General features: G+C 39.9%; 2 protein-coding genes and 2 long non-coding RNA genes across 4 annotated transcripts; 2 read left to right on the forward strand and 2 right to left on the reverse strand.

The window, feature by feature from the left end:
• The first annotated feature begins 32874 nt into the window (after nucleotides 1–32874).
• LOC142104283 (uncharacterized) lies at nucleotides 32875–35941 on the forward strand. Its single transcript, XR_012679550.1, has 3 exons — nucleotides 32875–34719; nucleotides 35388–35484; nucleotides 35820–35941. It is a non-coding gene; the product is annotated as an uncharacterized LOC142104283 (long non-coding RNA).
• A 4279-nt stretch (nucleotides 35942–40220) lies between these two features.
• Nucleotides 40221–41863, reverse strand: LOC142104046 (myb-related transcription factor, partner of profilin-like). The gene is made up of 4 exons (XM_075188495.1): nucleotides 41393–41863; nucleotides 40801–41009; nucleotides 40349–40434; nucleotides 40221–40262 (listed from the first exon to the last, which is right to left on the reverse strand). Exons 1-4 carry the CDS (start codon nucleotides 41620–41622, stop codon nucleotides 40221–40223), a joined length of 567 nt encoding a protein of 188 aa, XP_075044596.1. The 5' UTR covers nucleotides 41623–41863.
• Nucleotides 41864–49904: 8041 nt separating this feature from the next.
• On the forward strand, nucleotides 49905–51505 carry LOC142104284 (uncharacterized). Its single transcript, XR_012679551.1, has 3 exons — nucleotides 49905–50282; nucleotides 50952–51048; nucleotides 51384–51505. It is a non-coding gene; the product is annotated as an uncharacterized LOC142104284 (long non-coding RNA).
• A 4258-nt stretch (nucleotides 51506–55763) lies between these two features.
• On the reverse strand, nucleotides 55764–57203 carry LOC142104047 (myb-related transcription factor, partner of profilin-like). The gene is made up of 4 exons (XM_075188496.1): nucleotides 56936–57203; nucleotides 56344–56552; nucleotides 55892–55977; nucleotides 55764–55805 (listed from the first exon to the last, which is right to left on the reverse strand). The coding sequence occupies exons 1-4, from the start codon at nucleotides 57163–57165 to the stop codon at nucleotides 55764–55766; spliced, it is 567 nt and encodes a 188-aa protein (XP_075044597.1). The 5' UTR covers nucleotides 57166–57203.
• Between the last annotated feature and the right edge of the window lie 14886 nt (nucleotides 57204–72089).

Consider the following 72089-nt stretch of genomic DNA (forward strand, 5'->3'; position numbering starts at 1 on the left):
TGAGTCAAGGACATTCTCTTTATTTAAGCCACTTCATTGTTTTCTTGGCGGTGTGTTTAGGGTTGTTGTCAGGCAAGAAGGTGAATCACCTGCCCATCTTCAGATAGCTAGCAGATGGCCGCAGGTTTTCTTCAAGAATTTGGGTGTACTTGGTAGTAACCATCTTCTCTTTAATCCTGACCAATCGCCCTGTGCTTTTTTGCAAAACACAAATGAAACTGAGTGTGGCACTTTCAAAACAGGCTTCTTTCATGCCACCCTGCCATACAGGTAGCTTTGTGTAAAGCTTGTGAGATATGCACAGACTGACCACTCTCAGCCATAAAGACTTTGGCCTCTTAGTAGCTTCCCTGGTCAATATCCTCCTGGCTCTTTCATCAGGTTGGAGGGACGGCCATCTAGGCAAGGTTTTGGTGGTGTCATATGCTTTCCAATTATTGATAATGCTTTGAACAGACCTCAGAGGGAGAGTAAATACCTTTGACATCCTTTTGTATTCTTCTCCGAACTTGTGCCTTTCCACAACTTTATCCCAGAGCCCGTTTGAAAGCACCTTTCTAATCATGGTGAATTCTTTGCCTTACCATACACTACTAGTAGTGGAATACTCAAGGAACAGCTGGTTTTATTCTGAATAAATCAAAACCACTACAACTGATTTCCAGTGGTGGCTAATTAGCATGTTGTGTGAACTGGAAGATCATTTTTATGTACTAGAGCAAGTTTACAATGGTTACTCTAAGCGTATGATCACTTTATCCAAACCAGGTATTTTAGTAATTAAACTAATTGTTAAAAAAATTTGTAAATGTTATTTTCACTTCAATGTTGTGGGGTAGACTGTCAAAATACAGCTGAACAAAGTTTGATTTAGTTGATTTCAATTTCAATGGTGTAATGTGACAATAAAAAAATGTATAGAATTTGATAGTTTTACAATGGAATCAGAAGTGACAATGAAATCAATAGTGATGATATGGCATACTACTGTATACAACCCCACTTCGACCACTGTGTGTGTGTGTGTGTATATGTATGTATGTATATATGTATATATATATATATATATATATATATATATATATATATATATATATATATACATATAGATCACAGCTCTATAACAGCATCACAGATCCACTCACAGACATGAAGCCCTGCGGACAGAGGAGGCATGGTTAGAGACAACTAAACAGCCTTCGGAAAGACCAAGGAGCCATTGTACAGGTAAGCTGATATATTATTTCATAGTTGGTACGCATGCTATCTTGGAGCAATTTGGCTCCAGTTCACTATACTGAACGGTGTCTATATTGACACACGCTGATTGATATTGTCACTATTGGACGTCACTATTCTCTTCCTGTAAATTGGATATATGAACTATATGTGGTGTCCCATAGAGACACTGGTTAGAAATATACCCTCTGGACTGTTTTGTTCTCACTGATTGCATCTATATTGCATTGTTATTTTCACTGATTGCATTTATAATGCATTGTTATTTATATCCTGTTATACACCTGAAGGCGCCGTCCTTCTTTATTTGTTTCCTTTAATATATATATATATATATATATATATATACACAAGTTAACCCGTGCATGATACTCATGCATTCTAGTCAAATCAAGCCTCTTAAGGTGTTAAAAAGGTTCTTGTCATGCATTTGAGCCTAGCCCAGGCCTCCTCAGGGGAAGAGCGTTACTTCCCGACGCAAGCGCCCTTTTTTAACGTGGTTTTGTCCACATGTCACCACCTCATCATTTTTCTCCATCACCTCATCCTTCATTTTCATCGCCACATCCTTCCTCAAGCTACTTAAGGTGTTAAAAACTCCCCACTGTCACCCCCGGCAACCACCAACCACTCCCAACTGTCACTTCTCCTTCAAGAAATATATAGGTCAGTGTATAACTCTGCCCAGCAGGTGGCGCTGCAGCTTGTTTTTTTTTTTTCACACATGCCACTAGGCATTTATATAGTAGATAGATATATATATATATGTATATACAGTGATTTTTTTTGTCATAGAACTCACAGGAACTGAGTTGCGGCACCTTTTTTCAATGGATTTTCCAGATTTTCCAAGTTTTATAACTAACTTTTGAACATTTGATGTTTGAATCACCCTGTCGAGCTAGCTGGTCGTCAGCAAAATCATTAAACCGGTGCATGCGGGCAGCTTGTGTGTCGAGTCTAATGCATGCGTACTTTGTCCGCACTGGTTGCGATGGCACTGCTCGGCTTGTGGCGCTGCTCAGCTTGTAATTGGTCATGCAGTCGCACGCTGAGAGCTTACTGTGGGCGGCGACCGTTATATTTAGTTACACAGCTGACGTGTGTGGGTGTGTGTACAGTGATTGACTACGTGATGTGAGTTACGGCACTTTTTTTCTTACAAAAAAAGTGTTTGTCCATTTCAGCCTCACCAGTTGCCAACATGTCTATAAGATAAAGCATTCCACAACTGGACAAAGAGGCGCTAAATCTAACCGGGGACCCCGCAATGAAGTATAGGCTTCAGTGCGTGGGATGTGCAGGTCGGGGGAGTTTAATACCAAACTGAGATCCAGAGAGAAGTCAGAGGATGCCAAAGGTCTAAGCAGGACTTGATTGACTCGCTCCTTTGGTGTGGGGGTGGTTCCCAAAATAGAATTTCAATACAATGGTCACATTTTACAAAAGGCCCTCCAGAACTTGGAGACAAATTGGACACCTCAGTCAGAAACAATCTCCTATGGATATCTATGTAGGTGGAAGATCTCTTTAATGAAGATGATGGCAAGGTGAGAGACGCATGACAAGTCCTTCAACAGAACTAAATGAGACATCTTGGAAAACCAGTCCACAACGACCCAATTGGTATTGAAACTATAACGCATGGGCAATTCAGTAATAAATTCCATTGAGATACTGTACCAAGGATTTTTGGGAAAAGGGAGTGGGAGAAGTAGACCTGAACGTGGTTGTCGTGGAATATTTTCCCAAGTCCAGATATCACAGGCTTGGACATATTTAAGTACTTCAGAGCAAAGAATAGGCCACTAGTAATACTGGGATAGGAGTGCCAGGGTTTTTTGGATCCTGGATGGCAAACAAACATAGGGTTATGAGCCTACCTTACTAACTTACTGCGGGGGTTTAGGAAGGAATGGCCAATAGGAGGCATCTTAGCAGAAGTTTCAGTCAAAGCTGCAATATTGATGTAATAAATAATCAGTCTCAGTTCAGGAGTGGCCAGGAGATTGAAATTATCAAACAACCGGGAGAGAACATCAGCCCTAAAGATCTTGGTATCAGGCCAGAAGGTCAAAATCAACTTAAAGCGAGAAAAGAACAAAGACCACTGGGCCTGACATTGGTTGTGGTTTTGCCCCGTTTGGAGGTAGGTAAGGTGTTTGTGGTCTGTGAATACTATGACTTGGTGTTTGGCTCCCTCCAGAAGGTCTTGCACTCATCTAAGCCGAGTTTGACAGCAAGTAGATCCTTGTCCCCTTGACATAGTTCTTTTCGCTGAGAGTATACTTTTGGAAAAGATACCGCACAGATGGTATGGTATTTCCCAGAGGAAGTCTTTTGAGACAGAACTACCCCAACACATAAAGAGGAGGCATTTACCTCTAAGATCAACGGCTTGAGTTGATCAGGCTGTTCCAGTAATGTGGCCAAGGAGAAGGTTTTTTTCAGGATCATAACAGCTGTGATTGTCTTTTAAGGCCAAGACTTAGGGTGACCTCCCTTATGCATGAGTGTGGTGATGGGTGTTATGAGAATAGAGAAGTCTTTTATGAACTAGCGATAATAATTGGCAAACCCAATAAAACACCTGATAGCCTGCTAACCCAGAGGTTGCGGCTATTTGAGGATAGCCTCTACTTTCGCTGAGTCCATCTGTAATCTGGTGCCTGATATCAGGTATCCCAGAAATGGTACTCGAGGATGTTCAAAGAGTCACTTCTCCAGCTTACAATAGAGGTGATTCTGGTATAAACGGGTGAGAACCTCTTTTACATGTGTCCAATGTGAAGATAAATCTTGGGAAAAAAACAGAATATAATCAAGATACACTACAACCAAGTGGTAAAGTAAATCCCAAAAGATTTAATAGTCAAAATCTTGAAAGACTGCCATGGTATTGCACAGACCGAAGGGCATCACCAGTTACTCATAATGCTTATGCCGTGTGTTGTATGCAGTCTTCAAATCGTCTCCATGACGAATGTGGATTAGGTTGTAGGCTCCTCTAAGGTTGAGTCTGGAGAAGATCTTGGCCCCACAAATGGGATCTTGGGAAATGGTTCTTGACCATGACAGCATTAACTGCTGATAATCAATTCAAGGTCTCAAAGACCCATCTTTCTTCTTCACAAAAAAGAATCCCATGCCAGCAGGAGAGAAAGAATTACAAATAAACCCCTGTTGCAAATTCTCAGGGATATATTTTAAAATATTCTGGGACACAGGCAGGGATAAAGGATAAATTCTTCCTCTGGGAATGCTCTTACTCGGGGTGAGGTCAATCATCATCATCATCATCATCATCATCACCATTTATTTATATAGCACCACTGATTCCGCAGCGCTGTCCAAACTCATTCACATCAGTCCCTGCCCCATTGGAGCTTACAGTCTAAATTATTATTATTATTATTATTATTATTATCGTTTATTTGTAAGGCGCCACAAGGTTTCCGCAGCGCCGTACATGCTACAAACAGTAGACTATACAGGGTAAAACAGTACAGAACAATAAACACAAAGTACCAGTACTTCAGAAATTCCAGGCAGGCAAATACAGTAGAGACAGAGCGGAAGAACAGGTATGGAGACAGGAGGGAAGATGGGCCCTGCTCATACGAGCTTACACCTAAGGGAGGGTAAACAGAATCAGGTACATAAGGGAGCCAGTGAAGCAACGGGGAGAGAGAAAGGGGGCAGGGGAGAACCAGAAGAGGTGAGAGGTTAAGTGGATGGTTGGTAGGCCTTAAGGAACAGGTAAGTTTTAAGTGCCCGCTTGAAGGAGCACAGATTGGGTGAGAGACGAATGGAGCGAGGGAGGTCGTTACAGTAAAGGGGGGCAGCATGGGAGAAGTCTTGGATTCTAGAGTGGGAAGAGGTGATCAGAGTGGAGGAGAGGCAGCGATCATTGGCGGAGCGCAGGGAGCGGGCGGGAGTGTGAATGGAGAGGAGGTTAGAGATGTAAGGGGCAGTAGACTGAGAGAGAGCCTTGTAAGTGGTGGTGAGGAGTTTGAAAAGGATTCTGTAGGGGAAGGGGAGCCAGTGTAAGGAAAGACAGAGAGGGGAGGCAGAGGAGGAGCGGCGTGAGAGGAAGATGAGTCTCGCAGCCGCATTGAGTATAGAGCGGAGAGGGGCAGGGTGGGAGCAGGGGAGGCCAGTAAGGAGGAGGTTGCAGTAGTGGAGACGGGAGATAATGAGAGCATGGATGATAGTTTTGGTGGCATCTTGAGAGAGGAAGGGACAGATGCGGGCAATGTTACGGAGTTGGAAGTGACAGGCTTGGGCTAGCAATTGAATGTGGGGGGCAAAAGAGAGAGAGGAGTCAAGAGTGACACCTAGGCAGCAGAGTTGGGTGACAGAGGAGATAGTGGAGTTGTTAACAACGATAGAGAGGTCATGGTGGGAAGGGAGTCTGGGTGGGGGAAAGACAATGAGTTCGGTTTTGGAGATGTTAATTTTAAGAAAGCGAGAGGACATCCAGGAGGAGATGGCTGAGAGGCAGTCAGTTACACGAGAGAGGACGGAGGAGGAAAGATCAGGAGAAGAGATGTAGAGTTGAATATCATCAGCATATAGGTGATACTCAAGACCGAAAGAGGAGATGAGAGCCCCAAGGGAGGAAGTATATAGCGAAAAGAGTAAAGGGCCAAGAACAGAGCCCTGAGGGACTCCAACAGGGAGAGGGGAGGGGGAGGAGGAAGAACCAGACGTGGATACGGAGAAGAAGCGATTAGCAAGGTATGAGGTGAACCAGGCATGGACAGAGCCAGAGAGGCCGAGTGAGAGAAGAGTTTGCAGTAGGAGGGGGTGGTCCACGGTGTCGAAGGCCGCGGAGAGGTCAAGGAGGATGAGTATGGAGTAGTGACCCTTGGATTTGGCTGATAGGAGATCATCGGTAACTTTAGCCAGGGCTGTTTCAGTGGAGTGGAGGGGGCGGTAGCCGGATTGGAGTGGGTCAAGGACGGAGTTGTCAGAGAGGTGTCTGGTGAGGCGGCTGCAGACAATCCGCTCAAGTAATTTGGAGGCATATGGGAGAAGAGAGATAGGGCGGTAGTTAGCAAGAGAGGCAGGGTCGAGATTGGGTTTCTTAAGGATAGGGGAGATAAGAGCATGTTTGAATGAGGATGGGACAACGCCAGAGGAGAGTGATAGGTTGAAGAGGTGTGCGAGGTAGGAGCAGGCAGTAGGAGAGAGAGAGCGAAGGAGGTGGGAGGGGATGGGGTCAAGAGGACAGGTAGAGGGTGGAGAGGAAAGAATAAGGGAGCAAACTTCTTCACCTGATGTGGGGATGAAGGAGGACCACAGCTGGTTGATGGCGGAAGGTGAAGCGGTGGGGGTGGGGGTAGAAAGGTGGGAGGAGGAGATGTTGCGTCTGATGGCTATTCCCTAACATACACACAAAGACAGACAGAGAGAGAGAGAGAGAGACTAGGGTCAATTTTGATAGCAGCCAATTAACCTACTAGTATGTTTTTGGAGTGTGGGAGGAAACCGGAGCACCTGGAGGAAACCCACGCAAACACGAGGAGAACATACAAACTCCACACAGATAAGGCCATGGTCGGGAATTGAACTCATGACCCCAGCACTGTGAGGAAGAATTGCTAACCACTTAGCCAGCGTGCTGCCCACAATAGGACAATCCCCTTTATGTAACAACAGCAAACTAGGAGCCACAGAAGATACACGCCTGGGTTTATAAAAAATCTTCCAAAAGGTTTCAATGAAGGAGGAGGAAGGATAAGGTTGTTACGTTCCCAGAGAGGTAAAGCCCAGGCGAGCAAAATAATATATGCCACCTTGGATCTCTCAGGCAAGAAGTTTTCAGGAGCCAGCTCGAACAGGATGGCTCACTGAGTCAAGAAGCCTCGACATTTCCTGCGATCACAATTCTATTAAAAGTTTTTGTTGAGGACTTTATTTCATTTTGTGATTTCTTTGAGATAAGATCTGATCATCTACATAGAGGAGCTAGTACATCCATTTTAAATCTTTAAACTTGTAATATAAGTAAGGATTAGCTTGACTCTATGCAAATCCTTCCTCTTACAAAACCTTGTTCATCTTGGATTTCCGTGCACTGCCTGTGGGCTGGAGCACATTGAGTTATATTTGCAACTTTCATACAGGGTGCTTTTCATCTTTTGTGGAATATCCTTCAGGATGTGATATGTACAATTCCTTTTCAATGTCACCATTGAGGAAGGGTGTTTTCATGTCATGCTGCCTTACTTTCATCTTCACAGCAATCAGGCATCCTTATTACTGACTTAACCAAAATACATACAGTGCTGTAGATGATGTAATTAGCATTTGAATATTTAATATTCTATCACTTTTACTCAGGATTATGCAGTCACTTTATAAGGTTGCCTTAAATTGGACAATTAACATATAGACAGACAGATATTTACTATTATGCCAGTAAATGATAAAAAAATGTTTATCTGTAACAGCATAAAAATAAACTGCCACACCAATCACAAAATAATTGAGGGGTAAAATTCCTTAATAATAGAATGAAAAGAGAAGAGGGGATTGAACAACACACTATGATTGCTTAGGAGAAAGAGGAGAATCAACCGCACTAGGTGTAAATTTGAAGGTACTACCCCTTGATATGTCTTGGATAAGGATTATTTAGGAGAAATATGATCCTAAAGGGTGCATCCAAGACACATAACGTTCAAATACCAAAAAGAGAAATAAAAAGATGTATATTTTAGAGCACTCCGGGATTGCCAATACATTTAAATGTATTAACTTTATTAGGTATGCATTAAAATTACATTGGACAAGTAGAATTGGTTGGATGGAGAGTGAAATAACTAAAAACAAAAGCTAAAAAACATGTGTCCTGTGAGATTAAAAATGCAACACCGATTGCATAACCTTGCTGCCACCATAAGTATTTCAATATTATGTACGTAGATATATAATCCGCTAATCTTTTGTACTAATGTGGTTTCCAGAGTATCAATGATATATGTATATAGAGGGCTGATTATATTTTTCCTTTAAATTATCTCATTTGGATTATGATATATCAGTCCCCATATGATATACTTTCCATGAACGATCTAATCTATTGCATATAGTTTTATTATCTGATCGTAGTGCAGACCTGTCATCCAAGTCATAAAAGAAAGTATATATATGAGAGAGAATTCCAATAAATTTTCTACTTAAACAGTAATCATAGATTAATCCTTCAAAGGTATAAATCCCTATACTCAAAGTTATGATAGAGTCTCAACCTGATTTGCTGAGTCAATTATATATAGCCATGGAGCTATTTATATAAATAACATTATGCCAACAAAGAAACATAAGATGCCCCTTCAGAGATTACCGGTGGATCTGAATTAGGATTGGCCTCAAAGAATATCAATCATTTTGATCTAACGACATGAGTATTATTGGTCCAATAATATGACCTCACTGTGGGACACCCCTCCCCCTTCACACTATATAAGAGCTGTCATTCCATTACCCGGGTTGCCTTGAAAAAGCCTCGGAGTGTTGCGTCTCGCCTTGCTGCACCATTTTTTGCTGAAATACGATATTACTCCTCTCCTTGGATCGCCACCCAGATTGCTATCAGGCAGAGTCTTTCACATAATCCAGCGATCAAAGGAAGTAGGATCTCTGGGCCTTCCATCTTTATTGCAACATCATTCATTTATCAAGATACTCCTTTCCCCTGCAATTTGTGTACATTTAGAGTTAGGACCACCCTATTAGCAAAATCACCATGAAGTGGCGGGTGGCTTTAACATACATTTGCAAATGTGTGCAACTGAGACTTTTGCATTTTTATTTACAGTAGAAATGGCAGGTCCCTTGCTGGCTATAGCAGTGTGCTGGGGGATTTTTTTGTGTGTTTGTTCCTTTTAGGATAACCCTACCCTTTCAAGCACCTGCTATGACCCTATAAATTGAGCAACTTCCACTTCTGAATTTGTGTACATTATTAAGAGCAAACACCAGTCAACACCATCTGCAATACAGTATATCACCAAAATAAGTAGAATAAAAATAAGCCATATGCATAAATATAAGCCAATCAAGATATGTCAAGTTACATATCATGGTATCAGAAGGCAAAAATGAAACAAAGCAAGAAATTCAGCACTGCAAACCAAAGAAATAAATGAAATGACTAACATTGAACTAGATTTTATATAGTCCCATAAGAGATTGAACTGTCCCAATCATAAATACAAGTTTGGAGTGCCAGAATGGAAAGCTTGGAAACAAAGGTAGTCGTATATATCCAGAAAAATAAATGAGATTACCTTCATAGAGTTATGTTCTACTGGGCCTTGGACCTTAGTGCATGCACCTTACTCTCTAGACAAATGGAGCAGATACTATGGTTTTCCTCTCTTGTTGTGTGTTTTGGATCTCCATTCGGTGTCTATATTCTCTGCCTTAAAAACCTGTTTTGTAATGAATTCCCAAAAAATGCAGTAGTATACAAGATCCTTGAGGTTTCTGGAGCATGTTGGGGTCTGTCAAGCCCTATTTTATTGTTTTGTATTCTTGGATCTGAACTCACTGCCTGCTTAAAGTCAGATGCATATCGACAACCTCAGTCTTAGTTTCAGTCCTCCTCTTTCCTTAGACCATGGCCTTATATACCTTTCATCTATAGTCTGTGTCTTCTATATCATGTTATCCCTATCCCATTTTTTACCTGGTTTCCCTGTTGTCCTAATTTTGTTATTACCTTCTCTTGTTTCTCTTTTCTTATCCTGTCACCCTTAGTTTGTAGTACTGTCATCTCAATGTTCCTTATGATGTTCCAATTCTTTTGGGAGTCTGAGTACTTAAGGTTATTTCCTAAAGAAAAAGCAACTGCTTTTTCCTTAGTAAATTTCCTCTATAGGCCCAAGAGCGCAATGTGGCCAGGAACTTGATTCTCTAATAGTGGTTTTGGTTACAGGTCTTTCCCTATCCATGTGTTTTCTGCCTTTATTGTTTACTTTAGAGCCTGAACCTTTCTCCATCTTGGTTTATCACAAATGGGAAACTGGTGCACCTTTTATTGTTTATTCCTAGAATGCTTTCAACAGGGAACTTTGCACTTGATGCTTTGTTACTTATTCTGCCTCCTGATTCTTCTAGTTTGATATGTAAATGATTACATTCTGGTTGGTTTATGTTCATGCACATGGCATGTTACCCTGCCTGATTTTGGTGATATATTTCAGATGTTGTTTGTTATTTATTCTCAATAATAAATATAAGGGCCTGAGTCATTAAGGAAAGTAAGGCAAAAACAGGAGTAAATGTTCTCCTGGACAAAGCATGTTACAATGCAAGGGGTGCAAATTAGTTTAATATTTTGCACATAAGTTAAATACTGGCTGTTTTTTCATGTAGTACACAAATACTTGATAGTTTTATTTTTACACTGAAATTTAAAGTTGATTTAGGACATGCCATACCCCAACTATAAATCTGTCCCCACATTTTAAATTTGCCTCCCCATCCATTGCAACATGGTTTTGCTCAGATGCAAAGCTACTCCTTCTTTATGCTTTGCTCTCCATAATGACTAAGGCCCAATATGTCCAATTTGCAATATTTATATTGTCTTATATTTGTGCTAATTACTATAATAATAGTAGTTTTTACAAAGGCTTAGTTTATTTTATAAATCTACAACCTGTAGCTGATCAGATTATCGCATTGTTCAAAGCAGCACAGGGAAATTTAGGAGCCGATTGTTATGATCCTGGGGAGGCAGAGACCTATCTACTTGTGTGATTATATTTGGAAGGGCAGGACTGCATGTAACATAGCCAGTGTGAGGATGTGAGTAGGCAAATATAAGGGAGCAGGGCTGAGAAATGTAGGGACAATGTGGTATATATATATATATATATATATATATATATATACATATATATACATATGTATAGGTATATATACATATATATATATATATATATATAAGCTGAAGTAGCCCGGCTTTAACTCACGTTATTAACTTGTCAATTATTTGGATGCAACCATCAACCTTTTAAAAAAATTAGCAGCTTATCAGATTTTCCAACACACCCATGAGGTGGCTGATCAGTGTCGTATTTATTTCTATATTAAGTGTCTTCCAAATCCATCCAATGGAAGGCACAGAACAGATTCCCCGGGTCAAAGTTCTGCCCAGAGTACACCAACGGCAAGATCAACTGGTAACTTAATCCCCCTATAACCTGGCCAGGATCCAACTGGACCACCTCACATTGGTTTCATCCCAATCAGTGTTGGAATGTTGGAATGTTGGAATTCAGGCTCAGAACAGGCTCCCTTAGTCTGGGTCAAAGTTCTTCCCAGTGTACACCAAAGGGAGGTCCGACCGGGACCCTAACTCCACCTAAACCCTGGCCAGTATTCAACTGAACCACCGCACATTTGTTTCATCCGAATCGGCCAAGGGTGGGTGTGAATGCATAACTGGACAGACAAACAAAGAGACCAATGATTTTAATATATATAGAAGCTATATATATATATATATATATATATATATATATATATATATATATAATGTGCTATTCCACCAACAACCTACGAATGCATCTGTATTAAGATTCATATGTATAGTAAAGTAGCCACACCCAGGGGTCGGCTGGCAAATTTTAGCCCGGGGGGCAAGACTTGACTCAACAGCTGATTTAAATGGAAAAAAATGCAAGTAGCCCAGTGACCTAGCCCTTGGTAATTCACTATGAGACCAGGTGCCCCCTGCTCCCCAGCCCAGCCTGCCCCTGGCCAAGAATAAGCTTCATTACTTACATTAGTTAAATGTTGTTCCTACTTAGTGCTTAAAATATGAAAACAGGAGAAAAAAATGTTGGGGATGCATAATATTTTATATAGTCAATTATCCACTGTATAGTTAGCCTTTTTCCAGAATTTCACACTTTTTTTTAACAATCCAAAATATACAGATTTTTATTAAGAGCAGTAAGAAACACGCTGAACACATAACCTTAATGATCATACATTGTTTTCAGATGACTGGCATTTATATAACTTCTATTTCGGCAAATGGTTAAAAATTTCCATCCAGCTGTGAACAGGAAGCAAAAATCCAATTTTCAGTGATGTATTTTTCATTCCAGCTTACGACTAGTTAGAAAGTCATACGCTCCCAACTGCCGCAGTTAATAACAAGTAACTATGAAGACTGAAATTACATTTCATTATATCTGACACTTCTTAGATTAGTTTTACAACTTGTGATTTTAATTTTGGAAGAAATGTATTGAAAATGATTCGTTCTCAGATTCCCACATAAAATATAATGAACCTTAATGGTATCCTAACAATGTTAAAACTGCTTTGATAGTAACTACTGCTAGCTTGAAAAGACTATTCAGCCTAAGAAAATAATGGATTATCTTTGAAAGGAAATGTTCAAAGGAATGAGAAACTGTTATAACTCTTAACATTATTAGAATGTTCATACATTTTAATACAAATGTCTTTGTTGGACATTTTTTTTTTATGTTTGCACTTCACAGACTGTTTCACATGGAATTATTAAATTTCACATTGCCAAAAGAAATGTTTCAAAAATGTTATGTATACAAGGTATATGTAGTGGGAAAAAAATTATAACACCTGGGTACAGGAGGGACAATTAACATATTGGAAAATGGGCTTCCACACAGGAGATATGTATGCATTAATTAAGCAAATAACATCCAAGAATAGTCAAGACCATGTTTAAAAATGCTGGACTGCCCTGGTTGCCTATAATTAAGGCTAGCATTGCTGTGTGAGGAGACCTCCGTGATTTTGAAAGAAGGGTGGTTGTTGTGGCATTTCGAAGACCAAGACAGCTTAACTTGCTAATATGTTATGTTTCTAAGGTGATGTCAGCAAGGAACTCTGATGGAGAACCATAATTACTAAAGGGGAACAGTGAATGGAAGTGCATACTACAGGCTTATGATATCCGTGCATTAAATTGAAATGCAACAGTGGATTATCTGCAGTTCAGTTGTTTGCATGCTTCAACCAACGGCATGAGTTGCCAGTTAAATTAGAAACAGTTTGTTAGAGACTCCCGCAAAGCATGTTATCGTAGGGTATAAACCACTGTTCACACCTGAAAGTGAAATTTGAGAATTTAATGGTGCAAGGAGCACAGGCAATGGAATACCTCTTCAGAGGAGGAAGGTGATATGGTCAGATGTGTAACCCTGAGTGCTTGTTTCTGAAAGTGGATTTTTCTGGTGGTTTCAGATCTTTGTAGACTACATTTCCTGACACGGTTTATGTGCTACTATTCCTTTAGAAAGGAAAGGCCAATTACTATTTTATGGTACTGAGTTATCATCTTCACCCTATGTACCATAATGTCTACCTCTCTCTCTTGTTTTCTACTTTTCTATCTTTGATCACTTGTACTTCTTTCTTTTTTATCCCACTTTTCTGTTTCTTTTGTTTTATTTTTCTCTTTTATTCTGCTTTTTTTCTTATTTCATTCTTTTCTTTCTATCTTCATTTTTAGGAGAGGACACATGGAAAAAAATGTTTCCATGGGGTTCCTGAACCAGTTCTATAGTTCGAAAATGTGCTAGATAGATTAAAACATTTTATCTAAATGTGAGCAAGGTGATCAATTAAGATCACCAATGGAGGGGATGACTAACCTAATTTGCTCTATAAGAGAGAAGCCTTCTAGATATTTTTGAATGAGAACCTTGGCTCAACAAGGTTTAAATAATATAAATGAACTCAAAAATATTTAATAACATTTCTAAGTGTTCTGTAGCCTATGCAGGGGTTTGTAAATCTGGTCAACATTAAATATTATTGTTTTTGAATCTCATATATAAAAATCATTGGTCTGTTTGTCTGTCCGGTTATCCATTCGGAAACCTCTTTACATTGGGATGAAACCAATGCTAAGTTGTCCAGTTGGATGCTGGCCAGAATGTAGGGGGGTTATGGTCCTGGTCGGACCTCCAGTTGGTGCACGGTGGGCAGAACTTTGATGCATGGACCCTGTTCTAAACCTGCATTCAGACACCCCTGCACCAGCTGGGATGAAACCAGCCCAAGGTGGTCCTAATGGATCCTGACAGGTTTTAGGGGGCTACGGTCACAGTTGGACCTCCAGTAGGTGTATGCTGAGCAGAACTTTGACCTGGGAGCCTGTTCTGCATTCGGACATCCCTGCACCGATTGGAATGAAACAAATGTGTAGTGGTCCAGTTGGATCCTGGCCAGGATTTAGTGGGATAGGCTCCTGATCGGACCTCCCTTTGGTGTATGTTGGGCAGCAATTTGACCCGGAGAGCCTGTTCTGAGCCTGCATTTAGACACCCCTGCATTGATTGGGATGAAACCAACACAAGGTGCTCCAGTTGGATAATGAAACAGGTTTTAAGGGGGTTAGGGGCCCTGTTGAACCTCCCTTGGTGTACGCTGACCAAAAGTTTGACCCAGGAGCCTGTTCTGAGCCTTCATTCAGACATGCATGCACCAATTAGGATAAAATCAACTTCAGGTGGTCCATTTGGATCCTGGCCAGGTTTTAATGGGGATTGGGTCCCGGTCAGACCGCCTGTTGGTTTAAACTAGGCAGAATTTTTACCACGGGAACCTGTTCTAAACCTGCATTCGGACAGCCCTGTACCGATTAGAATGAAACCAACCTGAGGTGATCCAGTTGGATCCTGGCCTGGTTTTAGGGGAGAGCGGGACCTCCTGTTGGTACACGCTGGGAAGAACTTTGACCCAGGGAGTCAGTTCTATGCCTGCATTCAGACACCCCTACACCAATTAGGATGTAACCAATGCAAAGTGGTTGAGTTGGATCTTTGCCAGGTTTTATGGGGATTAGGGTCATGGTCAGACATGCCATTGGTGTATACTGGGCAGAACTTCGACCCAAGGACCCTGTTCTGAGCCTGCATTTAGACACCCCTGCACCAATTGGGATGAATCCAACACAGGGTCGTCCATATGGATCCTGGACAGATTTTAAGTGGGTTAGGATCCTAGTTGAACCTCCCGTTGGTGTACACAGGGCAGAACTTTGACCCTCAGAGTTTGTTCTGAGCCTTCATTTAGACACCCCTACACCGATTAGGATAAAACCAACTTGAGATGGTCCAGGTTGATCCTGACCAGGTTTTAGGGGGTTAGGGTCCCGGTCGGACCTCCAGTTGTGTATGGTGGGCAGAACTTTGACCCATGGAGCCTGTTCTGAGCCTGCATTCAGATAACCCTGCACCAATTGGAATGAAACCAATTCAAGGTGGTCCAGTTTGATCCTGGCCAGGTTTTAGGTGGGTTAGGGTCCCAGTCGAACTTCCCGTTGGTGTATTGTGGGCAGAACATTGACCCAGGGAGCCTGTTCTGAGCCTGCATTTGGACACCCATCCGCTGATTGGGATGAAAGCAATGTGAGCTGATGTATTTGGTTCCCGGACAGATTTTAGGGGTGTTAGGGTTCCGGTCGCACCTCCCGTTGGTGTACACTGGGCAGAACTTTGACCTGAGAAGCCTGTGCTGAGCATGAATTCAGACACCCCTGCCCCGATTGAGCTGAAATCAACTTGAGGTGGTCCAGTTGGATCCTGACCAGGTTTTAGGGGGGTAGGGTTTCGGTCAGATCTCCCATTGGTTGGTGTATGCAAGGCAAAACTTTGACACGAGCAGCCTGTTCTGTGCCTGCATTCAGACACCTCTACACCAATTTAGATGAAACCAATGCGATGTTGTCTAGTTGGATCCTGGACAGGTTTAAGGGAGGTTATCGTCCCGGTCGGACCTTCTGTTGGTGTATGGTGGGCAGAACTTTGACCCAGAGAGCCTGTTCTGAGCCTGCATTCAGGCACCCCTGCACCAATTGAGCTGAAACCAAGGTGGTCCAGTTGTATTCTGGCCAGGTTTTAAGGGAGTTAGGGTCCCAGTCGGACTCCCGTTTTTATACACAGGGCACAAATTTGCCTTGGGAAGCCTGTTCTGAAGCTTCTAGTGGATGGATTTGGGCAAAAACTTCACAGACTGTTAACATTTGATTACAGAAGAGACACTAAGGGGTAAAGATCCTGTTTGGATAAAAAACAAAAACAACACTGGTCAGCCACCTCATGGGTGTGTTGGAAAAGCTGCTAAGCTGCTAATTATTTTAAAAAGTTGACAGTTACATCCAATTTATTGATAACTTAATAATTTGAAGATTTAAACCCAGGCAACACCAGGTATTTCAGCTAGTTTAGAAATATATTTTAATATCAATCTATAATTTTAATATCTTGAATTCTGCTTCCTTTTTATTAAGATATACTGGAAATAATTTCTATTTAATTATTATATTACCAATTATTTTTGGCTCTCTTTTGCCAGCATGAATATATTTTAATGAATACATTAGAATAAAAATTAATTTATATCGAACAATAGCGATATTGGTTCTGAACCTGTACTGCATTTGGGACAACAATGGCTCTTTAAGTTTATCAGATGTTGAAGGATAAATGTAATTTTTAATGTGTTAATTCAAATGTGATTGAATGGATGTTTTAAGCTCTTGATTGATTCACATATTCTTTGTATTCTGTTATATCTTTTTGATCAAAGATGATACTATTGTATTAAAAGAAGGCGTAGACTAATCACTCTGATGCTGGAAAATACATGATAATGCGGACATTGATTACACCTGCTGCCGTTAAAACAGCCATCTGATTGGCCAGAGTAACTGTAAAATGTGCCTTAGCTGAATGTGAGCGACTTTCTCTGATTGAACTGCTGAGAATTGTGGGTGGAGAAAAGTGTCAGAACTGACGGACTACCTGTGAGAATTTTGCTAACTATCCTGAGACAGGTTTTAAAACAATACATTTACATACATGAAGCGCTTCCCTTCTTTGCAGCAGATAACATTCCACAATACTTTCGAGATGTTCTAATGTGGGGTAGTTTCTATATAAAATGATCTCATAATTGGAGAATTATGAGATCATTTTGAGGCGCATGTTGTAGATACATCTTGTGAGTAGACACCCTTAAGGGGGATATGCCGGTGACGACGCGGTGTTGGATGGTGGAACCCTAGATGAAAAATTCACATCTTCCCATAGAATCTCTATTTATTTGGTCCTGTACTGTATTACACTATATGTGGTTATATGTTTTTTATATAGAAACTACCCCACATTAGAACATCTTGAAAGTATTGTGGAATGTTATCTGCTGCAAAGAAGGGAAGCGCTTCATGTATGTATATCTATTGTTTTAAAGCTTGAATATCTGTGGAATATTGTGGTAGTATTCCTTAGCATATAGGAGGCTGCAAGCCCAAGTGGAGCGCCAGACACTCAGAACTTGTTGTTTATATCCTGAGACAGGTGTTCATCGTAAATGAATCTATGCTGACATCTCAGAAACAAACTTATATGTCTGCTTAAAGCGGGTTGAAATTTCAGGAGCTGCACATGCTGATGGACTTGTCTGGCTGCGGATTAAAATTATAAATACGTCTGTTCTGAACTGTTATTACACATTATACATACTGACTTTCTATCAGCTGATTTACCAATTTGACTGGAGAATTATTCAAATAGCATGCATGCTATAGACAAACGTGTTTGATGTACACCTATATTCAGGATCCTTTGGAAACAATTGTTTCTACTCCCAAAGATCCTAAGAATGTTTGATTACTAAAGCAATTGCTTCGATTTAGGACAAAAGTATTTTGACACCAAAGCTAGAGAAAAAAGAAATTTAGTGAATACTATATTTATTTTTTGTTTCTAACTAATTTATTACTTCTTTAACATCAAGTGATCCCACTAGGACAGTCTTAAATGTGTTTATACTTTCTTTTAATAAAAATGGTAATTGATTTTGTCATGCTCTATTTTTTATTTAATGTTGTCATTTACATATTGGTTTGGGGATTCAGTGTCCCAATTTGAGAGCTGCTGTTAATCATTTTAAATCATCTGTTTGCAGCTACAGAGATATTAGGTGTGATTAGATTGAGTGCCTGATTTTGTTTTTTGGCTTTTTATTTCTGTTAGCAATTTAATGGATATTAAACACACATCATTGTGTTAGAACCAAAAAAATATTTCAATTTATTTCAAAAATTTTCGAGATTGATTTGACTAAAAGTTTGAGTTAATTTAACCGGTAATTTTTGACTAATTTTCAAACTGCCTTAAAAACTGTCTAGTTTTAGCAGCACTACAGGGGAGCACGAGGCTGGTACAGTACAATGTGTGCATTCAGGGCTGATAATATGAATGTTGGCACAGAGAGAAAAGGCTGCATTATGCCAACTTCACCTTTGGTGCTAAAGTATCTGAAATTGCCATAGATGTCAATGTTCAGCATCTGGCCAACTGCATATATCACAGGCTTTTTAAGAAGAACATCACAGTATTTTTTCCTGAGCAACTATTGATCATCACTGAGCACTGTCAGTCACTATTGTCATCACTGTACCCCGCTTGGTTTAAACTCCCTCACTGATCACTAGTGATCACTTACCATGGGCAATGCCATTTGCTAGAAACTCCCAAAAAGAATCAGCAAATCATTTCAATACCGCTTTCCTCTCTCAGAAATAGCAACTTATTTAAAACTGTTTTCCTTTTTATCATTACAGATCAGGATAAGTTGTGTTGACGCCATAGATAAAGCTGATACATTTCAGGGCCTCATGATTGGCCCTTTAACCTTCCAAAGCGTTGCAAAATAACCTTCATCTCAATAATAAGTACAAAAAATACATTTAATCAAAGAAAGAGACAGCTATCATAATAACATATCAGCAAGCATGGTAATAAGTGTTACAAGCTATAACAAACAAATCTAATGACAAAGAATAAAGGAGCTGGGGGCCAAAGGTGAAGGCTCGGAGGGCAAAATTCTGCTAGGACCACCTGTTGCACATTACTGCTTTAGAATTTATTTATTTTTAAATGTTTTTATTTAGGTTTTTAATACAACAGCAAGGATGGAAGAGGAAAGACATGGAGTAAAGAATGGAAGGAGAGGGTTTGAGGAGGGATAAGGTAAGGGCAATCAAAGGACATATTGATACACAAAGCTCCAACTTTTATTGATAACAATTACATCTTCGTACAATAATATTCCTGTATATTTTGTTTTAAGTTTTTTCCCCCCTAGATTTAGAGGTTTTATTTTTTTCACTGACATGTTTGTTGGAAACCGCTCTGTTCACACTCATGAACATAAATGAAAACCAGTACTTGAAAAGGTGAGAGATTTGCCAAAGAGCTTGTAATTATGTCTTTAAGTGGAGGATTAGCTCCAAATTGCTGTACTAAACCACATGTAGATATTGTAAGATAGATCTCACTTGGTAGTGTTTTAAAATAATTTGTTATACAAGATAAAGAATACCAAGGAGAAAGATATATGATTTATTCTCTGACTCCACAAGTGGTAATTTTAGATGAATATCAGACAAAGGATAGAATTTGATTGTACATTCACAGAAATGTTTTATCCATGATTGAATCTGTTTGACATTATAGAGCAGCCAGTGGGATACAAGGAAAAGCTTTAGAAACTGGAATATAAACTCTATTACAAATTTATATCCTGCAAAGATTTATTATGGTTGAGAAAAATGCTTACCCATTTGAAGAAAAACAATCCTTATTTTTTTTCTTAACTTCATTCTCAATTGATAATATAAGCTGGCATTTTAAAATACAGTAACTAGCTTTACTTTAGTGGAAAGCTAAGATCAATAACAGACCAATTTGAAATTCCCTTTTTGGAGTTCCATAAATCTGTATTCTCAAAGCATGTTCTATAAACACAGATTACATTGTACACAGATAAATCCTGGCTCAATTGTTTAAATAACAATAAAATCCAATGAGTCATTGACTTACAGCACATCTTGCATGTACAAGATTATCCATGGATAACATTAAGATTTCACAGAAAAAGTCCTTTTAGCATTGTAACAATTTTGCTGCATATGGCATTAGTTTTAAAGCTACAAACAGTTTTTTAAAATCATTATAATGATTCTGCAATGTTGGAAAGGAATTCACTGGTGGATTTTTATTCCAAAACTAAGGTGCAGTAACAGCAATCTCCTTATCATCTCTTGTTTGTACACAACCTGATACATCTTGTCACTGCATTGCAGCAAAGGTATTAAAAGACAGTTAATGGAAACAAATTCGAAAATATTAGCAATATATCTCTAAGTGTCATTCTGCTGAGTGCTTAATTTACTCCAAGTTAAAATATTTTTTTCACAATTTGTGTAAATGTGTGGAACATTAAACTTAATCAGCAGGACCGATTTCAGACAACATTGGGTCTATAGTAAAATTGAAGGAAGGGTGGGGCACCACAAATGACAGCTGGCTATTTTATTTTTTCCTGTTGACAATAGCAGTCAGTTGGAGTTCATTGATGTTTTATAAAAATGATTGATGAATGATTTTTTCAGCCTGTATGAGTGGAATTTCATAGCACAGTGGTTAGCATTTCTGTGTGTTAGGGAATTTAGGCTTTAAGCTCCAATAGCGCAGTTCAGGGCAAATTGGTCGTAGTCTTTACTGGGAATTTTCCTGGTAGGATGGTAGCCTAACGTGGCTATTTTCTGTGTTTTTATTTTCATCCAATAAGTTTTATCATCTGTGGAAGGTAATGAGGTGGTTAATGCATATGAATGATGCAAGGGTTAATTATTAAGTGGGAGGAAAGGGTAAATGGGGTTGATGATGTTGATTGGAGTTGTTGATGGTGCAGGAGTTAGTGTTTTTGAAGAGAGATTAATTAATGATGATGTGGATGATATTGGGTTGCGGTCATAATAAAGCTCTCTGTATTACATGGCAGTATTTAGGTTGCTCTCTGTATTGTATGGCGGCCAGAAGAGTGCTCTCACTATTGTATGGAAGTCACTATGGTGCTCTCTGTATTGTATGTTGGTCATAAGAATGTTCTTTATATTACATGATGACCCCTATGATGTTCACTATATTGTATAGACATCCCTAGGTTGTTCTCTGTATTGTGGTCACTAGATTGCTCTGTGTATTGTATATCAGTCAATAGGATGATCTCTGTATTATATGGCGTTCACTTGGATGCTCTTGTCTATATACATATCTAAATATATAAATATATCCCAAACAGAACTTATCATCTACCCCTTCCCAAAGTCACCACCCCCCTGCAAATCTCCCTCTCTGTCCATAATGCCACAATTTCCTCAACCTCGCGTGCCCGCTGGCCTGATGTCACACTTGACTCTGCCTTCTAGTTTATTCCTCACATCCAGACTCTCTCTCATTACTCTTAACTCCACCTTAGAAACATTGTTAGAATTCACCCTTTTCTTATTCAATGTTGTCAAAATGTTATCCATTCTCTCATCATCTCCTGTATTTACTACTGCAACCTCCTGCTATCTGTCATTCCCAATACCTATGTATCCCCACTTCAATCAATCCTAAATGCTGCTTCAAGACTGATTTTTCTCCCACACTACTTCACGTCTGTGGCACCACTTTGCAACACCAGCACTGGCTACCTGTGTCCTCCAGAATCCAATTCAAATTACTCACCCTTACCTTTAAAGCCTCAACAATACCACCCCTTCAAACATCTCAAATCTCATATCAAAATACTCTTCCTCCAGCCCTCTTAGATCTACCACTGATTTGCGCCTTGTCTTGTCTCTGGTAACCACCTCTTACTCCCACCTACTAGACTTCTCCCGTACTGCGCCCCACTTATGCAATTCCCTACCATGCCCAATCAGGCTTTTCCATAGCCTTCAAATCTTTTGACATCTTTTAAAAACCCATCTTGAATATACTACTCACACTAATGCACCCTTACAATGGTCTTCAGCGACACTTTGAGCTACACTAGCTCCTCTTGTTTCTACTGGGCCCTCATCCACTTAGAATATAAGCTCTCTAATGAGCAGGGCCCTCTATACTCTTTTCCATGGCAATATTTATTTTGTCTACCTTGTATGTCCCTGTTTTATATATGTGTTATTTTCCCTAATGTACAGTGCTGCAGAGCACTGTGGCACCTTACAAAACTATGATAATAATAATTATAATAATAATATTGATCTCTAGAATGCATGGTGTATTGCATATCAATTACTAGGACTGTATTGTATGGTGGTCACTAAAGTGCTCTCTGTATTGTGTGGTGGTCACTAAGATGCTCTCTGTATTGTATGGTGGTCATTTTGGCACTGTTTGTATTGTATATCTATTATACTAGCCAAATTATGATGCAAAGGAGTTAGTTAAGATTACTTTTGTGTTGGCCCTGCTTACAGTTGATTTGGTTCCACCTATGTGATGCCACTTTTAGAATTTTTTCCAGGGCTACTTTAAGTTCTCAATCTGCCCCTGGCACAGGTGCTGATGTGAATGACAAATATTCTCCATATAGTGCTACATAGTGGGTTGCGCTATATAAACAAATTATAATAATAATACACAGACAAATTGTTCAAATTTGTCACATGCGTGGGAAAGTATAGTGCATTTGGTAGCCCATGCATCGAGTGGGCTTCTGCTGTCATATAGGGGATGAAAGGAATGGATGACTATAGAGTATAATAAGACCATATACAATATTTGACATTGACTAGAGTCCCTGTAAACATGTACCATATATATGTTATCATATACAACATCACATTCATATCCAGTTACAAGGATTGGGTACCTCCAAACCAGCGTTACCACTATTGCTATTGCTAGTTTGTAAAAGGATGTTTTCTCCACTTAGTAAACCACTTTAGGGCTCATTTACATATTTGTTTTTTTCTTTATTCTCTTGCATTCTAAAAATCCAATTTGTATTAAACAGCCCTGTGTATCATTGAAACTTATAGCAACACACATCTTTAATTTATTTGGTCAGCAGTGAAAATTGGGCACGAAAACATTAAAACCTATGATAAATCTTGAACTTATTTTGCTAAGGGTGAATGACTTTTCTGTGACAAGTAATTTGTTCAAAGTAGGTCCCTGTAATCAAAAACAGAACAGCTGCAGTCAAAGCACAGAATGAAAAACACCTTTCAAAATGTGTTTATTGACCGGCAATCTGAATTCAGTCATGAAATCTGCATATAGATTAGTCAGTCCCCCTGCTAAACTTTTGCTACAGGAAGTGGCTATTCTCTATCCACAGGCACATTGCCCTCTTTCTCTTTGGAGTTACTAACATGGGAGCTAGTGATGGTGTTTGCCCGCATTGTTTTTCAGTCTATGCTGTTTAAGTTTGCACTTCTATAGTTTATAAACTTAATAGCTTATTTTTATTAGAGAGAGACCTAGTTTATAAGTTGCCAGGGGCGGATTCGGCGGCAGGGCAGGGTTGCAGATGTCCAGTATCAAATTCAGCGCCTTTGACCTTGCCTAAGATCACTACCACAAAGTCTCTTCTGGTCTTTGCATCTGATAGCCATTTGAGAGTAGTGTTGCCAGAACCAAATGAAAATTTAGAAAAAAGGGAAAACAAGCCCTTTTGAAAGTGGAAAAAACCTGTTTACACCAGCAAAATGTCTTTTTACCCTTTGATAATTCTGCCCCTGTGTTCTATACCTAAAACCACCTTTTAAAGATGGAAGCAGCTCATGGGCCAGTGGATTGTGCTTGCCTCACAGGCTAACATTTGCCAGTCTGTCCATGTACAGTCATGGCTAAACGTTTTGAGAATGACACAAGTATTGGTTTTCACAAAGTTTGCTGCTTCAGTGCTTTTAGATCTCTTTGTCAGATGTTGCTATGGTATACTAAAGTAAAATAAGAAGCATTTCATAAGTGTCAAAGGCTTTTATTGACAATTACATTAAGTTTATGCAAAGAGTCAATATTTGCAGTGTTGACCTTTTTTTTAGAAGACATCTGCAATTCGCCATGGCATGCTGTCAATCAACTGACTGATGTCCGCCCATTTTTTCCTAATCAATGCTTGGAGTTTGTCAGAATTTGTGGGTTTTTGTTTGTCCACCCGCCTCTTGAGGAGTGACCACAAGTTCTCAATGAGATTCAGGTCTGCAGAGCTTCCTGGCCATGGACCCAAAATTTTGATGTTTTGATCCCAGGGCCACTTAGTTATCATTTTTGCCTTGTTGCAAGCTGCTCCATCATTCTGGAAAAGGCATTATTCATCACCAAACTGTTCTTGGATGGTTGAGAGAAGTTGCTCTTTGAGGATGTTTTGGTACCATTCTTTATACATGGCTGTGTTCTTAGGCAAAATTGTGAGTGAGCCCACTCTCTTGGCTGAGAAGCAACGACACACATGAATGGTCTCAGGATGATTTACTGTTGGCATGACACAGGACTGATGGTAGTGCTCACCTTTCCTTCTCTGGACAAGCATTTTTCCAGATGCCCCAAACAATCTGAAAGGGGATTCATCAGAGAAAATAACTTTACCAATCCTCAGCAGTCCAATCCCTGTAACTTTTTCAGAATATCAGTCTGTCCCTGATATTTTTCCTGGAGAGAAGTGTCTTCTTTGCTGGCCTTCTTGAAATCAGGCCCACTGCCAAAAAATTTCGCCTCACTGTTCGTGCAGATGCACTTACACCTGCCTGCTGCCATTTCTGAGCAAGCTCTGCACTGGTGGTGCCCTGATCCCGCAGCTGAATCAACTTTAGGAGATGGCCTTAGAGCTTCCTGTGCATTCTGGGGAGCCCTATAGCTCTTTTTACAACTATTGACTCTCTCTCCTTGAAGTTCTTGATGATCCAATAAATGGTTGATTTAGGTGCAATCTTACTAGCAGCAATATGCTTGTCTGTGAAGTCCTTTTTTGTGCAAAGCAATGATGACTGCACATGCTTCCTTGCAGTTAACCATGGTTAAAAGGGGAAGAACAGCGATTTCAAGCACCACCCTTCTTTTAAAGCTTCCAATCTGTTATTCTAACTCAATCAGCATGATAAAATGATATTCAGCCTCGTCCTCGTCAACACTCTCACCTGTGTAAATGAGAGAATCATTGACCTGATGTTAGCTGGTTCTTTTGTGGCAGGGCTGAAATGCAGTGAAAATGTTGTTTTTGGATAAAGTTCGTCATGGAAATTAATTGCAATTCATCTGATCACTCTTCATGACATTCTGGAGTATATGCAAAATGCCATAATAAAAAAATAAGGCAGCAGTTTTAGCAGCATTAATAATAGCTAAATGTATCACTTAGTTACTTTATTTCTGAATTCACCTTTAAACCATTTCTTACACCTGAAACATTGTTGAAAAATAATATTTGTGTCACTCTCAAAACTTTTGGCCATGACTGGAACTTACTTATTATATTGATTATAGCAAAATGATTTCAACTACAATAACTGTAATATTAAGTTCAGTGAGAATGTATTGAGCTTAAGACACTTAATTTTCTATTAGAATTTTCGTAAAGTATACATAATTTGAAATTACAGATACTGCAGTACTTGAGTGAAAAATATGTTTTTATATGACATACAATTTATCCGCAATTAGAATAAAAAAAATATTTTAAAAATGTGAACCACAGTTATTGTGGCATTTTATGCCTTGAAAAAATGCAATAATAAGAAAACTTAGTGTCCCAATTAGTTGTTATAAAGTATATTAAATGAATTTCAACCTAATCTACTGTTATTTATTAGAGTAAAAATAGATGTCTATAAGATAGACAGTTCTGTCCCAATTAGAATAAAATATACTGCAGTAGAATAAAATACTGTGGTAACTATTTGTGTGCAAAAGAGGCACTTATATGACAAAAATGTTTGTCGCAATAAAATAAAGCATATTAGAATAATTTAAAAGACACTTACTACGATGTTTATTTGAGTGAAAAAAAAGCTTTTATAAGACAGACAGTTGTTTGGACCAATTATAATGGAGTATATTCAAAGAATTTTAATTTTAGCTTCTGTATTTTGTCTGAGAATTAGGGGCCTGATTCATTAAAGAGAGTAAAGCAAAAAAAAATTGTTAACTTTCTCCTAGACAAAACCATGTTACAATGTAAGGGGTGCAAATTAGTTTATTATTTTGCACATAAGTTAAATACTGGCTGTTTTTTCATCTAGCACACAAATACTTGATAGCTTTATTTTTCCACTGAAATTTAAAGTTGATCTAGGACAGTGATGGGCAAACTTTTTCAGGAGTGGGCCAAATAAAGAAAAACTTTAGGCGGGCCAATGTAATTTATTAAAAAACTCAAATATCGAAATATATAATACAAATGTTTTGAATGGGACGGGAGGGTGTTATATAGCAGTGTTACCTCTATAAGTGCAGCGATCGTACAGACACAGCACTTATTTCAGCAGATTGTTGCAGATCCGTCTTTCTGGTGAGCCACTAACTGACAACACAGCAGCCAATCGAAATCCGCCTTAGTATATGGCCCAGTCCATCTCTTCTCACATGACTTTCAGCCATTAGGGGGCGGGCAGGTGTTTGAGTGATTGACATACGATGTGTCCTTTTAGGAAGGAGGATGAAGTGTAATGGAGGAAATAGCTGGGAAGGCATAAAAATGAAGGTTCTGACACACAGGGTCTGCCCTAATAATTTTATGCATATTTTAATGAAATTTTTTAAAATATTGGTGGGCCGGATAGAACCTCTAAGTGGGCCAGATCTGGCCTGTGGGCCGTAGTTTGCCCATCACTGCCCTAGCCCAACTATAAATCTGTCTTTACATTTTAAATTTAGCCCCCCCTCTAATGCAACATGATTTTGTCGAGGTGCAAAGTTACTCCCTTTTTGTGGTCAGGCCCTAGATGTTTATAAGCAGACATTTTTGGGTCAGTTGACATAAATAATATTCCGATCATTTAAACCTCTCCTACCATGATATTTATTTGTGTGAAAAACGATGCTTCAGAGTATGGGAGAACATAAACAAACATACTGCCTATGTATTGTGCTGGTCAGTGTTGAGCAGGACGAATACATCAAGTATATGGATTTTATTTTCCCAAAACAGTATTAGTTTTTTGTGACTAACATGGTAAATATATACAATCACCACTTATAATGTATATTGAGATACAGGAAATCATAGACACGTTGGCTTTCCTATCAAAAGTATTTGTTTAATATACATTATACACAATAAAAATGTATTGGACAGTCAAATCAATAATAGGAGGAGTATATGACTGCATAGCTTTTTGTTTTTTATCAGCACTAATACTAGGCAAATCAAAACATTGAGTGATATAATTATCAAGTTTTGACCTACTAAATATGAAAGCCAATTTTCTTAAGGACCTTCAACTTCTTTCATACAGAAGAGAGTATTCTAATAGCAATGCCTTATTTATTGCTGACCGCATAAGTGAACTGTTGCTCTTCTGCAATGGGCAATTCAATAAACAAATGTGATTGTATAGTGTTTCCTTCAAAGGCCACCTGATTAGTTAACTCTTACAGTACTTAACAAATCAGTGGAACATATGCACAAGTGCTCATATGGACAGACTTATGTATGGCAGAACTCAAGGGGCCTGATTCATTAAGGAAAGTAAAGCAAGAAAAAATTGAGTAACTTTTCACCTTGGCAAATCCATGATGCATTGAAGGGGGAGGTAAATTTAAAATGTGGGGACAGACCATCCCCTTACTCCCCCTTCTTTACCTTTTTCCTTTTATTTGTATAATTTAAAACAAAATAACATCTCTATGGTACCATGCTCATATGAAGCTGAATCCGCTTTGTAAAAGCACTGTGAGAGAGTTTTACACACACTGCTAAATTTGTTAAATTTGTATGTGCATTTGTCATCTCACTAATGTACCTTTCGAGAGTTTTATATTCTGTAATGCTGTTCAAGACTAGATGTTATTAATAAAACATTTTTAAAAAAAATAAAAAAATGTGGGGACAGGTTTATAGTAGAGGTAAGGCACGTCCTAGATCAACTTTAAATTTCAGTGTAAAAATAAAGCTATCAAATATTTATGTGCAACATGAAAAAACAGCCTGTATTTAACTTCTGTGCAAAATAATAAACTAATTTCCAATCTTTGCATTGCAACATGGTTTTGCCAAGGTTCAAAGTTACTCATTATTTTGCTTTACTTTCCTTAATGAATCAGGCCTAATGGGTGTGGAAAAAGGATTGATGAATTACAAAATACAGACCAGAGAAAAGGGGGACTGAGACACTGGTAGTCTCAAAGTTTTAATCATAAAGAGAGCAGGAGATATGTTGAAGACTAGTGCTAAGCACTAATAATAGCTAAATGTATCACTTAATTACTTTGTTTCTGAATTCACCTTCAAACCATTTCTTAGACCTGAAACATTGTTGGTTTGCAACTTTTCATTGTGCTGTTTACCTCTGTTGTTGCTTTTACTATTTGAGAGGGGAATAAGATGTGGACTATTTGTCAGAAAAGACTCTTCTGAATTCCTGAAATTCTCTTTCACTGATACTTTTTGTATTGATTTTCATTAGTCATGCACAATAGGTTATTTTGTTTTGCATTGGAGTCCCAAAATGTCCTTCTTAATGCTGTACTCCTGAAGGAGGAGCCTACTCTTTTCTCTAAACAACCTACTAACAACAATCCATGACTGCCACTTCTTTATTTTGTGTATTAACCTAGTAAAAGCAGTAATGGGCTTAGCAGAGCAAGAACAAGCCAAGAAGATCACATAATGCAATAATTTAAATACTGTTAATTGTGAACCATAATTTAGTTGGTACAGCTTTAATTAGAGTCCGGGCACAGACTTATGTAAATAATTAATACAATACATGTTGCTGTTTTTGTCACATTGGCCCTTTAAATGAACATTCCTGGCCATGTACATATAATTTATAGTAGTTTTCCATACATAAAAAAAACAACTAAATTACACTATGTAACTAAAGAATATATAATGATGTATTCTCATTTTAGAGTAAAATTGTCAAAAGGCGCATCACAAACTTCAGGGTGCATATTTGAGTACACAGCTAAAGTAACATCTGCCTCTTATGTGCATTATCTGTATTAATATGGGACTGGTTTATATGTCTAGTGCATGCTACTAGTTTGTTATGATCATTTCGGAGTGATGGTACTCAGAGTAATTGCAGTGTATTTAAGTAGGGCCCCTAACCATATGACACATGTTCATGTTACACTAACTCACTGTAAATGAGATATTCAGTCATATTAAATAAATGCATGTACTTAACCATGCAATCACTTTTGAGTAACTCATTTTTACTTACAACTTTGTTTCTGATCTCATATTTCTCGACTGATGTTAGTCTTTCGACAGTCAACACCAGTTTAAAGCCTGAGACAAAGCTAATGGTAGTGTTGGTTGCCATTACTTTCTCATTCAATAATTTACTTGATTAATACTACTTTTTAAAGTTTTGTTCTTCAGCCCCACCTCTACATTTGCAGCTTGCTTCTTACTTCAGCTTTAAGAACACACACACTGTAGAAAAGCAGAACTTGAGTACTGAATCATTTGGTTCAGTAGATTTTCCTGTGACACTCCAGTGAGGAGATAAATGTATGACACAGAGTGAGTGGGATTTAGGATCTACAAACATGAATATAATATGAAATATGGACTACAGACAGACCAAGTGTCTTTTAGACTAATGTCACATGCTACTGCCTATCTAAACGATGACAATGTACTGACGTATGCCAGAATATCCCTGCCAACCCATATAAAACTATGGGACTGCAGACAACTCCCTTCTGTGTTCAAAGTTGCACAAATTTGTAGAACTTTGGACTTTTAGAGAAAGATCACGGATGGTAACATGCAAGTGCAGTAAAATAACAATAATACACAAGATAAGCATGCTTCTTTGAGATGCTTCTTAGTTTGAGCTGCACAAATCCTGAAATATGTTAGCTACAAGATGTAAATTTTACAACTTTCAAAACTGTTTTTGAGTTTATGATGATGATTGCTTATTTGCTCCAGATGCATCACTACTCTAACTTATATCTTAAGAAGCTTTCCACTCAAAATACAGACATGGAAACCCAAGTGTTCAGATGCATCTTATGCAGTTGGGGCACCTTTATATTCAACTGTAAGTTAGATCTTACTTGTGATTGTTGCACAATTTCATCTGCTGCTTCTCAAAAAAAACAGAGCCATGCAGGGATGGACCTACTGTCTAATGTTTGCTGGGCTTTGTAATGCATAGTGTGTCAGGTGAGTAAAAGGGGTAGAAGTAGGAGAAATCAAAAATTTTTACTGTCTTAACCTAAATTACGATGGTCATTGCAGTCCCTATATAGACTATGGGGACTGCAATTTGCCACCAGCTCTAAAAAACTAACAGCATCTCAAGATGGCTTTAGCGTACCTTTTAAATAGTATCCATAGCTATCCATCTCCGCCGAAGAAACTTCTGTTGATCCATCGCCGTGTCCGATCACTATGCGCATGCGCTACCTTATCTGCCCGTGCGCAATAGCCACGCCGGGCTCACTTCCTCCTTTCACCTGTAGTGTTAGGCTGTCAATGAAGGAGTATTTAGTTAGTTTATGAGCCCTGGCTAAGTATATCAGTGGCAATACACTGCCACCCACCAGCCAACATTGTTAAATATACCCCTATATTTAGTTTATATGTGACAAAACAAATTTTACTTTTTTAAACAAACCTGGGACATCTTAGGAATTGTGCCATTTTGCTGAAAGCTGCATTTGCCACTGTTATTTGGTAAACAACTACCATGGTCCTTTACAGAAGCTGTCAAGTTCTTTATAAGTTAATATTTACGAGGGACCAAAATCCATTTCAAAGTATCTATTCTTTGGTTCTAATATGGTTGTATAAATGCTGTTCCCTTATTTTCTGCAGCAAGCCAAGCCGTGATTTACAACACAATACCTGGGAACTATAATACAGGGAAAAACTGCTTTTTATTTTCACTATAAATCTTCAGAACAACAAACTACTTAAATTTGCAAATTCGGATTCTGTTGTGATCTCAGGGGATGTGTTTAGCTGTGGCAATCACAGTGTTTGAGTGATTGTCTTATGATAACAGTAAAATGTGTGCATGAAATATGTATATATGATATTTTCTTATTATTGGCAATATGTTTTCCTGCTGTTACCATTCTGGAAAAACACAAATAGCAGAATGGCAAGTTATATTAAACAAAGAAGAGTGATTGAAATAATAATATGGAAATAAAGGCTAAGGAATATAAATGTGGATGAAAAATGACATGGTAAAAAATGATATAGAGTTTGTTGTATTAAACAATATATAAACCTTAAAGTGAAAAGGTCATCTTACTGCAGTACAATTACATGTACTACTGGACAATTACATATGCTGCTGGACATTGGTTGTCATTTACAAAGTTAAGGATTTGGGGCCCGATTCATCAAAATTCGCAAACGCATACGCATCTGCTAAATGGCTCTGCGCATGCGCGAAACGACGCTTACGCAGCGCAAAACACTACATACGCTACTCAAGCACGGCAGATACAGCTCTCAAAAAGCGACTCAATCTCAAACTCCAACGCAAATAGATTTGAGATGACTGCTGACCACTTGAGAACATATGGGTGGGAATGGGCGGAGAGTAGGCGCGGACTGGGCGGAGATGAGATAGTACTTGAGTAAAGTAGGCGTTATGCTTTTTCACTTGAGAATAGTAGGCGTTCCCTCTGCCCAGATGAGTGAAACTGACGTCACTCCTGTCTCAAATCTTTCACAAAAGTTAAGGAAGGCCAGGGTCATGTTTAACTCCAATACAGCTAGCTAAAACCACTATTAAACGCCTTTAGGAGCATCTTTTGCGTTTAAAATGCAAAACGAAATATGCACAACATACATACATATCAATACAGACTGCCTGTGGCAAAAAATAATTTTTTTTATTTTTTTTTTTTTATTGAGCTTTTACATATCTTACAAATGTTCCATTAGTATGTTTGTGTAAATTAAGCTTGTTTTGCTTTAAATACCCCTTTCTAATCAATGCAATTCGCAAGTGCAACATGTTTGATGTTATTTTGGCCCTTTGGCCTCAATCCGGGACTGCCGGAATGCCGGAATTAGTTAGCTGGAAATAGCGCCCTCTGCTGCTTACTGCCTCTTCAGTAAAGAGGACTGCCTTTTATAGGCCTGTACACTGCTAGCCACATATCTCCTCAGCATTATGGGGAGAATCCAGGTCACAGTGCATTCCGGCTGCCGGAATGGTTGCCTCAGTGCATTCCACATTCATTCCGGCTGCCGGAATGGTTGCCTCAGTGCATTCCACATTCATTCCAATGCTGGAATGGTTGCCTCAGTGCATTCCACATTCATTCCACTGCCGGAATGGTTGCCTCAGTGCATTCCACATTCATTCCACTGCCGGAATGGTTGCCTCAGTGCATTCCACATTCATTCCACTGCCGGAATTGCTGTGCACACTGCATGGGTAAGTATTTCATTTTATGTAAAATGTCTCCCAAACAATAGACTTTGTCATAAATATTTATGATAAATCTCCAACCATTCTGAACAATTACCAATATCATTAGTCTCAATATGTTACATGCCTGATTTGACAGTTGGTGATGGTGCGTTTGCAAGAACAAATAATATTCATAGACATATAATAACTCGAAAATATATTTCAGGGTTTTACACACATGATTTATGCAAATTTAAAACAAGTGTACTATTACCACAGGGACACTTTTAACAGCAACACAAATTGTCTAAGGATATTAATGATCCCTAAGAGCCGAGGGCTGGTGAGGACTCGAACCCACGTAGCAAGCTGGCAAGGTGGATTGGCTAACTGCTACACCACTGTACAAGTGGTGATGTCAAGGGAATAGAATACAAATTAAAGATGACCAGCAACTTCTAGCATAAGTTGTTTCCCTTAAAACATGGGGAAAAATGCCAATACTTGGAAATATGATACCCAGAAAGATTTGGTGCATGCAGAGTCACAATTTATGCATATCGAAATATATCCATGTTGATAAATACAAATCAAAAATAGAACATTTATTGCTCCCATTTCTACAATTTGATTTGGTGGAGCACTTAGCTTTTTCCACTGTTGCCAGTACAGAATTCACATATCTTTGAAATCCAAAGTCTTTGCCAACAACTGCTTTGCTGTGTTGTAGCTGATAACACTGTTGAACATTACATATAGCCACCTTACACACCAAAACATATACTAAGTCACAGAGTGGAATAAATACCCTCAAACTTGTAAATATACCAAGGTTAGCCACATACACGCATCATTCAGGGTTCAAACTCATTACCTTGTTGTTGCAAGCTCATTTCTTTATTCACTGAGTTATACTTCACATTGAAACACCAACACCAAACTGCACATTAACTAGTTAGCACAGCTGAATGACTGTCTTAGACCTGATAAATTGGCCATGTTGCAATTAATATGTACAGCATGATGGATAACGTGGTATTCAAATAATAACCCTAGATAAACACACACATTAATAAAAACACTGTTTTACTAAAGCAACAGGAGCTGCAAAAACGTCACCAAACAAATGCGAATTAAGCGCGTTTGCGAATCTTACGCTAAATACAAGCAGTTGCATATAGTTTTTTACTTTTAGGAGTATGCTTAATAATGTGTTTTATTAACTCAATTGGTGCTTAGGGTTGACCTGGGGCCTCGAACTTCTGCACTTAGTATTGGGGGGTGAAATACATAACCACTACACTATCATGGCACATCTAAATGTAGCACATGCAAATGAATAATACCTCATAGAATTGTACTTAAAACTATTTTACCCATACTATTGCCACAACACTAACAGCTTAGCTCATTAATGACATCTGTAATAATCGTTATAATCTCTACTTACCTACAGAAAATAAACGTTGCTCACATGTCAGGTCACTTTTACACAAAACCACACTTGGCTAATTAGATCGCACCTGCGTGCTCCTAATGACGTGTCCGGCATACTCTCCAGCCTACTCACCTGCATTTAATTCACTAATTACAGTGTTACTTAAAAAGACCTTGCTTGGCCTTCTGTGTTGTTGGGAGATTCACAATTCTGGGTAAGTAGCCCTTAATGGTGAAATGTTTCATAATCTCTGCAGTTTATTGCTGTACCTTGCTCAACACTCATGTTTATTTGTAGGAAAAGATATTGGTGAGATACAGATAGAAAATTATGCTGAAAGGTCATAATGGTTAAGAATTTTATGTTGAAGGTTAGTGGAAAAGTCTTTAATTAGCTGCAGAGTTTGAATATTGAGGCAACTGTGTAGACTTGGGATGTGTCTCTGCATAGATACCTCTCGACTGTAGTGACACACATAAAGATTATCCATCTATATTGATTTATTTTGTACCTGTTTACCCTCCCCTCCACAGATCTTGGTCCTGGATTGTGTTTTTTGGGTGTCTAGTGATTGCTTATTGACATTCCACATTTGTCTGTGTGTGTGGTAAGTAGAAACCAGATATTGTTTTATTACATACCCCTTGTTAAAATACTTTGCATTAAGAATGTCCATACTGTTTTTTGTTTTTTTTTCTCTTTTCTTTTTCTAATACCTTTTATTTGAAGTGTGGTTTTTCAGACCCTACCTTAAAGACACATTAACACTCTGTGCTTGAGTCATTAAGGAGAGCAAAGGATAAAAAATAAGTAAATGTTCTAGTGGACAAAGCATGTTACAATGAAAGGGGTCAATGTTGTAATTTTTTTTATTTTTTTTTAACAAAACATAAATATCTTCACATTTAAAAGATCAGTGGTCAAATCATGTGCAAGCTTAGTCAAGGGTTGATTATCTAAGGTATGGTTATTCAAAATGGGAATATGAATAGACATGGTCTGGTGTGTTACTGAAATGGTTTCTATGTGTAATAATAGGGGAAAAACCATGCCTACCTGTATTTTACCTTTACAATGTGTGTAGAAAGTATAGCTTCATGCCTCCAAGTTTAGCCTTAATGTCTTTAGCTAAATGCACGTTAATGGGGTAGTTTAAATCAACAGCCTAATGTGGCAACATAATTGATGTTTGGTTTTTCTACAGTTTATTGATCAGCACATATAGTGTTGAAGTGCACATTATTGACACTTTATTTGTTTTTCTTATATCTACAGCCTTTAGATTACACTTGGCCTGCAGTGCTGGCTTTTCTGCCATTGCACTTCCCTTTGGAGTTGGTGGATGTTGCCATGGTGAAGGGTGTTTTCAAATGTAAGTAGTATAGTGCTATCTGCACTAAAATGTGATTGGCCAGTGAGTGTGCTCCATACAATAATGTCGTCGTTACTAAGCCTGCAATGTGTGGTTGCACAAACAAAACATATGGGCAGATGCTAGCTATGTAACATATGGGTTTGGTGTTTCAAATTAAGTCAAATAGTGCATTCAGAATCCTAGGTATAGTCCAAACACACAAGCCATTATTATACACTATAATATTACTGGCTTTTTTACACATGCCAATACATTGCTCAATCTCTTGATATCAAAATGCAAGTTGTCTGACCTAATATTGCCATATTAATTTGTTGCCTTTCGTTCAACAGGGTGTGTTGGCGTGGATTTTGGATTTGTGCAATTCGTGTCTCACTACATGTTGTTGAATTTCCCCAGAGCTCCAAGCCTGCTTATGTCTCTCTTCAGTCTGGCCAGATTGTCATCTCTTAATCCAAGGAATTGTTACACACACAGACCATTACCTTGTTTGCTTTGTTTTTGTCAGCACATTTGAATTCATATATGTAATAAATCTAGCCTATGCTGCAAATGTGTCAGCAATCAGTTGTCATGCCATTTTGTACCATTACTACAGTGCACTGAATAATATTTTAATACCCATAAATCCATGTGTAGTGCTTTCAAAACTATTGTGGAACAGGTTTTATTTTAAATGAATATATGAAATCTAGGTGTGGTTATTTTCTCCTTTGCCACAGATTCACCATAGCCTACAAACACGCTCAATGGGGTAAATGTATAGTTTTAGAAAATGGCTATAGTGTGGAGGTTTGTATGTGTGTTTGGTGCTTAGTAGTAAATTGTTTGGACGCTTTTAGAGCAAACATGTGATGTGCGTAGGAATATAGGCATCACATTACAGGTAAATGTATATAAAGAAAGCAAAAATGTTACCAGTGTCAGGTCACACACTACCAACTTTTGGCCCTGGGCCAAATGGGATAACAATATTTTTCGCTTGTGCTAGTGGCACTTTGTTTCAAAGTGGTCCAACACCCACATGCCAGACACAAACCCCACACTAACAATTATGGGGAATGCATTAGGGCACTAAGCTAGTGGAGTCTTGCTACAAGGCCATAATACCATCACCTAGGGCCTGAATCATTAGTAATCTTCTTATCTTGTGCAAAAGGTAAGATGCTTATTGTTATGAAGAAACGGGGAGATAAGAGTGAAGCAAAGATGGATTTTCATCCTAGCGTAAGAAATTCGTCACTTATGCAGTGGCTTTTGCTTCTTATCTCCCTTTTCTGAGCATGAACAGAGTGGATTAGCTTAAGATAAGCCAAAAATGACAGATAAGATCCTTAATGAATCAGGCCCCTAGTTTGCTAATTGGTCAAGGCAGCTATATGTAAACTTACAGCCACCATAGATACTCCACATGAGAACTAGTTACATTAGTCTGATTACCCATTGTTAGGCAGCAGTCACTTGATATGTTTGCTGAACCTGATAATGCAGGTCTCCAATGTTATTGTGGTGTAGAAATGTGAAATTTATTCTCCATACCATTTTCATGTAGCTTGTCCTCTTAAAGTGGAAAGTAGTGACAAATTAACATTCCACCTTTGTTTCTCTTCAAAGTGTGTGTTGTAATACCACCTATGTCTGTTTAAACATGCTAGTCAATGTTAACAATAATTTGCAGCATTTGTCCATGCCTTGGGCAAGGGAAGTACAAAGCCTTAATGTACAGATATCCGCCCTTTAGGATTATGGCTCCATGTTCAAATTCCTTTACCACCATCTAATCCAGGGGTGGGCAAACCTGTCCTCAAGGGCCATATCCAGTTCATGTTTTTAGGATTTCTTTAATCATGTACAGCTGAGTTAATCTATTTGGCTGGGTCAGTAATTATCCCACCTGTTTCTACAGACAGAAATCCTAAAAACATGAACTGGATATGGCCCTTGAGGACAGGTTTGGCCACCCCTTATCTAATCCAAGAGTGTTGGGCCGAGCACACAGTATTTTGAGGGATTAATGTCTGGTAGATATTGTTGATGTTTACATTGTTAGGTGAGGCATCCAGTTTTTTTGGCTTATAGAGGGTGAACGTGTGCAATGGGTACCTGTGTCTGTATTGGCAAGAAATCACAACATACCAAGCTTCACACGATAATATGTTGCCCGTTATAGAAAATTGCTTGGCCTTGCATAAATGTTTTCCAAAACTGGAAGGGAGCCAAATCCAAGTGACGTGCCCACTTTAACAATGAATGTATCAGTGTACATTACGTAAGAAACTCTAGGGTCTGTTTGTTATAATAATGTATTCAAGGTTCCAGATTGGTTTAAACTATCATGGATTGGGGGGATCAGATCATAAAGTTTGGAAAAGTCTTTACAGGATAGAGGAGTTTGGTGGACAAACTACCTCTTGGAGTCTACTTGTATTACAGAGTGTGCTTCTTTGCCTGACCAAACCATATCTATACTCCAAGCTTTTTCATTTGCGTCTTACATGATTAGTCAGACACACAGCACTACATACACCCTTATAGTGTGTCAAACTGTCACGTTAGTCTGTATTTCTTGATCTGAATCAGGGACCCTTGGGATTACCTGCAGCAGGTGTGAATCTGAACAGAGCAGCCTGGATGATCTTCCTGCTCATGTTCTTGCTGATTGTCCAATCTAGCAGGGGAATGAGCAGTCTGAGAATGTGGACACAAACACTGATTTTGTAATGCAGCCAGAAACACTGGGGCCAATAACTATCCACTGGAGAGAAGTGTGCTGTTCAGGCAATGAACAGATCACAGCAGTAGCTTTAAATGGTTTGTCCCAAGCAACTATTGGCTGAGCACTTAATGGGATCACAGGTGCTGAATCTGGTTGATCTGGAATGATCACCTGACTGCATCCAAGATGCCTGTGCACATGCAGCAGAACAAACAGTGTGTGTTTGATTACAAACGGAGCTGTGGAGGACGGGAATGTTGCTGACGACCAGAAGGCACCCAGGTAGCCGTGATATGACAGCGGCTGATGGGGTAAGTGCACCTAAGATCCAAATGTGAGACCCAACCTATATGTGCTTAGTGCAATAAGGTCATGAGGTTACATGTAAATAACTGTTATGCTAAATGACGTCGAGTGTACCACACACTGTGCATTAGCACTAATCTTAAATACAAATCCCTTATTAGATTTTTAGAATTAGCACAGATTCGTACCTGTACAAAATAGTAGTTAACAATATTTGTCCTGTGCCATCATGGGAAAATTTTTTTTTTAATTTATTTGGGTTCCCTTAACACCTGTCTTTTGTGGCTCCTTTGTGTTAGGTTACAGTTTGCAAATGCAATACTTTCTTGACAGAATGATTTGCCCTACCTCTAAAGGGGCACTGTAGTTGCAGGTTGTGTTTGCAATTATTTAGTAAGGCAAATAAAGAAACACTATGGCAAAAGCATTAAGAAGCTTACCTTGATACACCTCTTGTTTAAGTCTTCTTCAGCAAACCATGGGCCAGATTCATTCTGGAAAGGTAAGGCAAAGTAACTAAGCAAGGGCAAAGCATGTCCGTTTGGAGGGGGATGTAAACCAAAAATGTCATTGGAGATGTAATTTTGGGGTAGGAGAGGTCCTACCTGACATGAACATTTCAGTGTACAAATAAGCTATCAAGTATTTGTGCGGTACATTAGGATACAGACATTTTTTTTTTTTTCGTCCTCTAAACCTATTGCTAATTTGCACCACTTGCATTTTAAAAGGCTTTTGAGCAGCATTCAGAAATATGTATCCTTGACATCTAGGTTCATTACTCAATCAGGGCCATGGCATGGTTTTGGTCAGCACACTGATATTAGATACATATTTGTTTGAATACGTTAATGAATCAGCCAGTTTGTTTGGAGATTATACTATGGTTAGACTTGATAACAAGCATTGTTATTACAAAAAACATTATGGAATCTGCCGTAAAAAAGAAAGACATTTCAGTAGTAGGATTTTTTTTTATTATAAAAAAAAAAAAAAATACATATTTCCGTCATATATTAAACTATATTTGTTAGGTTAAAACAATACAAATTACTTTTTCCGTGTTTTTTTAAAGCCGGTTGGACGGGAGGCTCCCCTACTCCGACTTCTTGTCACCCGTGATGTAGAGGAGTCAGAGGAACCAGGCAATGGGGCAAGGCAAGCGGGTTGTGTCCGACGAGGTGAAGGTGCAGGGTCAGGGGATGGGGATGGGGCTACGACAGGCGAGGGGGAAGTGGGCACAACGGGGGATTGGCCATAGCCACGAGCAAAGGCAAAACACATAAGACGACATAGTTCGGGGTCAGGGAGGGCGGAGGCGACAGACACATCAGGGAGGGCGGAGGCGACAGACACATCAGGGAGGGCGGAGGCGACAGACACATCAGGGAGGGCGGAGGCGACAGACACATCAGGGAGAACGGAGGCGACAGACACATCAGGGAGGGCGGAGGCGACAGACACATCAGGGAGGGCGGAGGCGACAGACACATCAGGGAGGGCGGAGGCGACAGACAACTGGGTATGGGGGCTGCCGAACAAATAATCTGAGCTGGGTGAAGGGATTGTGCCGGAGGTGCGTTGGGAGTGGACATGCAAGATATCACCCAGGAGTGTTGCAATATTTGTCACTGAAGTATTTAAATTATCAATTTTGGTGGCGAGTGTCGTCAGTAAAGAGGTGTGTGTGCTCATGAAATCGGAGAGTGTGTTAGTGAGACGGTCGATTTGCTGATCTGTGTGTTGGACAGTGCTTGATATGTGTGACAGGTGAACATTCTGTGCAAGAGTGACGTCTTTAAGATTTTCGGCTGCGCGTGCGAGTGTCCGCTGCCTTACATATTCCGCTGGAGCCAGCTGAGGCTCCTCCACATCACGGGCAACTTCTTCATCCACCGGTGAAGCAGGCGCCTGCTGCTCACATGCTGTAGAGAGATAATAAGTAAAATAAAGTAATTAGAATCAATGAGTAAGGTGCGATATTATATTGGCAAAAACATCTTACAACGCGTGATGTAGCATTGGTAAAGTGTCAGCTTCCCTTGAATGTGCTAGCAGCCCTTTCCGCTCCCCAAATACAAACATTGCCACTTATGGTCTGACATTTTAGGATGAGCCCTTCATATTGAGACCATTTGTCTTCAGTGTGTAAATGTCATTTCCTACTATGTGATAGGCAAACACATTGTGCAATTGAAGTTTACCTTCACACACACATCCTGAGAGTTGACACTTTTACTCAGACAGATACAAAGCTTTACAGACATTAAGAAAGCAAGCTCATCATGTACCTAGTGGAGCGGCCTCTCCTGTTCGGGGTGGGCTAGAGCCAGTGTCTATGTCGCCCACCCCAACTATCTCCACCAGGGCTATTGCAGCCCTCGCCCGCTCCTCGAGGGGTGTTAAAGTAGTACGTAGTCGAGGCCCCCCACCAGTGCCTTGAGCATGCCTGTGAAGCTCAACAAGCTTCGCTTTCAGGCGTCCTTTATAGTCTGCCCATCTGTGGAATAGACAAACATTATTGCCTCACATAGTACCTTCAACTCTAAATGACACATTTTTCAATCAAATACATTGCACGTTTGCTAATCACAACAATTTAACCTTCACATACAGTAATACAGAATTTGCTCTTTTGAAGTGCGTATAATGTGGTAAACATATTATGTCAATGTGACCAAGGGCCATGGTGTTAGTTTCTGAAAACAAAGGGCCTGATCAACAAATGCATTGGAGTCACAAGGTGGTTTCACCTCACAGGTGACTAATGCTACTATGTCACAATATCCATATTTATCTCTGTCAAATAATATATATAGATATCGCTAAATACACACAGTCATAAAGTTAAATAGGGCTATTATTTCTAAATTTAATTCGTACCTTTTCTGTACTTCAACCTTTGTACGCTCATACGGAGATATTTCATTTATGAGCCTTGTGATTTCCTGCCAATGGGTTTGGCGCTCGCGTCCGGTTATTTGGCGGTTCCCACTGTGGAACCTCGCCAGAACCTCTTCTACCAGCACCTCCAGCTCCTCCTCTATGAAGTTGTTTTTACGCCTAGTTGGCAGCCCTGGTGCCTCCACATTACTTGGGCCAGCATCAGACATATTCCTATTTCAAAGATAAGTTGTGTCTTTATAGGCAATGCACACAGTCAGGTGGTGATACAGAATCTAAGCACATTCCCCCCCTACATAAGGTACAATTTCACAAACTTCTAACTAGGTCTAAAACACATGCCCCTTATTATAATAAACATTGTGGTTTGTCTATTTAACGGCCATTTAGTTTGACCACTGCATTTTGACTGACATATTAGTCAAATACTATAGCAACATTCTCCTACTACTACTACTACTCTTCACTTTGCAAACCATAACATTGGTTTACAGGTTAGCAACACGCCAAAATGAAGGATATCACTCAGTTGCAAACCCTATATTGTGTAATTATTATTAATATTTGGTTACAAATCAGCCACCATTTGGACCCATGTGTCCATCAATGCAATGAGCTAGTTATTATGCCGTTGAACAAGGATAAGGTTCAAAAGAACTTAGCATACTGTAGGCTACTATTGAAAACTTTACATGTTAAATGTGAGGCCAGGGGCCCTTTGCTTAGCAGTTTTTTTTACATTCCGGCCACACATATTGCAGAGCAAACAGTTTACTACATTAGGAGATAAAAATATTTTGGAACTATCCAGAAATTTCAGATAAATTCTTATACTTACTTTTCTCCAAAGTTTGGCACAAAAGACACAAATTATTTTGATAGTCAACTGGGTAATGCGTGGTATGGGCTGCGAAAAAAAAAACAAATTAATTTTTATAAGCAAGAAAAGGTAATGTGGTAAACAAAGCTAACCTCCTAATTTGAATATGGATAAGGTTCAAAAGAATTTAGCATACTGTAGGCAGAAAACTTTAGGAGAACACAAAAAAAAAAAAAATCTTTCAATCTCTGATTTAGTTTGGTACTTACTGTTTGTTGTTGGCTTCTTAGAACAATCATCCAAATGTAATGTAATGAAATCTTGACTGTGCTCTATCCAGGCTAAAAAGCGAATGAACAGGCACTAGACCAAAGCACAGGTGGGTTTAAATGGAGTGTTGAATTAATAAACCAGGTGTACACTCTTCTTCCTAATTGCGGAGCACACTGTACTCGTCTCAGTGCAGGCGCCCGCCATGTTCTTGGTGGGAGAGACAATCAGAGTCACAACACAGGTGTGTGAAAGCTCCGCGTGTGACGTGAGCACGCCCATACGTGCTCAGCGAACCAATCGGAACGCAGAGGCCCCCATTTTGTGTTATAGACATTATACCAAAATGAGGGCTGCAATTTTCAGCAGGCGTGAGCTGAGAGTCCTTGCAGAGGGTATGGACAATGTACCCTCTGGACGGTATGTGTCCAACAAGGTGAAGGTGCGGGCCTATCAAAGGGTCCGCAGACGCCTCCGCCTCCGATACAACATTCGGCGGAGCACCGTTCAGCTCCAACGGCGGTGGAGCGATCTCCGGCGCCGCCAGCCCCAGCTTCTGGAGGAGCTCCGTAGGGAGATCAGAATAAGTGAGTTCTCTAGTAATCGCCAAAAAAAAGTCAACATATATATATATTTGCTCTATGGCCCTGATTCATGAAGGATCCCTAACTTGAGAAACTTCTTATTTCAGTCTCCTGGACAAAACCATGTTACAATGCAAGGGGTGCAAATTAGTGTTCCGTTTTGCACATAAGTTAAATACTGACTGTTTTTTCATTTAGCACACAGATACTTGATAGATTATTTGTACACGGAAGTTTAAAGTTGTTATTTGTGTGCTACATGAAAAAGCAGTCAGTATTTAATTTATGGTCAAAACAGATTACTAATTTGCACCCCTTGCATTGTAACATGGTTTTGTCCAGGAGACTGAAATAAGAAGTTTCTAAAGTTAAGGATCCTTAATGAATCAGGCCCTATGTTTGTAAATATGTTCACCCTAAACACCTGACATGGCCTACATAACTATGTGCAAGCACACTATAAAGGTCATGCCCCTTCCAGTGCACCCAAAAAGCTTTGGCTCCTGTGTCCTAAATGCGTCTGCTAACCATTTACTGACCTAAATGTTTTTGTGTGACAATTCTCACCATTAAGTGTGGTTTAGGAAATCAGGCATTCTAAGTCTTGACCCGAGTGCTGTAACTTGCTAGTCTAACCTTAAAAACATTTTGGAGTGGAAGATGTGTTGTCATTATTGGGCCAAGATTTAAAAGGCACGTTTCAAATACAAAACACCTTAGTGTTTAGACTGATTTTTGCAAGCTCCCATAAGATGCAAACAGATTAGATAGTGTGCTAGATATAGCTAATCAATTATTACTTAACTGCCTATTTAGACTCTTTTAGACTGTAAGGTAGTCCCAACAAAGGGTGATTTCCAAAGTATACTCAACATTCAAAGCTTTTTGACCTCCATCCACTAATTCGGTGGTCCTGTAGAGAACTAATTGACCAGGGCCAAGGGAGTTTGATGACTTAAAAGCACCTACATGAAAAAAACATACTATGGCCAAATGTGAACAAAACCTAATTAGGCGGCCAGTAGTATGTTTGGGGAGTGTGGTAGACAACACATGCAAATATGGAGCAAGCCTCCAAACATATGTAACTATCATCAGGGAGTTGAACTCCTGACCCCAGTGCTGTGAGGCAGACGTGCTAACCACTAGACCACTGTGCTGGGCTGACAAGTCATGTGAAATGCTTTGTGTTCATCATGTTTACCTCCTTGCATTGTTAGTAGCAAATATTTATGCCTGCTGACAATGTAAAGTTGATTAAATATGTATGATCACCTGATTGTCAAAATACAATAGTTTTTTTCAAATGGTGATTGTGTTAACATGTCCTTTTGTTTATATTTCCTTTTTTCAAACAGACCGAGCACGCTGGGAACGCCGCCAACGCCGCCGGGCATTAGTCGAGGCGCAGGCAGCTGAGGAGGAGGAGGAGGAGGAGCAGCAGCCAGTGGCGGTGGCAGTGCCACTGTCATCGGAGGAGGAGGCGGCGGTGCCAGTGGCAGTGTCGCAGGAGGAGGCGGTGCCAGTGGCAGTGTCGCAGGAGGAGGAGGTGGTGCCAGTGGCAATGGCAGTGGAGGAGCAGGAGGAGGAGGAGGCGGTGCCAGTGCCGGTGCCAGTGGCAGCAGCGGTGGAGGAGGACGAGGAGCAGGCTGACCGGGAGCCCCAGGATTTAGCGGACTCCACATCAGGCAGCCAAGAGGCAGTGGAGTTGGAAGATTGTAAGTATTTGCGATAAGTGATGGACATAGTTATACAAGATTGACATGTGCATTATACTTGTACATAATCCCTGCTGTGACATATGTTGATTAAATGGTGCCTTAAATGCCACAGGTCGAACACTTATAATATCTGCCTATACATTTTAGGCGCATTAAACACTCAAACCACAGCCATAGCCATCTTAACACATGGGCACGCAGGGCATTGGGCAAAACAATGTGGCCGCTAGCCTGGTCAACTCGTCAGTATATTAATGACTTGTTTATAAAATCTAATATACACCAAAATCGTTTGAATTCCTGTGAGTGATTGTATAGGTAGTGGCCCATGTAGTGCATAGGACCTGGGGCCAATAATGCTGGATAAGACAACCCTGTACATGGCCCTCTCCCCGTGGCTCACCAGAATTTAGTACATTGATTCGAATGCCTTCTCGATGTCTAATGTGCGTGCAAATGGTTTTGTGGCCAGAGGCCTAAGTTTTGAAAGTAATGTAACAGTAAACATCTCTAGTAAATCCTGTCTGTTTGATGAAATATGTATCCATGTATGTAATGTTTAATTTCTGATTTCTTTCAGCACCCACTGAGGAAGCTGCCAATTGGGCTCCACCACCAGCCACCGCAGCAGAACTTATGGCCCACATGGGTGAAATAGCGGACGACCTGGAAGGCCTCCACCTACATTTGGCAAATATAGTAGCCAACATTCGCTTCAAATTGGCGTACTGGGGGTCCTTTCAATGATACATTTTTTGTATTTGTTTTTCTGATGTAAATAGTTCATAAACATTGTTGCGTTCTACAAATATATACGTTTATCAAAAAACAAACCTTGGTGTGTGTGTCTTTATTCATCTCATTACACAACATGTGGGTATAAATAATAGTCCGAAAAGAGTAATGAAGAAAGATGTTTTGCTTATAACATCATTTGTATAGCACAAAAGGATTTCTTTAGCTGCTTGCATGTTATCCAAAAGTAACATGTGCCCTCCACGAACAAGCCACCCCTATAAGAGGTATTGCATCTGTAGGCCCTGTGTGCAAGATAAAATCCAAAAATGTCAAACGCTCTAGCTAGTTACCAATTCCCCCAAATACATATGTCATTGTAGTGATAGTCCAAGGTTACATTCAAGTAACAGTGACACATTGAAGAGAGCCTCGAAAGTGTACCCAGAAGTGGCGTCAGTGGTGTAAGGCAGAAGTGCAAGCGAGGCAAAGGACCATCGTACTGGAGTGTGGAGAGCGGCCTGTTTGGATACAGCTGAGTACATGACATAACGTGTACGCCATGGATCCAGATGAAAGTCTATTTGCTGACAATGTTGCATTTACCTCCAAGGAAGCTGTCACCTACAACACCCCCCCCCCCTTAGTCCATTTAGAATACTCAATGTCAGCATGCACCTAATACTGTGCATGTGAAGTATAGCCCGTGAGGCTTCTTGGATTTTCCCTCCAAATAAATATTTACTTTCAATACAGTATAAATCAGAGGGCATATTTTACAATATGGTTGAGCGTGTATAACAAATGCAAAATAAAAAAAAAAAACATTGTGTCCCATTTCTTGTTAGGATAATGATTCCAGTCCACACATTAGTTATGGGTATGCTCAGTATTTGAACTCATGTCTGCTGTGTTGTGAGTCCAAAGTGCTAACCAGTGAGCTACCTGTGAGATAGGTATTTTGTGAGAAATTTGTGTGAATAATGAAGAGTAGTATTAAGTGTGAGGTGTCTGTGTAGCACGCATGCTGTATTGTTGGTGTTGTCTGTGTATTTTCATGTCTCAGGTTGGGGTAGCGGGTAGCTGTCCCCATTTGCATACAGTCATTCCTGAGTTGTAATCCAGACAGAAACCCTTCCTCTGTGTGGAGGTTGTATATACACTCTTGTGTGTATCCTTTATGGAAGAGTATGCTATGCATTCATTTTGCTGAAAAGGCAAAGATGTATTCACACCACATACATTTTAATACATTCGTTATTCATGTGTTTTTAATGTAGCCGTGTGCATGCATTTTGCATACTATACGGCGACTTGAAATCGAAGAAATCCTAAACACAGATCGTGAGCAATGTGTTTTTGACAAGTGTGTATTAGGTTAATTAGTAGCAAAGGAAAAACAACCGTCCAGAGTGTTGCACATCATTGTTATTTGTCAGTGATTAATGAGTAGAGAGCTATGTCGTAAAAATAAGCCCCAGGCATTTATGTTGTGTTGTGTGTAAACAAACTGTTGGGTCCCTCCCACAGTGGGCGTGAGGTTTGCATTGCTTGGCTTGCTTGTCGTCAATCAGTTGAGAGCCGTCGCTTATGCGTGTAGCATGTTTAAAGATCCGCAGGTGGGTGTGTTTTCTAACGTTTGCGCTGCTTATTTCCGTCCCTTAGACCACATGGGGGTGTGTTTTTGCTGTTTGAGGTGCTTATTTCGGTTTACGTCGCTCAAAGTATGCAACGCAGATGCGTATGCGTTTGCGAATTTTGATGAATCGGGCCCACAGCTCTCAAAAAGCGACTCAATCTCAAACTCCAACGCAAATAGATTTGAGATGACTGCTGACCACTTGAGAACATATGGGTGGGAATGGGCGGAGAGTAGGCGCGGACTGGGCGGAGATGAGATAGTACTTGAGTAAAGTAGGCGTTATGCTTTTTCACTTGAGAATAGTAGGCGTTCCCTCTGCCCAGATGAGTGAAACTGACGTCACTCCTGTCTCAAATCTTTCACAAAAGTTAAGGAAGGCCAGGGTCATGTTTAACTCCAATACAGCTAGCTAAAACCACTATTAAACGCCTTTAGGATCATCTTTTGCGTTTAAAATGCAAAACGAAATATGCACAACATACATACATATCAATACAGACTGCCTGTGGCAAAAAATAATTTTTTTTATTTTTTTTTTTTTATTGAGCTTTTACATATCTTACAAATGTTCCATTAGTATGTTTGTGTAAATTAAGCTTGTTTTGCTTTAAATACCCCTTTCTAATCAATGCAATTCGCAAGTGCAACATGTTTGATGTTATTTTGGCCCTTTGGCCTCAATCCGGGACTGCCGGAATGCCGGAATTAGTTAGCTGGAAATAGCGCCCTCTGCTGCTTACTGCCTCTTCAGTAAAGAGGACTGCCTTTTATAGGCCTGTACACTGCTAGCCACATATCTCCTCAGCATTATGGGGAGAATCCAGGTCACAGTGCATTCCGGCTGCCGGAATGGTTGCCTCAGTGCATTCCACATTCATTCCGGCTGCCGGAATGGTTGCCTCAGTGCATTCCACATTCATTCCAATGCTGGAATGGTTGCCTCAGTGCATTCCACATTCATTCCACTGCCGGAATGGTTGCCTCAGTGCATTCCACATTCATTCCACTGCCGGAATGGTTGCCTCAGTGCATTCCACATTCATTCCACTGCCGGAATTGCTGTGCACACTGCATGGGTAAGTATTTCATTTTATGTAAAATGTCTCCCAAACAATAGACTTTGTCATAAATATTTATGATAAATCTCCAACCATTCTGAACAATTACCAATATCATTAGTCTCAATATGTTACATGCCTGATTTGACAGTTGGTGATGGTGCGTTTGCAAGAACAAATAATATTCATAGACATATAATAACTCGAAAATATATTTCAGGGTTTTACACACATGATTTATGCAAATTTAAAACAAGTGTACTATTACCACAGGGACACTTTTAACAGCAACACAAATTGTCTAAGGATATTAATGATCCCTAAGAGCCGAGGGCTGGTGAGGACTCGAACCCACGTAGCAAGCTGGCAAGGTGGATTGGCTAACTGCTACACCACTGTACAAGTGGTGATGTCAAGGGAATAGAATACAAATTAAAGATGACCAGCAACTTCTAGCATAAGTTGTTTCCCTTAAAACATGGGGAAAAATGCCAATACTTGGAAATATGATACCCAGAAAGATTTGGTGCATGCAGAGTCACAATTTATGCATATCGAAATATATCCATGTTGATAAATACAAATCAAAAATAGAACATTTATTGCTCCCATTTCTACAATTTGATTTGGTGGAGCACTTAGCTTTTTCCACTGTTGCCAGTACAGAATTCACATATCTTTGAAATCCAAAGTCTTTGCCAACAACTGCTTTGCTGTGTTGTAGCTGATAACACTGTTGAACATTACATATAGCCACCTTACACACCAAAACATATACTAAGTCACAGAGTGGAATAAATACCCTCAAACTTGTAAATATACCAAGGTTAGCCACATACACGCATCATTCAGGGTTCAAACTCATTACCTTGTTGTTGCAAGCTCATTTCTTTATTCACTGAGTTATACTTCACATTGAAACACCAACACCAAACTGCACATTAACTAGTTAGCACAGCTGAATGACTGTCTTAGACCTGATAAATTGGCCATGTTGCAATTAATATGTACAGCATGATGGATAACGTGGTATTCAAATAATAACCCTAGATAAACACACACATTAATAAAAACACTGTTTTACTAAAGCAACAGGAGCTGCAAAAACGTCACCAAACAAATGTGAATTAAGCGCGTTTGCGAATCTTACGCTAAATACAAGCAGTTGCATATAGTTTTTTACTTTTAGGAGTATGCTTAATAATGTGTTTTATTAACTCAATTGGTGCTTAGGGTTGACCTGGGGCCTCGAACTTCTGCACTTAGTATTGGGGGGTGAAATACATAACCACTACACTATCATGGCACATCTAAATGTAGCACATGCAAATGAATAATACCTCATAGAATTGTACTTAAAACTATTTTACCCATACTATTGCCACAACACTAACAGCTTAGCTCATTAATGACATCTGTAATAATCGTTATAATCTCTACTTACCTACAGAAAATAAACGTTGCTCACATGTCAGGTCACTTTTACACAAAACCACACTTGGCTAATTAGAACGCACCTGCGTGCTCCTAATGACGTGTCCGGCATACTCTCCAGCCTACTCACCTGCATTTAATTCACTAATTACAGTGTTACTTAAAAAGACCTTGCTTGGCTTTCTGTGTTGTTGGGAGATTCACAATTCTGGGTAAGTAGTCCTTAATGGTGAAATGTTTCATAATCTCTGCAGTTTATTGCTGTACCTTGCTCAACACTCATGTTTATTTGTAGGAAAAGATATTGGTGAGATACAGATAGAAAATTATGCTGAAAGGTCATAATGGTTAAGAATTTTATGTTGAAGGTTAGTGGAAAAGTCTTTAATTAGCTGCAGAGTTTGAATATTGAGGCAACTGTGTAGACTTGGGATGTGTCTCTGCATAGATACCTCTCGACTGTAGTGACACACATAAAGATTATCCATCTATATTGATTTATTTTGTACCTGTTTACCCTCCCCTCCACAGATCTTGGTCCTGGATTGTGTTTTTTGGGTGTCTAGTGATTGCTTATTGACATTCCACATTTGTCTGTGTGTGTGGTAAGTAGAAACCAGATATTGTTTTATTACATACCCCTTGTTAAAATACTTTGCATTAAGAATGTCCATACTGTTTTTTGTTTTTTTTTCTCTTTTCTTTTTCTAATACCTTTTATTTGAAGTGTGGTTTTTCAGACCCTACCTTAAAGACACATTAACACTCTGTGCTTGAGTCATTAAGGAGAGCAAAGGATAAAAAATAAGTAAATGTTCTAGTGGACAAAGCATGTTACAATGAAAGGGGTCAATGTTGTAATTTTTTTTATTTTTTTTTTAACAAAACATAAATATCTTCACATTTAAAAGATCAGTGGTCAAATCATGTGCAAGCTTAGTCAAGGGTTGATTATCTAAGGTATGGTTATTCAAAATGGGAATATGAATAGACATGGTCTGGTGTGTTACTGAAATGGTTTCTATGTGTAATAATAGGGGAAAAACCATGCCTACCTGTATTTTACCTTTACAATGTGTGTAGAAAGTATAGCTTCATGCCTCCAAGTTTAGCCTTAATGTCTTTAGCTAAATGCACGTTAATGGGGTAGTTTAAATCAACAGCCTAATGTGGCAACATAATTGATGTTTGGTTTTTCTACAGTTTATTGATCAGCACATATAGTGTTGAAGTGCACATTATTGACACTTTATTTGTTTTTCTTATATCTACAGCCTTTAGATTACACTTGGCCTGCAGTGCTGGCTTTTCTGCCATTGCACTTCCCTTTGGAGTTGGTGGATGTTGCCATGGTGAAGGGTGTTTTCAAATGTAAGTAGTATAGTGCTATCTGCACTAAAATGTGATTGGCCAGTGAGTGTGCTCCATACAATAATGTCGTCGTTACTAAGCCTGCAATGTGTGGTTGCACAAACAAAACATATGGGCAGATGCTAGCTATGTAACATATGGGTTTGGTGTTTCAAATTAAGTCAAATAGTGCATTCAGAATCCTAGGTATAGTCCAAACACACAAGCCATTATTATACACTATAATATTACTGGCTTTTTTACACATGCCAATACATTGCTCAATCTCTTGATATCAAAATGCAAGTTGTCTGACCTAATATTGCCATATTAATTTGTTGCCTTTCGTTCAACAGGGTGTGTTGGCGTGGATTTTGGATTTGTGCAATTCGTGTCTCACTACATGTTGTTGAATTTCCCCAGAGCTCCAAGCCTGCTTATGTCTCTCTTCAGTCTGGCCAGATTGTCATCTCTTAATCCAAGGAATTGTTACACACACAGACCATTACCTTGTTTGCTTTGTTTTTGTCAGCACATTTGAATTCATATATGTAATAAATCTAGCCTATGCTGCAAATGTGTCAGCAATCAGTTGTCATGCCATTTTGTACCATTACTACAGTGCACTGAATAATATTTTAATACCCATAAATCCATGTGTAGTGCTTTCAAAACTATTGTGGAACAGGTTTTATTTTAAATGAATATATGAAATCTAGGTGTGGTTATTTTCTCCTTTGCCACAGATTCACCATAGCCTACAAACACGCTCAATGGGGTAAATGTATAGTTTTAGAAAATGGCTATAGTGTGGAGGTTTGTATGTGTGTTTGGTGCTTAGTAGTAAATTGTTTGGACGCTTTTAGAGCAAACATGTGATGTGCGTAGGAATATAGGCATCACATTACAGGTAAATGTATATAAAGAAAGCAAAAATGTTACCAGTGTCAGGTCACACACTACCAACTTTTGGCCCTGGGCCAAATGGGATAACAATATTTTTCGCTTGTGCTAGTGGCACTTTGTTTCAAAGTGGTCCAACACCCACATGCCAGACACAAACCCCACACTAACAATTATGGGGAATGCATTAGGGCACTAAGCTAGTGGAGTCTTGCTACAAGGCCATAATACCATCACCTAGGGCCTGAATCATTAGTAATCTTCTTATCTTGTGCAAAAGGTAAGATGCTTATTGTTATGAAGAAACGGGGAGATAAGAGTGAAGCAAAGATGGATTTTCATCCTAGCGTAAGAAATTCGTCACTTATGCAGTGGCTTTTGCTTCTTATCTCCCTTTTCTGAGCATGAACAGAGTGGATTAGCTTAAGATAAGCCAAAAATGACAGATAAGATCCTTAATGAATCAGGCCCCTAGTTTGCTAATTGGTCAAGGCAGCTATATGTAAACTTACAGCCACCATAGATACTCCACATGAGAACTAGTTACATTAGTCTGATTACCCATTGTTAGGCAGCAGTCACTTGATATGTTTGCTGAACCTGATAATGCAGGTCTCCAATGTTATTGTGGTGTAGAAATGTGAAATTTATTCTCCATACCATTTTCATGTAGCTTGTCCTCTTAAAGTGGAAAGTAGTGACAAATTAACATTCCACCTTTGTTTCTCTTCAAAGTGTGTGTTGTAATACCACCTATGTCTGTTTAAACATGCTAGTCAATGTTAACAATAATTTGCAGCATTTGTCCATGCCTTGGGCAAGGGAAGTACAAAGCCTTAATGTACAGATATCCGCCCTTTAGGATTATGGCTCCATGTTCAAATTCCTTTACCACCATCTAATCCAGGGGTGGGCAAACCTGTCCTCAAGGGCCATATCCAGTTCATGTTTTTAGGATTTCTTTAATCATGTACAGCTGAGTTAATCTATTTGGCTGGGTCAGTAATTATCCCACCTGTTTCTACAGACAGAAATCCTAAAAACATGAACTGGATATGGCCCTTGAGGACAGGTTTGGCCACCCCTTATCTAATCCAAGAGTGTTGGGCCGAGCACACAGTATTTTGAGGGATTAATGTCTGGTAGATATTGTTGATGTTTACATTGTTAGGTGAGGCATCCAGTTTTTTTGGCTTATAGAGGGTGAACGTGTGCAATGGGTACCTGTGTCTGTATTGGCAAGAAATCACAACATACCAAGCTTCACACGATAATATGTTGCCCGTTATAGAAAATTGCTTGGCCTTGCATAAATGTTTTCCAAAACTGGAAGGGAGCCAAATCCAAGTGACGTGCCCACTTTAACAATGAATGTATCAGTGTACATTACGTAAGAAACTCTAGGGTCTGTTTGTTATAATAATGTATTCAAGGTTCCAGATTGGTTTAAACTATCATGGATTGGGGGGATCAGATCATAGAGTTTGGAAAAGTCTTTACAGGATAGAGGAGTTTGGTGGACAAACTACCTCTTGGAGTCTACTTGTATTACAGAGTGTGCTTCTTTGCCTGACCAAACCATATCTATACTCCAAGCTTTTTCATTTGCGTCTTACATGATTAGTCAGACACACAGCACTACATACACCCTTATAGTGTGTCAAACTGTCACGTTAGTCTGTATTTCTTGATCCGAATCAGGGACCCTTGGGATTACCTGCAGCAGGTGTGAATCTGAACAGAGCAGCCTGGATGATCTTCCTGCTCATGTTCTTGCTGATTGTCCAATCTAGCAGGGGAATGAGCAGTCTGAGAATGTGGACACAAACACTGATTTTGTAATGCAGCCAGAAACACTGGGGCCAATAACTATCCACTGGAGAGAAGTGTGCTGTTCAGGCAATGAACAGATCACAGCAGCAGCTTTAAATGGTTTGTCCCAAGCAACTATTGGCTGAGCACTTAATGGGATCACAGGTGCTGAATCTGGTTGATCTGGAATGATCACCTGACTGCATCCAAGATGCCTGTGCACATGCAGCAGAACAAACAGTGTGTGTTTGATTACAAACGGAGCTGTGGAGGACGGGAATGTTGCTGACGACCAGAAGGCACCCAGGTAGCCGTGATATGACAGCGGCTGATGGGGTAAGTGCACCTAAGATCCAAATGTGAGACCCAACCTATATGTGCTTAGTGCAATAAGGTCATGAGGTTACATGTAAATAACTGTTATGCTAAATGACGTCGAGTGTACCACACACTGTGCATTAGCACTAATCTTAAATACAAATCCCTTATTAGATTTTTAGAATTAGCACAGATTCGTACCTGTACAAAATAGTAGTTAACAATATTTGTCCTGTGCCATCATGGGAAAAAATTTTTTTTAATTTATTTGGGTTCCCTTAACACCTGTCTTTTGTGGCTCCTTTGTGTTAGGTTACAGTTTGCAAATGCAATACTTTCTTGACAGAATGATTTGCCCTACCTCTAAAGGGGCACTGTAGTTGCAGGTTGTGTTTGCAATTATTTAGTAAGGCAAATAAAGAAACACTATGGCAAAAGCATTAAGAAGCTTACCTTGATACACCTCTTGTTTAAGTCTTCTTCAGCAAACCATGGGCCAGATTCATTCTGGAAAGGTAAGGCAAAGTAACTAAGCAAGGGCAAAGCATGTCCGTTTGGAGGGGGATGTAAACCAAAAATGTCATTGGAGATGTAATTTTGGGGTAGGAGAGGTCCTACCTGACATGAACATTTCAGTGTACAAATAAGCTATCAAGTATTTGTGCGGTACATTAGGATACAGACATTTTTTTTTTTTTCGTCCTCTAAACCTATTGCTAATTTGCACCACTTGCATTTTAAAAGGCTTTTGAGCAGCATTCAGAAATATGTATCCTTGACATCTAGGTTCATTACTCAATCAGGGCCATGGCATGGTTTTGGTCAGCACACTGATATTAGATACATATTTGTTTGAATACGTTAATGAATCAGCCAGTTTGTTTGGAGATTATACTATGGTTAGACTTGATAACAAGCATTGTTATTACAAAAAACATTATGGAATCTGCCGTAAAAAAGAAATAGACATTTCAGTAGTAGGATTTTTTTTTATTATAAAAAAAAATAAAATAAAATACATATTTTCGTCATATATTAAACTATATTTGTTAGGTTAAAACAATACAAATTACTTTTTCCGTGTTTTTTTAAAGCCGGTTGGACGGGAGGCTCCCCTACTCCGACTTCTTGTCACCCGTGATGTAGAGGAGTCAGAGGAACCAGGCAATGGGGCAAGGCAAGCGGGTTGTGTCCGACGAGGTGAAGGTGCAGGGTCAGGGGATGGGGATGGGGCCACGACAGGCGAGGGGGAAGTGGGCACAACGGGGGATTGGCCATAGCCACGAGCAAAGGCAAAACACATAAGACGACATAGTTCGGGGTCAGGGAGGGCGGAGGCGACAGAAACATCAGGGAGGGCGGAGGCGACAGACACATCAGGGAGGGCGGAGGCGACAGACACATCAGGGAGAACGGAGGCGACAGACACATCAGGGAGGGCGGAGGCGACAGACACATCAGGGAGGGCGGAGGCGACAGACACATCAGGGAGGGCGGAGGCGACAGACAACTGGGTATGGGGGCTGCCGAACAAATAATCTGAGCTGGGTGAAGGGATTGTGCCGGAGGTGCGTTGGGAGTGGACATGCAAGATATCACCCAGGAGTGTTGCAATATTTGTCACTGAAGTATTTAAATTATCAATTTTGGTGGCGAGTGTCGTCAGTAAAGAGGTGTGTGTGCTCATGAAATCGGAGAGTGTGTTAGTGAGACGGTCGATTTGCTGATCTGTGTGTTGGACAGTGCTTGATATGTGTGACAGGTGAACATTCTGTGCAAGAGTGACGTCTTTAAGATTTTCGGCTGCGCGTGCGAGTGTCCGCTGCCTTACATATTCCGCTGGAGCCAGCTGAGGCTCCTCCACATCACGGGCAACTTCTTCATCCACCGGTGAAGCAGGCGCCTGCTGCTCACATGCTGTAGAGAGATAATAAGTAAAATAAAGTAATTAGAATCAATGAGTAAGGTGCGATATTATATTGGCAAAAACATCTTACAACGCGTGATGTAGCATTGGTAAAGTGTCAGCTTCCCTTGAATGTGCTAGCAGCCCTTTCCGCTCCCCAAATACAAACATTGCCACTTATGGTCTGACATTTTAGGATGAGCCCTTCATATTGAGACCATTTGTCTTCAGTGTGTAAATGTCATTTCCTACTATGTGATAGGCAAACACATTGTGCAATTGAAGTTTACCTTCACACACACATCCTGAGAGTTGACACTTTTACTCAGACAGATACAAAGCTTTACAGACATTAAGAAAGCAAGCTCATCATGTACCTAGTGGAGCGGCCTCTCCTGTTCGGGGTGGGCTAGAGCCAGTGTCTATGTCGCCCACCCCAACTATCTCCACCAGGGCTATTGCAGCCCTCGCCCGCTCCTCGAGGGGTGTTAAAGTAGTACGTAGTCGAGGCCCCCCACCAGTGCCTTGAGCATGCCTGTGAAGCTCAACAAGCTTCGCTTTCAGGCGTCCTTTATAGTCTGCCCATCTGTGGAATAGACAAACATTATTGCCTCACATAGTACCTTCAACTCTAAATGACACATTTTTCAATCAAATACATTGCACGTTTGCTAATCACAACAATTTAACCTTCACATACAGTAATACAGAATTTGCTCTTTTGAAGTGCGTATAATGTGGTAAACATATTATGTCAATGTGACCAAGGGCCATGGTGTTAGTTTCTGAAAACAAAGGGCCTGATCAACAAATGCATTGGAGTCACAAGGTGGTTTCACCTCACAGGTGACTAATGCTACTATGTCACAATATCCATATTTATCTCTGTCAAATAATATATATAGATATCGCTAAATACACACAGTCATAAAGTTAAATAGGGCTATTATTTCTAAATTTAATTCGTACCTTTTCTGTACTTCAACCTTTGTACGCTCATACGGAGATATTTCATTTATGAGCCTTGTGATTTCCTGCCAATGGGTTTGGCGCTCGCGTCCGGTTATTTGGCGGTTCCCACTGTGGAACCTCGCCAGAACCTCTTCTACCAGCACCTCCAGCTCCTCCTCTATGAAGTTGTTTTTACGCCTAGTTGGCAGCCCTGGTGCCTCCACATTACTTGGGCCAGCATCAGACATATTCCTATTTCAAAGATAAGTTGTGTCTTTATAGGCAATGCACACATTCAGGTGGTGATACAGAATCTAAGCACATTCCCCCCCTACATAAGGTACAATTTCACAAACTTCTAACTAGGTCTAAAACACATGCCCCTTATTATAATAAACATTGTGGTTTGTCTATTTAACGGCCATTTAGTTTGACCACTGCATTTTGACTGACATATTAGTCAAATACTATAGCAACATTCTCCTACTACTACTACTACTCTTCACTTTGCAAACCATAACATTGGTTTACAGGTTAGCAACACACCAAAATGAAGGATATCACTCAGTTGCAAACCCTATATTGTGTAATTATTATTAATATTTGGTTACAAATCAGCCACCATTTGGACCCATGTGTCCATCAATGCAATGAGCTAGTTATTATGCCGTTGAACAAGGATAAGGTTCAAAAGAACTTAGCATACTGTAGGCTACTATTGAAAACTTTACATGTTAAATGTGAGGCCAGGGGCCCTTTGCTTAGCAGTTTTTTTTACATTCCGGCCACACATATTGCAGAGCAAACAGTTTACTACATTAGGAGATAAAAATATTTTGGAACTATCCAGAAATTTCAGATAAATTCTTATACTTACTTTTCTCCAAAGTTTGGCACAAAAGACACAAATTATTTTGATAGTCAACTGGGTAATGCGTGGTATGGGCTGCGAAAAAAAAAACAAATTAATTTTTATAAGCAAGAAAAGGTAATGTGGTAAACAAAGCTAACCTCCTAATTTGAATATGGATAAGGTTCAAAAGAACTTAGCATACTGTAGGCTACTATTGAAAACTTTACATGTTAAATGTGAGGCCAGGGGCCCTTTGCTTAGCAGTTTTTTTTACATTCCGGCCACACATATTGCAGAGCAAACAGTTTACTACATTAGGAGATAAAAATATTTTGGAACTATCCAGAAATTTCAGATAAATTCTTATACTTACTTTTCTCCAAAGTTTGGCACAAAAAACACAAATTATTTTGATAGTCAACTGGGTAATGCGTGGTATGGGCTGCGAAAAAAAAAACAAATTAATTTTTATAAGCAAGAAAAGGTAATGTGGTAAACAAAGCTAACCTCCTAATTTGAATATGGATAAGGTTCAAAAGAATTTAGCATACTGTAGGCAGAAAACTTTAGGAGAACACAAAAAAAAAAAAAATCTTTCAATCTCTGATTTAGTTTGGTACTTACTGTTTGTTGTTGGCTTCTTAGAACAATCATCCAAATGTAATGTAATGAAATCTTGACTGTGCTCTATCCAGGCTAAAAAGCGAATGAACAGGCACTAGACCAAAGCACAGGTGGGTTTAAATGGAGTGTTGAATTAATAAACCAGGTGTACACTCTTCTTCCTAATTGCGGAGCACACTGTACTCGTCTCAGTGCAGGCGCCCGCCATGTTCTTGGTGGGAGAGACAATCAGAGTCACAACACAGGTGTGTGAAAGCTCCGTGTGTGACGTGAGCACGCCCATACGTGCTCAGCGAACCAATCGGAACGCAGAGGCCCCCATTTTGTGTTATAGACATTATACCAAAATGAGGGCTGCAATTTTCAGCAGGCGTGAGCTGAGAGTCCTTGCAGAGGGTATGGACAATGTACCCTCTGGACGGTATGTGTCCAACAAGGTGAAGGTGCGGGCCTATCAAAGGGTCTGCAGACGCCTCCGCCTCCGATACAACATTCGGCGGAGCACCGTTCAGCTCCAACGGCGGTGGAGCGATCTCCGGCGCCGCCAGCCCCAGCTTCTGGAGGAGCTCCGTAGGGAGATCAGAATAAGTGAGTTCTCTAGTAATCGCCAAAAAAAAGTCAACATATATATATATTTGCTCTATGGCCCTGATTCATGAAGGATCCCTAACTTGAGAAACTTCTTATTTCAGTCTCCTGGACAAAACCATGTTACAATGCAAGGGGTGCAAATTAGTGTTCCGTTTTGCACATAAGTTAAATACTGACTGTTTTTTCATTTAGCACACAGATACTTGATAGATTATTTGTACACGGAAGTTTAAAGTTGTTATTTGTGTGCTACATGAAAAAGCAGTCAGTATTTAATTTATGGTCAAAACAGATTACTAATTTGCACCCCTTGCATTGTAACATGGTTTTGTCCAGGAGACTGAAATAAGAAGTTTCTAAAGTTAAGGATCCTTAATGAATCAGGCCCTATGTTTGTAAATATGTTCACCCTAAACACCTGACATGGCCTACATAACTATGTGCAAGCACACTATAAAGGTCATGCCCCTTCCAGTGCACCCAAAAAGCTTTGGCTCCTGTGTCCTAAATGCGTCTGCTAACCATTTACTGACCTAAATGTTTTTGTGTGACAATTCTCACCATTAAGTGTGGTTTAGGAAATCAGGCATTCTAAGTCTTGACCCGAGTGCTGTAACTTGCTAGTCTAACCTTAAAAACATTTTGGAGTGGAAGATGTGTTGTCATTATTGGGCCAAGATTTAAAAGGCACGTTTCAAATACAAAACACCTTAGTGTTTAGACTGATTTTTGCAAGCTCCCATAAGATGCAAACAGATTAGATAGTGTGCTAGATATAGCTAATCAATTATTACTTAACTGCCTATTTAGACTCTTTTAGACTGTAAGGTAGTCCCAACAAAGGGTGATTTCCAAAGTATACTCAACATTCAAAGCTTTTTGACCTCCATCCACTAATTCGGTGGTCCTGTAGAGAACTAATTGACCAGGGCCAAGGGAGTTTGATGACTTAGAAGCACCTACATGAAAAAAACATACTACGGCCAAATGTGAACAAAACCTAATTAGGCGGCCAGTAGTATGTTTGGGGAGTGTGGTAGACAACACATGCAAATATGGAGCAAGCCTCCAAACATATGTAACTATCATCAGGGAGTTGAACTCCTGACCCCAGTGCTGTGAGGCAGACGTGCTAACCACTAGACCACTGTGCTGGGCTGACAAGTCATGTGAAATGCTTTGTGTTCATCATGTTTACCTCCTTGCATTGTTAGTAGCAAATATTTATGCCTGCTGACAATGTAAAGTTGATTAAATATGTATGATCACCTGATTGTCAAAATACAATAGTTTTTTTCAAATGGTGATTGTGTTAACATGTCCTTTTGTTTATATTTCCTTTTTTCAAACAGACCGAGCACGCTGGGAACGCCGCCAACGCCGCCGGGCATTAGTCGAGGCGCAGGCAGCTGAGGAGGAGGAGGAGGAGGAGCAGCAGCCAGTGGCGGTGGCAGTGCCACTGTCATCGGAGGAGGAGGAGGCGGCGGTGCCAGTGGCAGTGTCGCAGGAGGAGGCGGCGGTGCCAGTGGCAGTGTCGCAGGAGGAGGCGGCGGTGCCAGTGGCAGTGTCGCAGGAGGAGGAGGTGGTGCCAGTGGCAATGGCAGTGGAGGAGCAGGAGGAGGAGGAGGCGGTGCCAGTGCCGGTGCCAGTGGCAGGACGAGGAGCAGGCTGACCGGGAGCCCCAGGATTTAGCGGACTCCACATCAGGCAGCCAAGAGGCAGTGGAGTTGGAAGATTGTAAGTATTTGCGATAAGTGATGGACATAGTTATACAAGATTGACATGTGCATTATACTTGTACATAATCCCTGCTGTGACATATGTTGATTAAATGGTGCCTTAAATGCCACAGGTCGAACACTTATAATATCTGCCTATACATTTTAGGCGCATTAAACACTCAAACCACAGCCATAGCCATCTTAACACATGGGCACGCAGGGCATTGGGCAAAACAATGTGGCCGCTAGCCTGGTCAACTCGTCAGTATATTAATGACTTGTTTATAAAATCTAATATACACCAAAATCGTTTGAATTCCTGTGAGTGATTGTATAGGTAGTGGCCCATGTAGTGCATAGGACCTGGGGCCAATAATGCTGGATAAGACAACCCTGTACATGGCCCTCTCCCCGTGGCTCACCAGAATTTAGTACATTGATTCGAATGCCTTCTCGATGTCTAATGTGCGTGCAAATGGTTTTGTGGCCAGAGGCCTAAGTTTTGAAAGTAATGTAACAGTAAACATCTCTAGTAAATCCTGTATGTTTGATGAAATATGTATCCATGTATGTAATGTTTAATTTCTGATTTCTTTCAGCACCCACTGAGGAAGCTGCCAATTGGGCTCCACCACCAGCCACCGCAGCAGAACTTATGGCCCACATGGGTGAAATAGCGGACGACCTGGAAGGCCTCCACCTACATTTGGCAAATATAGTAGCCAACATTCGCTTCAAATTGGCGTACTGGGGGTCCTTTCAATGATAAATTTTTTGTATTTGTTTTTCTGATGTAAATAGTTCATAAACATTGTTGCGTTCTACAAATATATACGTTTATCAAAAAACAAACCTTGGTGTGTGTGTCTTTATTCATCTCATTACACAACATGTGGGTATAAATAATAGTCCGAAAAGAGTAATGAAGAAAGATGTTTTGCTTATAACATCATTTGTATAGCACAAAAGGATTTCTTTAGCTGCTTGCATGTTATCCAAAAGTAACATGTGCCCTCCACGAACAAGCCACCCCTATAAGAGGTATTGCATCTGTAGGCCCTGTGTGCAAGATAAAATCCAAAAATGTCAAACGCTCTAGCTAGTTACCAATTCCCCCAAATACATATGTCATTGTAGTGATAGTCCAAGGTTACATTCAAGTAACAGTGACACATTGAAGAGAGCCTCGAAAGTGTACCCAGAAGTGGCGTCAGTGGTGTAAGGCAGAAGTGCAAGCGAGGCAAAGGACCATCGTACTGGAGTGTGGAGAGCGGCCTGTTTGGATACAGCTGAGTACATGACATAACGTGTACGCCATGGATCCAGATGAAAGTCTATTTGCTGACAATGTTGCATTTACCTCCAAGGAAGCTGTCACCTACAACACCCCCCCCCCCCCCCTTAGTCCATTTAGAATACTCAATGTCAGCATGCACCTAATACTGTGCATGTGAAGTATAGCCCGTGAGGCTTCTTGGATTTTCCCTCCAAATAAATATTTACTTTCAATACAGTATAAATCAGAGGGCATATTTTACAATATGGTTGAGCGTGTATAACAAATGCAAAATAAAAAAAAAAAACATTGTGTCCCATTTCTTGTTAGGATAATGATTCCAGTCCACACATTAGTTATGGGTATGCTCAGTATTTGAACTCATGTCTGCTGTGTTGTGAGTCCAAAGTGCTAACCAGTGAGCTACCTGTGAGATAGGTATTTTGTGAGAAATTTGTGTGAATAATGAAGAGTAGTATTAAGTGTGAGGTGTCTGTGTAGCACGCATGCTGTATTGTTGGTGTTGTCTGTGTATTTTCATGTCTCAGGTTGGGGTAGCGGGTAGCTGTCCCCATTTGCATACAGTCATTCCTGAGTTGTAATCCAGACAGAAACCCTTCCTCTGTGTGGAGGTTGTATATACACTCTTGTGTGTATCCTTTATGGAAGAGTATGCTATGCATTCATTTTGCTGAAAAGGCAAAGATGTATTCACACCACATACATTTTAATACATTCGTTATTCATGTGTTTTTAATGTAGCCGTGTGCATGCATTTTGCATACTATACGGCGACTTGAAATCGAAGAAATCCTAAACACAGATCGTGAGCAATGTGTTTTTGACAAGTGTGTATTAGGTTAATTAGTAGCAAAGGAAAAACAACCGTCCAGAGTGTTGCACATCATTGTTATTTGTCAGTGATTAATGAGTAGAGAGCTATGTCGTAAAAATAAGCCCCAGGCATTTATGTTGTGTTGTGTGTAAACAAACTGTTGGGTCCCTCCCACAGTGGGCGTGAGGTTTGCATTGCTTGGCTTGCTTGTCGTCAATCAGTTGAGAGCCGTCGCTTATGCGTGTAGCATGTTTAAAGATCCGCAGGTGGGTGTGTTTTCTAACGTTTGCGCTGCTTATTTCCGTCCCTTAGACCACATGGGGGTGTGTTTTTGCTGTTTGAGGTGCTTATTTCGGTTTACGTCGCTCAAAGTATGCAACGCAGATGCGTATGCGTTTGCGAATTTTGATGAATCGGGCCCTTGGTGCCTAAATGGTCCACCCAGAGCACATTAAGTTATACACCTATTACTACTACGATTACTGCTAGTTTACGGCTTAAATGAATCTTGAGAGTAAGTGGGTATCAGTACTGTCTTTATTACATGCGGAAGTTTTGTGTGTTTTAAGATTAGTTTAGCGTTGGTCAAAGTACACAAACAAATGAGTTTCTCCACCAAAGTGTACTTGAACCTTATGCAGCATGCACCCCCAAGTACAGGTCAAGACCAGGGGGTAAATGTATAATACTCCGGTTTGTACAAGTCGCCGGAAATCGGCGAGTTGACAGCTAAAATTTAAAGCGGCGCTGCCTTGTAAAGGCAAGTTTCCCTTTACAAGGCAGCGCCACTTTAAATTTTAGCTGTCAACTCGCCGATTTCCGGCGACTTGTACAAACCGGAGTATGATACATCATCTCCACCAGATCTCCACCAGCTAAGCTTGTACAAATTTAAAATCCTTTACAGAATGGAAATGGCTGTGCACTCTCCATACAGCAATGAATACCCCTAAATAAAAATGCAGCACCAATTCCATAATCTTGCTCCGGAAAATGAAATCTTATTTTTGCACTGCTCCATAAAACTAGGCCCACAGGTCTTAGTACTTTGTAAGTAATGCCTTCACTTTGCTTATTAGCTGAAGCAATCTTCATTTACATAAACCTATGGCTTTGGCGTAATATAGGGCCCACTGCACCATCTAATTTTAGTTTGCACAGTGTCTCAGCTGTTCTGCTCTTCATAATAGAGGCCCACAAGTCTTGCTAGGCCAGGCCCAGTGGACAATGCTCTGGTGCAAATGGCAGTTGCACCTGGCTCCAGAAAGATGCTAAATTGACCACTGTTGATGTTCAGGTGATGTTTCTCTCTTCTGAGGTTATGACAATGCTCAACCTGCAAACGTCCATCAACATGTCTTCAATTACCTAGGCACCTGGCCTGACAGTATATTCTTTTGTACAGGCACAAGTAGGAAAATGTTATACTTACTGTTGACAAACAAACATGATCCTCTGAGTTGTCGAAGGGCATGTAATGCCAGCATAGTCCAATGCCGAGGCCTCAGAAAAATAATGGGACTCACAGTTGGATGTAATCTCACATGTGTCACTCATCTAACATGATGTCCACTGTATAATCTGAGAGTGAAAATGTAGACAGACTACATTGGACTTAATCCCTAGTTTTGTTGGCTAGGGGCTGTGCTGTATGGCGCACCATAGCAGCAGCTGTTTACCTCAGCTCTTATACTAGAGAACTTGTACCCTGAATTTTGCTTTCAGCATTCTCAGTTCAGCCACCCATACACTTCCTATCTGTACCCAATCCATTGGAGGTATATAAAGCATGTAGTCAATTTGCCAAACTGACAGATTAATGTGCTATTCAGCCATAATGCAGAGTTTCTGTGTATTCTGATTCCATGTGCAAGAACGCAGATATCCCTGATTGATTTCCCAGCTCTCTAACCCTCACTTTGACTACAGACTTTCCTGGCTACTGATATTCCTTCCTGACTATATCTGTGATCTTGCTTATTGACTTCTACTCCACTCTTTGCTATATGAAGCCTAACATTCAGTACCTAACAATAACATTTCTTCCTTCCCTCATTCCTTTGTTCTTTCCTCTAGCTATCTGCCACAAATTTAGAAAGCTGACACATAGGTGAAGCATAGTTAGAGGTAAATACTATAGTATGAGTCATAATAACAGTTTCTTCTTGTTTTTATCAAAAAAATGTACAACCTTAAAATAAAAGTGTCATGAATGGTTCCCTGGGAGGTAAGGTGTGAATGCTATTGAGAAATTAGAGGAAGCGAAGGGGGAGTTGACTTCCTACAGGCTGATGATTTCTAGCGTACTGGGCAAAAAAAATGTTGTTCATCTAGCCAAATCCAACACCCTGAGGTGTATATATACTAAACTGCGGGTTTGAACAAGTGGAGATGTTGCCTATAGCAACCAATCAGATTCTAGTTATCATTTATTTAGTACATTCAACAAAATGACAGCTAGAGTCTGATTGGTTGCTATAGGCAACATCTCCACTTTTTCAAACCCGCAGTTTAGTAAATATACCCCTGCATGTTTTCTGTGCCTCCAGATATGATTTACTCTACGAAGGCCAGCAAATATTTTCATTGTTAGTAACAACCTACAACCTATACTACACCTTCAATTAACCAGATTTATTTACAGATCCCACCTATATCAAACAGATAATTTAATGTAAGAGCAAACTGTTTTTTTCCCAACCAAGATAACATTTAATGAATGCACCTGCCTGTAAGGCTTTGTTAAATTATCTTTCAGAATATCTACTAGTTTGGGAAAGTCTACTTACATCTACTAATGTTTAAGTGCTTGACTCTGATCAATCACATCAAAGCATATATGTTAAAATGGAGAATTATTTTGGCCTTTGACAAGCACAATATTAATTTGCTTTAATTCAGCTGCAATCAGTTAATAATCCACAGTATGGCTTCCAGGACAGGATTGATGCATTCTACAAAATAAAGTAGAGCTATGTTTAGTCTTTTTGTTTTTGTGCATTGGCAAATTAATGAAGATTGCAAAATCCAAAGTACCATATTCTATAAATTATTATTTTTTTTCGTTAAAAAACAAATTCAATGTTAAAGTTATGTCCAATCTCAAATTATCTACAATGATAGATATACTCCTCATTTAGTGCATGTTTAATTAATGAAAATAAATGATTATTATGACACTTATATTCTGACTTTTTCTCATCCACAGATGCTACACACGAGGACATTCCAGTAACAAAAAATTGGATATGGCCCAGACATACCTGGATGGCGTCCATCAACAGACGGGCGTCATACGGTATGCCCATGGCCGAATGATGGAATACATCCATCTTTTAAGAAAGTTATATAAATAAGCTATTTCCAGATTTGAAAATGTATTTAAAGATTCATACAAAAAAAAATACTAAAAAATAAACTTTTTATTTTAATATAAATCTCCTTGTTTCGTTGAACAAAAATTGGGTGGTTGAGTAAGTGACGTTAATACATTAGTAGTAAACAGCAGTAGCAGAAGTAGTAGTAAACAGTGTGATTAATTTTGTATATTAGTGTTGCCATGACTGTACACTATATATATATATATATATATATATATATATATATATATATATATATATATATATATATACATATATATATATATTGGAGATGCTCGGGCTCAGTTCTCTGAAAACTGAGTCCATCCGAACTTAGGGGTTCCTAGTAGGCTCGTGAGCCGGATTGGTACTTTTGCGCGTCCTCGGATCTGAATCGAGGCAAAACGTCATTGTTGCGTTGTCGGATCTCGTGGGTTTTGGATTCCATAAGTACCTCCCTGCCCAGGAGATCCAGCGCCATTGCTCACACAGAAACAGGGGTAGCAATGTTCTTGTCACTCGCCATTCTCCAGTGACATTGCTCAGTGCCATTGCTCACACAGAGAGAGGGGTAGCAGTGTTCTTGTCACTCGCCATTCTCCAGTGACATTGCTCAGTACCATTGCTCACACAGAGAGAGGGGTAGCAATGTTCTTGTCACTCGCCATTCTCCAGTGACATTGCTCAGTGCCATTGCTCACACAGAAACAGGGGTAGCAGTGTTCTTGTCACTCGCCATTCTCCAGTGACATTGCTCAGTACCATTGCTCACACAGAGAGAGGGGTAGCAGTGTTCTTGTCACTCTCCAGTCTCCAGTGCCATTGCTCAGTGCCATTGCTCACACAGAAACAGGGGTAGCAGTGTTCTTGTCACTCTCCATTCTCCAGTGCCATTGCTCAGTGCCATTGTTCATACAGAAACAGGAGGGGTATCAGTGTTCTTATCACTGACAAAAATTGACTGGAAATTAATGTTATTGAGGTTAATGGTAATGTAGGAACAAAAAAGAGCCAAATTTTTGGGATTTTAGAAAAAAAAATATGGATCGTAAAGGGCCGAAAACGTATCGGTTGATCATACTAGCACCAAACATTGGCACACTTTAAAAAGGGCTCAACATATGCAGTATCTGCCAATTGAGATATTTTTTTTTTTTTACATCATTTTCAATATAAGGAGCACAAAATCTGACACCATGTTGTCATGCTAATTTATGCACGTGTCCTTAAATCAAGCATGATATGTCATAAAGCAGTGAGTAACAGCTTTAACATTGCGTCTCCACATTTTTCCATTTTCAGAAATAACCCCCAGAGTGTTTTCAGCTACCAGATGTGGAATCAATCAAATAGATGTAATGAACAAAACACATGTACTGCAATAACACACCTAATAGTAGTGCATTATGGTAATATTTCAATGGTAACACTACAGTAAAAAACGTCTTATGGCTTTCACATGCTCAACACCTAAAACTAGCATATATAACCATAGAAAACTGTGCATGTTTAAATGCCTGCAGGAAGGAAATATGGGTAGGGACATCTAAATTATCATCTTTTGCCAAAAAGCTTTTACGTGCCTATACCAATTGTAAGACATAACTTTTAAGAAGATGCATAAAATAAATCACAGAGTTATTATTAACTTGGCTAAACGATCGGTGACGTAATATCACTTTTATATCATTCTGTCCATAACTAATATACATTTTGTATTATTCCCATCTTATGAAAATCTTCCTGTTCGGCGTTTCGTGAACACAAAAGGTTAACGTTAAGTTTCTCCTGCAAGAAGATCAAACTCTGTCATCATACATAATCCCCATAATTCTGTGCAAATAAATCAAGATCTATTAACAGACAAAATCATAGTCAAAGGCATTTTCATATTATTCATAAGTATACCGTGTTAAGTGGTGCAGGGATGTGGGGAGTACACACATGTTTAATTCAAATGGGAATTAGAAAGCTGTAAATATATTTTTGATAAAGAGACTGTTCATTTGCAGACAGATGAATAACTCATTTCTGATCCCTTCCTGCACCTGCTGCTTTTTAAAAAACTTTCATCCACAGCAACTGAATATTACACAAAGCCTCCAAAGTACTGGAGGGCTGCCAGCGAAAAATTACCACTCTTCAAGCAAGATAAACATCATATTACTTCATTACCCTTTTAAAACATATGCAAATGGAATCCATTCTCTGTCTTTGAAGTAAGAGAGAAGTTTGTTTGGATAGAATACAGCAGCTGCCTTTGTCATCCTTGACCAGAACTGGGCAAACTTACACGTTTATCATCACCAATTCCAATCTGTGAACCAAACATTAATACCATTTGACAGTAATAAATAACATTTGTCACAATAGGGATCTAATAATGATTTCCCCCCACTAAGCTGCCTCATCAGCTGACAACTGCATCGGCAATATTTGCATAACAGCTGCCTGTAATAAATGCATCTAAATCGTCTCAACACTTTTCGGCTCTTTGATCTAGCAATGGTATTGATGCCAAAACAATATAAATTTCCATTGTGTCTGTTTGCATGCACTTTATAGGTGCCTTTGGTTGCAAAATTTCAATATGATTATTATCAGTTCACTGTTTTCTATGTATTGTATGTTTGAAATTATTCCTCAAAGTTTAACAGAGGCTCAGTTTGCTGAACATTTGAAATAACTGTAATTAAAATGGTCTAATAACATGATGCTTTATAACCACATAATAAATGTAATTTCACACCATAACCTTACCTGTATTTCTAGTAGAGAGGTTAAAGTGAAATACAATTGTTGATTATACAGCTAAATTAAAACATATTTAGAGTCATTTTCTGGTGAACCCAGTGCTGTGCTTGTATTATGGCAAGTGAGGAATTGCTGATTGTGAAAAGCTAGTAATGGTTTGCATAGCAACATTTAAAAATTCACAGGGCTATTAAACTACATATACAAAAGTGGAAGCTGCTCAAATCAATTTATAGGCCATAACAGGTGCTTGAAAGGGTGGGGTTATCCTGCAAGGAACATACACACAACATTTTTTCCCCCAGCACACTGCTATAGCCAGCAACAGATCTGCCATTTCTACTGTAGATAAAAATGCAAAAGTCTTTGTTGCACACATTTGCAAATGTATGTTTAAGCCATCCGCCACGCCAAGGCGCTATTAAACTACATTCCAGTTCAAAGACATCGCATTTCCTCACACTGTTAACCTGTTCTATATTGCTTCACACACAGTCGTGTGAAAAAGAAAGGACAGCCTCTTTCAAACCTGTGGTTTTACTAGATAATCCCTGATCATCTGATCCTCACCAAGCTCTAAAACTTGATAAAGTAATGTGTGACAAATCACACATCATGATTTAGTAGCTTATAGCAGTGCCGTAACGAGGTTGGTGCGGGCGGTGCCGTCACCCAGGGCGCAAAGCCTCCCGCTACCTGCCTTCAGCCCTTAAGTTCCGCTTAAGGGCTGAAGAGAGAGATTTTAACTTACCAGAGTTTGATGCTTCAGCCGTTAAGTTCCGCCGTGAAACACATGTGCGTTCCACTGACAGGAAGTTAGGCATTTGGAACGCAAGCTGCGTTCCAAATGCCGAACTTCCATGGCTGAAGCATCAAACTCTGGTAAGTTAAAATCTCTCTCTCTTTCTATCATCCTACACCAACCCCCGCACACAGGGCCATCTTAACAATATTATGGGCCTCCGAGCAAAGCAGTGCACTGGGGCCCCTACATATATATATATATATATATATATATATATATAGATGTATAGAGATACAGATACAGATATAGATATAGATATATAGAGATAGATAGATGTACTTGCTCAGTGACCCTTGAAGGTTTTTTTGCAGGTTTTTTCTTTTGCAGGATTATTTATTCTATTTAAGAGCCCTGCCTATGGGGCCCCCTTACCCGTGGGGCCCCGGGCACCTGCCCATCGTGCCCAATGGAAAAGATGGCCCTGCCCGACTCCCCAACCCCCCTCCTTAGATGAGGGGTGCCGGTGCCCAGTCTCGCACTAAAATGTATAGTTACGGCACTGGCTTGTAGTACCACCTTTAGTAATAATAGCTTTAAATTGTTTTCTGTATGAATTTACTAGTCTGTTACAACATATTTATGGAATTTTGGATCACTCCTACTTACAACACTGCTTAAATCCAGCAATGCTTGAGGGCTTCGATTTAGGCTCAGCTCTCTTAAGTTCCAACCACAGCATCTTAATGGGGATGAGACCAAGCGGTAAATTTATCAAGCTGCGGGTTTGCAAAAGTGGAGATGTTGCCTATAACAACCAATCAGATTCTAGCTGTCATTTTGTACAGTGTACTAAATAAATCTTAACTAGAATCTGATTGGTTGCTATAGGCAACATTTCCACTTTTTCAAACACGCAGCTTGATAAATTTACCCCCCTGGACTACTACTTGGTCATGCTAAAACCTTTATTTTTTTTCTTTTTCAGTTGAAGGTTTTCTTGTGCGCCTAGGATAATTTTTCTGTTGTTGTCTATTTAAGCCAAGCTTTAGTTAAGGGACAGATGGTCTCACATTTTATTTTAAAATACTCTCTTATAAAGATGCGTTCATAGTGGACCTGTGGCTGCAGAATACCCCAAAATAATTTTCCCTCCATCACTGTGCTTGACAATTGGTACAGTGGTGGATCCAGGAGGGGGGGCTTACTGCCGACAGCTGCAGGTCCGTTCGGCAGTGACAGTGTGCTGCCCGGCTGCTCTGATTGTGTTTTAAAGCCGAGCGGACCTGCACATTGCGTGCAGCCGCCGGCAGCCTCAGAAATCAGAAAGGGGCGGGGCCTAAATCCCCCCCCTAAATCGCACGGGGTTCAACCATTTTCTAGATCCGCCCCTGAATTGGTATGAGTTTTTGTGGGGTTACACAATGTTTAGTTTTTGTCAAACATAACGTTATGCATTACGACTAATTTGAACTCATCTGTCCAGGCATTGTGTCACTCACCGGACTGTGAGTGCTTCTTCCCGGACATTTAGGAACCGTGGCCGTCCTCCATCCTGAGGGACTGCGCATGCGCAGCCCTTTCTAATCCTTCAGTGTATGTTCCTTTAACTTAATTGGCAGATCAGGCAACACTCCCTATATTAAGCACCTGTGGTCAACACCACGTTGCCTGATCTTGGAGTCTCATTCCCCATGAGTCTCTGAAGGTGTTCCTGTGTTTCCTCGTTTATTCAGCGCTGCTGATTCCTGTGGTTTCCAAACCACTTCTACCTCTGTGGTTTCCAAACCACTTCTACTACTGTGGTTCCCATACCACTTCTACCCTTCTGTGTATCATTGTGACTGTTAGCTGATTCCTATCCGCTGCCTCCGTGCACTACAGTCTTCTAACCACTTCAACTCTACCATATATTATTGTGACTGTTAGCTGAATCCTATCGCTGCCTCCGTGCACTACAGTCTTCAACCCACATCCACTCACCTGTTCATCATCGTGACTGTTAGCTGATTCCTATCCGCTGCCTCCGTGCACTACAGTCTTCAACCTGCAACTCGTCTGTGTTTCATCGTGACTGTTAGCTGATTCCTATCCGCTGCCTCCGTGCACTACAGTCTTCAACCTGCAACTCGTCTGTGTTTCATCGTGACTGTTTGGCTGATTCCTATCCGCTGCCTCTGTGCGCTTCAGTCTTCAGTTCATCTCAACTCTCCCGTGTTTCCTCGAGACTGCTGCCACTATTGCTATCCGCTACTCTCCGTGATCAACAGTTCCAGTTCAACTCTGCTCTCCAGTGTGCCATCGTTACTGCACCTGCTGGTTGCTATTGGCTACCTCCGTGTGTCCGCAGAGACCTGCTGCTGCTACTCCTCAGCTCTACTCATCCATCTACTACTGATCCGCTCTCCACGCTTTCC

This window comes from Mixophyes fleayi, chromosome 10, assembly GCF_038048845.1.
Source record: "Mixophyes fleayi isolate aMixFle1 chromosome 10, aMixFle1.hap1, whole genome shotgun sequence".
NCBI classification, from domain to species: domain Eukaryota; kingdom Metazoa; phylum Chordata; class Amphibia; order Anura; family Limnodynastidae; genus Mixophyes; species Mixophyes fleayi.

Excerpts from the sequence above, each read along its gene's own strand:
- LOC142104046 (XM_075188495.1), bottom strand. The coding sequence starts at position 41,622 with ATGTCTGATGCTGGCCCAAGTAATGTGGAGGCACCAGGGCTGCCAACT. Across the intron at positions 40,435-40,800 it reads AGGAGAGGCCGCTCCACTAG|CATGTGAGCAGCAGGCGCCT; the intron begins GTACATGATGAG and ends ATCTCTCTACAG. Across the intron at positions 40,263-40,348 it reads AGCTGGCTCCAGCGGAATAT|CACTGTCCAACACACAGATC; the intron begins GTAAGGCAGCGG and ends ACACATATCAAG.
- LOC142104047 (XM_075188496.1), bottom strand. The coding sequence starts at position 57,165 with ATGTCTGATGCTGGCCCAAGTAATGTGGAGGCACCAGGGCTGCCAACT. Across the intron at positions 56,553-56,935 it reads AAGGTTGAAGTACAGAAAAG|ATGGGCAGACTATAAAGGAC; the intron begins GTACGAATTAAA and ends TCTATTCCACAG. Across the intron at positions 55,806-55,891 it reads AGCTGGCTCCAGCGGAATAT|CACTGTCCAACACACAGATC; the intron begins GTAAGGCAGCGG and ends ACACATATCAAG.